Below are 72,089 nucleotides of genomic sequence, written 5' to 3' on the forward strand. Positions count from 1 at the left end.
AGGTCATGGCCATTCACATCATTACATACGCAGATGCCTCCCATTTGTCTGTGTGGTATGGGCTACAATGAGGGGGGAGTACAAAACATTAACCCTGTTTTACTGTAGCTGCCACTGGTGTGATATGCACATGTCACTCAGACACCTTTTGTAGTGTTGCTTCTGTCAACAGGCCACTGGTAGAACACTCCTGTGACATACGAAGGTACATCTAGTATACTCAGTGTAGGTGGAACACAGTATGGGTGATGATGTCCTATGACCTGTCACAGGTATGCTATGCAGTGTGAAATCATCTGTACTGTCATCTACATCTGTACTGCTAACATCTACATTGATTGAGGTTCATGGACTTGCAGACCATACTCAGCAGGGTAATAGTGCAGTGCCTCCCATTATGACTGGCGTCTCCACTTTGTGGGTTGTGATGACTGTTGCTGTGATCCATTCAGTGTTTTCACAGACTGACATGAACCTATGTTTTACATGGAAGTGTATGTGTAGAGCAAACTGTTTTGCCATATGTGTATGATACGACCAGGGATGTGGACAGGTCACATGCAGCCTGAGTGCACCTTGTACCATCATAATTATGGTTACAGGGTTTCTGTAGTGTTCATGAATATGTGATTGTGTACCTGTTGGGGGGGCAGTGGGTTTATATTATTCAACACCCTATCTGTATTGCATATTCATGCTCAGCACTTGTTCAGAACATGTAAGCACTTCATGAGCTACTAATTACTATAGCACCCATTCCAACTCATTTCCTACAAGTACACTGTTTGTCCTTAAATTTCCAGCTTTCTTACAGTACAACAGTTGTTGTACACACGTACCTCACATATCTTGTGAGACATGGTTGAATATACAGGCATGTCCAAGTGTCAATTACCAGTATTATTGCCTGTCTATATGATGAATATGGCAAACATGAGGCAATATAGCAATTGTCTCATGTACACAGTCAATGCTCACCTCCTAACATACGACACTACAGCCTGTGGGAGATGCACATAAGTAGCCATGCTGGGGGTAATGCTCTCTCCAACCCAGACTGAACTTGACATTCATGTGGGGGATGTTAAACATTTGCAACACACCCCACTCATCACATAGTCTCACTAGATCTCCACCACCACAGGCCACACATAGTATGACTACGACATTTGCGGAACCTCTCCATACTCTCTGCATAAGCAACAGAGGCAGCCCCCATCACCAAACACAACACCAATTACTTATAGGCCACAGACTCATATGTGCCCATCAACTACAGCCAATAGGGTATTATAACATACCCAACACACTAGTCATAGGTGACTCTGTAGGCGGTCACACTGATGTCCCACTCAGCAGGCTACACAAGGCGATAGTCGCTTTCATCTGGCTGTCGGGTAACAGGATCCACAACATAATCTATGCACTCATGCCACTCCTCACCTGGTACAATTTGACTGCCATTATCCATGTTAGTGTGAATGCCCTGAGATGTAACTTCCTGGACTACATGAACAGGGACATGCAATAGCTGTCCGATCTTGTAGCCCAGGAAGGTATCGCCCAAGCCCTGAGAAGCATTCTGCATTCATCCAGACTGATACCACTGTACAACGACTGAATGTTTCACTTCAACAGTTGCCTATGCTTCTGCTGTCATTCCACAGGCATCCAGTATCTGTCTGCTTTGAATGACATGGTCGACAAAACACGATGCTTTGGCACAGATGACCTGCACCTGTCAACCCTGGGATTATGGATAACATCTAAGGCTCTTGCTGCTCCTATACTGCATGTCTTGGACAGTTTCCAATAACATATTCACCACCAGAACAGGAACAGGCAAGCAAAACCTTAGGGTAATGTTACTCAATGTTTGACATCTTCATCTCTAACGCACTCAGGCAAGGCACTCCTTATAATGGACCACTTCGATATCTCTGCAGTGACTGGGACCTACTTCTAGGCTCTGGAGAGCACCCCTGCACTGACAGGTTATACGCAGACCACACCTTTCAGTCATGTAACCAGGACCGGAACACCCACGGTGAAGGTGTGTCCATATCTCACAAGGATGTACACACCTCCAGGCTGGTTACTTAGCACAATGCATCAGAGGTAATCCAAGTGCAACTAACTGTGGCCAGAACTGCTATACACACTGTAACCTGCTATGGATTCCACACCATACCCCACGGTTAACGGCCCTCATTTCCTGGTGTACTAGACAGTAGGGTTCAGACAGGAACTACTGATGTGAGACTGACACTACCCCACTTAACTGGAATACCTACTCATGTACCGACACATTAGGCCAACGCTTTCTGGGATTCATAACTTCCAATCGGCTGGATCAACCTATACACACCACCACCAAGGCCAACAATAACCTAGACATGGACATTACCAACATGTGACTGGTGTTCCAGACCTGAGGTTATCCCCTCATTGGTCATTTCCGAACGTATGCTAATCACCCTTGTTATCCACATCCTGGCACCACACCCTTCACGGAATACACAGTACAATATTTCTACAAGGCCAACTTCAGACTTCTTATGACAGCAGTAGTAAACGTCATGACACCCGTGCAGATGGACAATATAGTTACAAATGCTGAAACATACACAACTGCACTTCATTAGCACTTACACAACTGCATGGATCATGCTATCCCAAACAGAGCCATAATGGTACCCACCAGATAATGGACACCACTCTGGGGGTCCAGTTCCATGGACATAATGTACAACAAAAGGAGGAGGCTGTTGCAAAGTGGAGTACAATCCCATGGGTGGGGTAGCTCCTTGGTCAGTCTCAGTAGGAATCCGGGATCCCTTATCACATCCTTCAAAGCTAGCTACATAAACATTACTGCGACACATTCCAAGGACTACCACAAAGCATTATGGAGGTATGTCAGTACTCAATGGCAATACCCACATCTGCTCTGACATACGACGGTTAGGCAGGAACATTACAGAACTGACTGATATTGGCAACATCCTGGCAGATAGGTTCAATGCTAACTTTACAACCCTCTCACACCCTACAGGGCCCAAATCTATACAGGAACAATGCAGAGTCCCTGCGGTCACAACTACGCAGTTCCAACCTGCACTCTCTAAGGCCTGGAACACAGACTCCATGTGACTGTCCAACATCCCAGGCTGCGATTTACACAAACCTCAGAATGACATGGCTCCCCATTTGGCCACCAAATTCACTAATAGCCTTGTATCAGGCATTGTGGCCCATGAATGGCACACAGCAACAGTTATCACACTCCACACAGGTGGCGCCACAATGGACCAGAGGGACTATTACCCTATACGCCTGACTGGACTGTTCTGCAAGGCTATGGGACACATCATCATGGAAGTCATTCACAGAGACATTGGTGGGCTCCAAACCTTTGATACCACCCAGGTTGGATTTGTTAGAGCCACACCATGGCTCCTACACCTGGTGGACTCCTTTGATACAGTCACCAAGGTAGTAGATGACAGTAAGGAGGTCCACACAGCCTACCTTGTCCTCTCATTGGCTTTCAGCACCGTTCTCCATTCTGGTATTGACAGCATACACATCCACCCGCACATCGACCCCTACGTCTCGAGATGTTATGCAAAGTTGCTCATAGACAGGACCCACACAGTGAGGGTAGTATACCGTAGTACCTACTGTCATTCAGTTACAATTGGCATACCCCAGTCCTTGGTCATAGGGCCCCTCATGTTCAGTATATGCTTCCCTGAGGTACAGGCTAGCACAGAGGGACTTGCCCTGAATAGGTTTCCAGACGACTGCAAACAAGGAGCCATGTCTGATTAACCAGCTGATACAGACACCCTCCATAAGGGTGAGACTGTAATGGATACCTGGTGTCGATAACATGGCCTCAAGCTGCATGACACAAGGTGCATAGACATCCCCTTTGGATTACACCAATCACCCACTGAATATCACATAGGTGGTAGTCCCCTACATACATGAGACATTATACTGGATCTTAGTACACACGTATATAGCACCCACTCCTTTGATAACCATATTGCCAATGTGGCGTGGATATCCTTCTACGTGGCCACCCTAATCTGTAATGGGTTTGTAGCTGGAACAAAGGCACCCATTGTACCTCTATACTCCTGACGTATGAAACACGTTTAAGGATACAACACCCCTTTTGGGGTGTACCTTACGGAACAGCAACAGCTTTAAATACCACAACATTAACACACCAAGAGGATTATTGACCTCTGAAGGATGACGTATGCAGCACAACTACGGAAACTACAACTGTACACATTTGCATACTGCATACTCAGAGGTGACCTCTGCTGAACATACAAGGCCCATGTCCACAACAATATTGATGGATATACTCCACATAAGCAACATAAGCAAAAGCCACTGAGAGCAACATGCTCAGGGATATGTACCCAAATGCAATGATGAGTGGGACGTGCTTGAGGGATACATTCCTGAAACGGACACTCACCATGCTTTGGAACATGATTCCTATGTACATCAAGCAGGGACCCTCACTAGCACTCTTCATGAGATACCTCGATGGGTGGATGGGAGACAGACATGTACGCCAGGGATCACTGCAGTGGCTGTACTGTACACAGGTGCAGGTAACAAATGGCTCTGCTGTTCACATGCACAGGACACTACCCTAGGGAGGTGCCGCCAGTGAAAACACTGTAGTTGGGCTTACAAATGGACTTGGCCAGACAGCATAGTACCTAACTATGAACCTGTGAAGCTATTACATGCCCTTTGTGCATGGATAATTGAGTAGCTTTTCCATTTCAATTAGCTATCATGCTGTTACACTGTCCCATGACTACAAGCCATATGTATCCTGTTATTGTGTATTGTACATGCCAATAGACATACCTTTTGTTTGCATGACATAACAGTAATGCTATGTAAAATATCTGACATATCTACCTACAATACTGTACATTACATATATTTTAAACATTATCCCACAATGCAAAGCATAATTGCACAGCAGGACCACCTTAGGCATGTTATTCTCGTTATATGCCCATACACATGCCTACTGTAACAGTATATCAACATATACTATCCCCTGTTATGGCACAGACTTGTTGAAAAAACCCTACCACTGATGCCAGCTGGTGGGGAATTGTTGTGTTTAAAGCCCTTATGTAGCATCCCTTGTGGTGTATCAGATGTTTACCTTGTGGCCCACAGCAGGACACACAATTTCTACAAGCGTTATTATGCTCAACAAGACATCACTACATAATACCTTTTCCCACTTTATGCATTGCGTGCACTTTAATTAACACAGAACAGGCACTACATACACTAACATACTGAGTGTTCTACATACCTTGTTAGCGTTCCTAGTCTTCGTAGATATCTGTTGTACTCCTTTCCTGTTTAAACGGTTCTATGGTATGAGCATACAGTTTGAATGTATGGCAAGCCATCCTTTTATACGTAGATACCTGTAACATGTGATATCCTGCCACCAATTGGTGTTCCTGAGTAAATTATTACATGCACATCAGCTGTGCAGCTACTCCATTCACCAATTACGCGGCAACAGTGGGGTATAATTGAATACTCCACTTGGGCGTTGGCCTTTTGCCCTACCTTCGAGGGAGACAGCCTGTATGTGTTTTATTGTGAAGAATTGCAACTGCTATTTGGAGAGACACGGATATTTTGAATTCATGTCCCTCATGGATTGAGTGTGACAGCTAGAGTATGTGGTTCTACATGTGAGTGTACTTGTCATCTCAACCATCTGATACGGGACTATTGCAAACAAAACCTGTAACATCGCTGTCTGTTCCATTATACAACAGCTACGATTTCACATGGCGCCATTACAAGTGTGTCTCTCACAAGGTATGTTAACGCTTCTGCAGATGTCATTGAGTGAGTGGATGTTTGTGATGTTATTACAGTCTGTATTGCAATTGTTTCGGGTGTGGGGGAGATGTAGGTGGGTGTACATAGCATATACAGTTTTGTGGGGACTGCATTTATACATATTCCATATGTGTGTGTGGGCTTCTTCCCTAATTGAAGATCTATCATTTAGTAGACTAATAGTATGGTTGTTGCAGGCTTATTCATTGAGCCATTGTTAATTGGTTCCTATATAGCATGCAGGTGAGGTTGATACTTCAATCCCTCCGGAAATACATCGATATGTAAGGGAATGTTACTACATGAAAGCTGTCTCGTGTATTTCTGTCACAGATATTTGCACTCATTGCAGTTGTGTTGGTGACTGAACCTCTTTGGCTTGGGTTGCCATCTTTTCAAATGGCCATAGTGGGACCTTTGCAGGACAGACATCTGTGTTTAGAGGCCGACACACACCCATGGTCAGTACACAGGATAGAAAATAATTTTATCCTAAATACATCCTTATTCTTGTAGCACTTTAGCTACTTATCATGTTTCTTGTAACATTTACGTATTTTAGACACAGGAATAACTATTTAATGCAACTATTACATAATATATGGGACATAATTATGTCCTACAATCTCAGACATTTGCCCTTTTTAATATTTGTTGTCAGGACACAACTGCCCAAGGAGGGACTGTCCCTCTCAAAGTGGGACAGGTGGTAACCGTATGCCTAAGGCCAGCTATGACCACACCTACCATAATGATCTACATCCAAGTTAGCACTAACAGACACACGATGCAAACACACACACACACATTACAGTCCCACGGAAATGCACATGGCACCCTCAACACACACTTACACAGACTACAGCAATCACAAACACACTTGAACACAGTACCTACCTAGACCGCAGCACCAGCAGCGATAACTAAATGTCCCTTAACATCGTGATAATATTACTCGCAGTTCTAGTGTTCCGGTACTGTGGTCTTTCGGTCTTTAAGCCTCGTTATTACGCATGTCGGTATGTAAAAAATTCAGTATTTGGCAGTATCCTATTTATTTGTACCTCCATGGTAGTGTACATGTCGTTAACCTATCTATATATTTGCAGATATAGGTGAATCCGTATATATCGACATATATCTCTCTATCACCCTTTCTATCTCTATTTTATATATATATATATATATATATATATATATAGAGAGAGAGAGAGAGAGAGGGAGAGTGAACACACCTTTCTTTGTGTACATGGCGGTGTATATTGTTTCCTGAACTCCGCACGTTTGTGTTTTAACCTGTCACAATACACACCTGCCATTGGTACATCTCGGGTAGCTTAGTGGTAGGTGATTGCGTACATGGTTGCGTGTTCTACTCCTGGCAGTGGTCGTTTTACCTTTCAGAGCAGGCACAATTAGTACAGGGGTGAATAATGCTAGTTTCACCTGTTCTGGACATTGTTGACCGTGATCTACATGATATTCAGCAAAGCTTAGCCCTGTTTCGTGCATATCCGTATAGTCATGTTTAAACTACACTTACCAGCACTTGCCAATGCATAAACCCGCTAACATGTGATAAACCTGCTCTGATGACCTGCATCCAACATCCATTATTCGTGCCTTTGGGATTACGTAACGGGCCTTGCAGGACGTGGAACCGGGAACATGCACGACAGTCAGTGCCTTTACCACTTGGGCATCTGGGATTTGTACACGTGTTATGGTGTTTTGTATGTGGACTGTACTACGGATGTTACTCCATACTGCAATCAAATGTGTAACTCAGTTAGTTTACATATGGATGAGACCTATTAATGGTATGTCCAAGTGATGTTTAATGGATGTGCTCCAGCATTGGGAATCTATGTCACAGTGAGCCACACACTATAATGTGCTACATCTTCACACAACCATAAGTGGAGCATGCTGGGGTGACAGATACCTGTCATGGGTACTCCCCATGCTTTGGCACTACATCCCTGATTACATTATATGGAGCCCCTCATTAGCACACCATGGAATCCATGCAGAGTGTGTGGGGAACAGTGGCTACACACATGGACCCTGCAATTGGCTCTGCTCCACTGAGGGACAGTTGGTTAATCGATGTGGTGGCGACAGCAGACACTGTTTGCCTTGGCTGATGAATGGCCTCTGACAATCGGGCATGTACCTACCGATGTACCTAGGAATCTATACATACAGTATCAACATATGCTGTTAGGTTCGTGTACTGTTCAGGTGTTGACTTTCCTTGTTCCAATAGCTGTTGTGTGTGCAATGGTTGAGGGCTGCCTATGTAGGATTCACACAGTAGGCCACCTATACATTACAATTTACAGGTGGTCGTGTGTGTGTGCCATCCAGTTTACTGTGTGTGCAGGTGGAGAAGTGTGTCACTCTGTAGGGGCCTACACTGTCAGTGTATGTGCTATACGTTCCCTCTTTGCCAAGGCGTGGGCATATTGGGCACGCCTCCGTCTGCCTACTGGGGCTGGCACAGGGTGTTCGTGGTCTGAATCCCTCTGTGCCTGTGATGGCCTTGGCAATTGCGGTGGGCTGTGAGGGCCTTCACTATTATGTCCCTGCTGCAGCTGTTTCCGCAGGATCAAATTATGTAGCATGGCACATACTATGAAGATGTGGGCACACATGCCTGGAGAGTACTGCAAGGCTCCACCAGATATGTCCAAGCAACGGAACCGTGATTTCAGCATCCCAAACACACGCTCTATGATGATTCTGGTTTGTGCGTGTGCCTCATTATGGCGTTCTTGCATGGGTGTGTGTGCATTTCTGATGGGAGTCATCATCCACGGCTCCAGTGCATAGCCAGCATCCCCCACAAGGTGGCCATATGGGATGTCCCCCCTGACAAATATCTGATACTGTTGTGAGGCATGCCAGATGTGGGAGTCATGGTAGCTTCCAGGGCTGCCAGCACACACATCCGTGATAATGCCCTGGGCATTGCACATGACCTGGCAGTTGATGGAGTGGTATCCCTTGTGGTTTATGTAGTGCCTACCCTGCTCACCGGGTAGTGACTTGATATGTATGTGCGTGCAGTCTATCGCACCCAGTACCTCCGGGTAGTGTGCCACATGGTGGAAGAGACGCATATTGCTGGCCAACTCCTCCTGAGTTCAGGGGAAGTATATATGCTCATTGGCATGTGGTAACATGGCATCCAGGAACTGGTGGAGTACCCTGGATGCTGATGCCTGTGAGATCCCCATTATATCTCCAGTTGGCCTTTGAAAGGTACCTGTGGCTAGTATTCTCAAGCTTACACATACCTTCGTGTCCACTGGGATGGGTTCCCCTCTGTTGTTTCTGGATCTCAGTTGTGGCCGGCACAGCTCAACTATTTGCTGTAAGATGTCCCTGTCCACCCTGTACCACTCTACTATCTCCAGATCATGTAGTCCCTGGTAGTTTACCCTTGGTCTGAACACTCTTCTCTTCCTCCGGGGCCTGCAGTGGTTGTCAGCATCATCCTCCACAACACCTTCAGTCTCCAACACATGGTGATGAATCACAGCTATGGCAGCTCCCAACAAGTACATTGTAAAAGTTCCCCATCTGTTTACACCGATGGTGCAGTGTTTGGGAATACACAGGTGTGTGTGAGGTGCCTTCACACTTTATACTATTGTGCTTTGAACACTGATGATGTCATAGGGTGTGTATGTACAATTGGAGCTGCAGGGTATCTTATGTGTTTTACCACAGGTACTGCTATTGTGGTGCCTTTGGTGTTGAATTACATTTAGCTGCCGTGGATTACCTCTTACCCTTCCTTTAACATTTCTTTATGTTTCCCCTCCCATTTTCTGGCATGCATCCAGCAGCCTGCTTTCTTTTGTACTTTCCAAAATCTGGCTTATCTTGCGAAATGTGTTCTATGGCCAATCTACTGCAGGTTTGCTTTGCTCTGCAGTGACAGTTCTCTTTTCTTTGCAATCCGACACCTCCCCTATCCTGTTCTGCAGGTTGCTGCTAGCAGACTTGTTAGCTGCCGTCAATTGCCCACTGTGAGTTAATAGGTGTCAATTGCTCAGTTGTACTCCAATTACCCTACTGCAGCATTTCCTTATTTTCTTCCCCTAACCTTCCTGTTTGAGCTGTGGTGCGCAGCGCGTGCATCCGCTTACCGGGTTTTGGGCACATTTTCATCCACGTACACATGCGCTTTCGGGCACCATGTGTGCTCTTAGCTAAACTATGCTATACCTACATCCCCACCCCTATCCTGTGGCTTTGCTTAGCAATGGGCAGCCCAGATTTGCATTGCTCCAATGTGCTTACAGCTACGGTGGCACACCCCACTGCTGATGTCATGTATACCTCCAAACCACTCCTCAGTGTTGTAGCGCTGCGCCGAATGGTACATCCTTAGTCTGGCGGGACGTTTGTGATTCACTATTACTTGCCTCATTTGCATGGCATTGACTACTAATTCATAGTTACCGCGCCGAACACTGTCACAGACCCTTAGCAACCCTTGCAGCTTGGTTGTGGTGTACCATGCATACCATTGACTATTATGGTGAAATCATGGTTTGTATTACATTGTGATTTTATGACATTTGTATATATTTTCCTTGTGTTCCCGTTTGCGCACACGTACCCTGCGGTTGTACTTTGCGTTACTGTGGACATGACATTAAATGTTGTTTTTTAGGTGTTGTGCATCTTTTCTTATGCCATTGGCTGTATACTTAGCCACTGGCATATGTTAACTTTGTAATACATGAGTCTGGTCCGCTTTCATAGCTCCGATGTTCTGTTTGGCAAAATGTAAACCGTTTTTTTTTGGTTTACATTTTTGTAGGCTTACACTATGCCTGCACCACTTCATGAATCGCTATGTACCTTCATTTGCATGCTGCAGTACTGCACATGGGGTGATTAGCATACCTGAGCCGAGGGCTGTGCAGATCTGGCATACGCTGGTAGTGAACGTGGAATTGGATCGTACCTGAATTGCTCGGCGGCCATATTTGGCATTATACCGCCTACGCTACGCCTGCGCCTGGCGCAAGCTTCATGAATCCCGGGGATGGCATCTTGCATTTTTTGTTTCACTCACAAATAACTTCAAACTAAAAACTGACCATGTATTAAAAATCTAAACTTTATTACAAAATCTTAAAAATTACGATAACTAGTGCTTTGGCAACTTGTACAAGTTAATAAGATGATTGCCCACCTTTTGTCTGATTGTCTAAAAAAATAGAAAATGCTAGCCCTAAATTGTTATGAATGTGCTGGTCTTCAATTGTTACCCTATAAAGTAATTTTGAAGTCACTGAATTGTAATGGGGTTGAAGGCAATGAATACAGCACCTGAAAGTTTACCAAGAGCTGTATGTCAGCAGATATAGCCAGTGAAAGAGCTGTAGTTGTACTTTGGCATTTCCTGAGACTATGCTGCCTATCAGAAATAAGTTCATAGTCCTCAAGATGCTGCCTGAGCTGATATGAAACTGCTTTTTCCAAGGCTTTTAGAGAGAGATGCAAAGCCAGGAATAATGCTCTATTGGAAACAAGGAACTGCCAAACTTTCCCATAAGAAAGGAAACAACAGTAGCTGCTTTCCATATCTAAAGAAAGGTGGCCAGTAGTAAGGAGATGTTCAGGATATAACAAACTGGATAATGATAAAAGCATTATAAGCCATATTTTGCTTTGTGATTAGGCTATCGGATCCAGGCTGACCATAATTCAGAGGAGTTTTTAACCAATGTCAAACCTGTTTTAAGGTCATAATTTTAAAAGAGAAGGAGGGATTGATGACAAATGCAGTTTTAAGGTTAAGTCCAGGAGTAGAGAAGAAACATTCAGGAGGAAAAAATAGTATAGGAGTTTCTTTATGATTGGAGAATATTTGATTGCTAGCCACCTGTGTTGCTTGGCTGTGATTTAATCTGCTAGGTTGTAAATCTTTCTGGGGTTATAACATAGAATAGATGTCCTAGCCATGAATGAAGCAGTGCGTTACTGATATTCTACAAGTGGGACATAGACTGGCCCAGATACTTCAATATTATCTCAAACCCTGAAGTTTTATTGGGCAAAAACTGATCTTAATCAACAATGGATCAAATTCCACATATAGAGTAACAGTTGGTGACGGCTTAGGTTAGCCTTATTAGGCAGACTAGTTCTTATGAAAATCTTTATTGAATCACATACTCCAATATTATAATACAATATTATTTTATGTCTTTTGACATATCCCTATTCTACATAAAAACAGCAGACTAGATTCATCTGTGAAAGACAGAGAAGACAGGTCAGTCAGCCTGTGGCTAGAACTCCAACAAAGATTTGGGGGTCAAGTATACCTGATTGGGGCCTTTATGTTAATGCTTTCACCCTGATCCAGCTGTTCAGCACAAGTGAAATTGGCTTGCCAATATGGGCAACACTGGTCATGAGTCTGGTGGTGGATGCTCCATGGGTAGTTGGCTGATACCACAGGCACTTACCAAGTATCTGGTAGGGGTAGCTAACTATAGTGATCATGCATACATATCTCTGTAGATTGTTGTTGTTGTGTCTTTCAGCTTTTCCCGATTAGGGGTCGCCACAGCAGAACTCCGGTCTGCTAATGATTGGCAGTAGATATTTACGTGCCGAGTTGCCGGCCCTGACGCACAGCCTTCAGAGAAGGTACGCCCATTCACGCATGTCTCCACACAGAAGACGCTCTAGCTGAGAATCGAACAGGACAACGTCTTACTGTGAGGTGACAATGCTACTGCAGCACCACCACCGCAGTCGATTATATAACCTATATTCACATGCAGACGTATCGGGGTTAGCACTTCCTGTATGAGACTGCACATCTATGAAAGCTGAAGGCAAGCCACTTACTGGAGAGAGAAAGATATATATGAGTTAGAAGACAGCTCAAAAGGTCATGGGCAAGAGAGTATTCTGCCCATTCTGGATCTTGTGCCAGCAATATGGAGTTGACAGGAGAAACTTCTGGAAACACTTGAGATTGCATTAGGTAATTTGTAGTTCAAAATTTGGAGACCTAGTATCCTTGCCTTTCACTCCACTATTTCAGGAGTTTATAAAGACAATAGAGCAAGGACCAGCCTCCATGGATCTAAGCTCCCCAAGACTAATGAGCAAATCCTGCAATACTGAGGTGAAACACAAGGTACCAGAGAAATGCAATTATTATTATACAGTCATCTAAAAAAATAATAGAGAAACATCTATGGTAGGGGAAACACGGGGCACTTTGAATCTGAAATATTGCCAAGACTCATGTAAAACGTTAATAGAAAATCTGTTTTTCAGCACAAAAACACAAAACATATGGGCCGAGATAACACTAGACACTAGTGATACTCATTAAATATTACCCTAACTCACTTAAAAAGGCAAAAAGGGGGAACATTCTGAACTCCATACAAGTGGCAAAAGAAGCAAAAACATGTACTAGGTGAGCTTTAGCCCACTCCACTAACACTTGACACAAGGGATGCTCTTTAAATATTATTCTATATCACATAATAAATAAATAAACAAACAAATAAATAAACGAACATGGAAAAAGGATTTAGACCCTGTACCCTTGGCTCCATGAGCACCTAATTAATAATGCTTTAGTCTTCTGTGCTACAAAGCAGCTCTGCTTTTACATGGTATTTTCTGAATAATAAGAAATATAAAACTCTAATGTCTTGGGCAGCCATGGTGGTGCAGTGGTTAGCGTTGCTGCCTCACAGCAAGAAGTTCTCTGGTTTGATCCTCGGCTGGGGTGCCTTCTGTGCAGAGTCTGCATGTCTTCCCTGTGGTCGCGTGGGTCTCCTCCCACATCCCAAAGACATGCTGTAGGTGGATTGGAAACTCTAAATTGGCCCTAGGCATGAGTGTGTGAATGTGTGTGCCTTCTGTGGAAGGTTGGGTGCTGGGCTGACAACTCGACACCGTAAAACTCTACTGCCAATCATGAGTGGACAGGTGATCTGCTGTGGAGACCCCTAACCAGGAAAAGCCTAAAGAAGAAGAAGATGAAACTCTAATGTCTTCTTATTCATTGACTATAATGGTCCATGAGTTATGAGGAGTAGGGCAGGAATAAGGCAAAATCAGGGATATTCTCTAAAATCAGGAGCAACTGAGAGGGATGAGGGTGTGTCCATATGTGGGGAGTCACCATAGCCTGCAAATGGCTGTGATCAAGACTTCTGGATAAAGTTGAGAAGAATACTAGACAATACCAGAAATAATTTTACAAATCACTTAAAAAGTTGATTGAATAGCAGGTGTAGCATCCTGATGGAATTTCTTAACACTAAGAAGAATGAAGGTCTAATGTCTGACATAATTCACTGACTGTAATCATGCATGATTTATGAGGGTCAAGGAAACAGTAAACTTAGGGAGATGTAAAAGGGAGGTCAGTGTATGTATGTGTGTGTGTGTGTGTGTGTGTGTGTGTGTGTGTGTGTGTGTGTGTGTGTGTGTGTGTGTGTGTGTGTGAGGGTGAATGAGCTGGGAACCTGTGCCATCATGATACATGGGCCACCAGCAGTGATTACCACAGGAACATGCAGATTAGCACTACAGCAACACTACATGATTCAGAAATATGCAAATTAGATGATGACAAAAACTTTCCTGATTTTGGCTAATGTATCTTTGAACTGTGTTTTCTGCAATCACAGAAACAGTCCCTTTTGGCCAGAGCTCGTAGCACCCATGGTGGAATTCCTTCTGAATTCCATAGATAATTCCCAAGGCACACATTTCCTTTTCATTAAAATAGGTACTAACATACTTTAATTCTGACACAAAACCCCTAACATTTGCCTATATTTAACAATAACACATGATTTTCCAGATGATTGCAGTGACAGTATAGTTTCTCGAGGCCTTAAGAATCTAAAATATAAACTGATGCATCCCCTGTTCTTGTTTTCTCCAGGGAATGGAATATAATCTATATTTCAAAGTTGTAGAATCAATTGGAACAAATAGTTTTTGCCTTTGGTGGCAGCACTGACTTTGGTCTCATAGACTGTACAACCTATTCTTGACAATGTATGGCAGCCTAAAACAGTTACTGGCCTCCCTACTGAAATGTCGGCATTCAAAATGCTGAATGGCAACAAGTTAAAAAAAAAAGACTGAAAACAGGAGAAGAGTGAATCTTGAAAATCACTTGTTTCCTTTAAACTTATTTTTTTGCAGGGGGAGCAAGCCACCCACACCCCCCCATTCTTTCAACCGTTCAGTCTCCGTATTTTGGAACTCAATCTAATGAGCCACGATATTTGAAATGGATACCCATTTGGGGGCTATAGAAATTGTTCTAGGACATGCTATTTTTTACTTGTAGGGCAATGCAGTAACAATCAATGATTGCTGAAGCCTGAGGTTATTTCAGGACAGGAAGAAATCTTGATATATTCTTTCTTTGAAGTTTTTTCAATAATTCTTGATAAACATTCATACAGATAGAGTGTGATGTGAAAATGGTGTGTTTCCTTTACAACTGCATGTAATGTATGCGACTCTATGAGACATTGCACATTTTTATTTGATCTATGAATAACCTATATGAGTGAGAAAGTCTTTATAAATAGTTTTTTCTCTGATGTATGCACTATACAACTTTAGATATGATATTTCAAAGATGATAGTAGTGGCAACTACCAATAAATGTTACATTGGTGGATGAGAGGAAGTCTTGGTATCTGTATTTTTACCTTTGTACCATGGTGGTGATATTTGGAAAATGTGAACTTTATCTCACCTCACCTTACATACTGATTGTTAGTTTAAGATAAGTTCAGTAGGCAGTTTATTTGGGCCTATAGCATATAGTAAAAGCTTTAGGTAATCAAATACCTAAAGCTCAACAACTAAACAGTGAAAGCAGTAAACCATGAAATGCCACTTCCATGAATTTTTTCATAGGGATAAAATTTGCTTGGCCATTATTGGGAATCTGCCCTTTTCTCCACTGTAGAACAATCTCGGAGTTGATATATTTAGTTTGGGCGTGCCCTCCCCAAGGTGGCTGTGGGGGTGAAGTCCCCCACTTGATTAGGGTTTGAAAGGTTTTTTTTTTGTCCGGCCAATCAAATTTTTTCCCTATGAAAAAATTTGTGGAAGTGGCTATTCGCGGTTTACAGCTTTTGCTGTTTAGGTGTCGAGCTTTAGGTATTCGATTACCTAAAGCTTTGATTATCTAATATAGACCCGTTTATTTGACCATGGTTTGGTATGGATGATGATTGCATGTTTCTATGAGGTATGGTATGATTGTAGCAAAGTTCTAGTGAATGGTAAAAGTATGACTTAGAGGCCATTGAACTGGTTGAGGTTAGTGGATTTGGTGAGTTGCACAGCACTTCCAACTGGTAAGTTAAGATCTGTCATTTTTATCAGCTGTTTGAGTAATGTGGGTTCTGCACTTGCTTTATATGAGAATGTACATCTGATTATGTATGCTAAATATGACTGATCTGGTTGTATGTGGTTTTCTTTTTAAGGGACAAATGTGTAAAAGTCCTGCTGGACTAAGAAGAAATACTATTTTTTGACGTATAACAATTACAGCAACTTACTGAGTTCTTTGTGACTGAAAATGATGAATCAGTGAATGTAGGCTGAGAAACTTGGTTGTATTTAACATGATACTATATTACAATAATGACTTGTTGGATTGTATTTTAAACAGGTTACTTGTAAAAAGATGTGTGAATATGGCCTCCTTGAGATTGATATAGTGTTATGGGAAGTTTACATGTCCATTGGTTGAATGATTTCACTGCCTGACTTTGGCTTAAACTTTACAGGAAATGAAAAATAATTAATTATCTCAGACTCAACATATTGTGAGGAAAGCTTTTAAGTAAAACGGCTGGTTTTCAAGAAGGTCTTTGACTGGAAACAGAGGATCCTTGAAGAGCATATCTGAGCTGATTCCTGAAGTGAATCATAAATTTAAACATATTTAATGGGTTGCATTGGTTACGTATAAATATGCACATGATGTTGCTGCGGGTTCGGTGCTTTCCCCTTCACCTGTTTGGGGTAGAAATTTGTATTTTATGACATTTTACTGAGTAAATTTAACAAAATACTTTAGATAAATCATATATTGATGGCTGTTAAATACGCACACACGTGTGTGTGTGTGTGTGTGTGTGTGTGTGTGTGTGTGTGTGTATATATATATATATATATATATATATATATATATATATATATATATATATATATATATATATATATAATATATATATGTGTGTGTGTGTGTGTGTGTGTTTGTGTGTGTGTGTGTGTGTGTATATAAATATATTTATATATGCTTATTTCAGATGATTGAGTTTTCAGAAACCCAAACTTCATATGGTTGAGACCATATGTTCAAGTTTCTGAAAACTTGAAGCATTTGTATGGAGATCACGGTATAGTGGGGATCAGGGAATTTACCCTTTTCCCCACTATAATCTGATCTGTGTGGGGGTGCGGGGGGCTTGCTCCCCTGAACAAATTGAGATTTTTGTTGTTTTGTTTCAGAAACTCGAATATATGGTCTCGACCGTATAAAATCAGATGAGACATTGCATGTGTGGCAAAGTAAGAAATTTAGATATTTAGGGAAAAGTATGTGGCTTGATAGCATAATGGGATTTCTATGCACTGTAATAATAAGCCATGCTGACATAAAGTTCTAGAACCATTACTGTTTCCCCCAATTTAAGTTTATTTTTATATAAAAGCAATTAACCCTTTCCATGGCTATGAAAAAGAAAATGAATTTATTGTAGAAAGTGGATTTTTGTTGAATGGGACAAGGACACATACCTCTTAACTATACTTAATACCAGATTTTTTTTTTGAACAGAGAGAGTGAGGGGTTGGTTGGAGATAAATGAGATAGGCCCAGCAATTATGTTATCAGAGGACATCAGTGCAGGCAGGATTTGTTTATATGTTCGGTATGTGAGCTATTTAATAAAATACATGACTGACTACTGTTATACAGAATTATTTTCTTTCATGATTTAAGTTATGTATATTTGACTTTTCAGGAATATTTCAGATTTTCATTGTTAAAAAGTATTTGTAACCTAAACAGTCTTAGATAAAAAAAAAAAAGTTTAGAACATTGGTATATAATGAGGTAGCAGAGGCAAAACATGTATGTATGTATGTTAAGTTGTCATCATACAAAAGTAATTTTTTAAATATGCTGTTTTAACTGTTAAATAAAATTACATTTAAGGAGGTAAATAAAATAAATATTTTTAGTAAAAAAAGCATATAAACTTTAAAATCTCTTCAAATGATGATTATGGGATGGAACTGGTATTATAAGAATTATAGGACTCAGGAAATACAAGGCTGTTTGACCAGAGGCCATGCGTGCCTTAACAAAAAACATCCTCAGGCTCTAGCCTCTTTTCCAGGAGGACAAGGCCAGTATGTCTTGGAATGTATTTTAAGGCATCCATCCAATTGTCTAGGCTGTGTTGGAAGGCCAAAAGGAATCACTCTGATTGATATGCTAGGAGAGACTATTCCAAAGCAAGGAAGGGCACTAAGTGATGAACCTGTCCCTGCATTTGGTTTCATTTATTATCTGGTGAAAACTGGGGTGTCTTGATCTAGAGTTATCTGCACTGTTTTACTTATTACGAAAAAAGTGGTTATAGATAATAGGATCCATAGTAAGCAAGGCATAGATCTCCCCTCAAAAGCCTATATGTCATAAGGCATAGGGACAGTGATTCCAGCCACTCCTGAGAGCTAAGATTTTTAAGAACCAAGATCCTTTTTATTAAGAACATCTCTAGTATTTTGAGTTTGTTGAAATATCTAGTGGAATACTTACCAAAGGATGTGTTATATTCTGTAATAGGTCTGACTAGAGCAGAGTACAGGGGGACATGTGGACCCCACTGGCAAAAATGCTAACATATGCACTATTTAATAAAATATTATTCTGCTGTTTTGTACACTGGCCAAACACACTGAAGACATAAAATGTAAGCCGTGATACAATTAAGGTTACTGCTAAAAAGTACTTTTATAAAAGATGAGGACAAACCAGTGATATGAGCACTCACTGAACATAGTAACATTTTTTGTAAGCACTCAGTGAATCATCTGAAAATGCTAGAAATTAAATGGTGCAATGGAAATGTATTTCATATATTCTGTTAGTGTATGACTTAAATTACTTTGGCAGATATAAAAGGCCTAAAGGTATTTATAATTCAGTACTGATATTTTAGAGGCAAACTCATAATGGCTTATAGAGCCTTTAGGGATACAATACTGTGCACCACTTTAAATCTGGTCATTTACTCAAATATGTTTACACGCAGGCATATTAATGCACATTTAGCTATAGCATTAAATAAAACTAAAAATGCAGCGTCATATAGTACATCCAATATTATTCCATGTATATAGAATAAATTGTCATATTAAATAGAAGTATCAGACAGTATATGTCTATTTAAGAACAACCTAGATAACCTGATTGATAATAAGGTCAGTGTTCTTAAATGGCCTTCAGGTATGCACACTTGCATAATAAACTTATGATCTGTTATATTAAGTTTCATTATAGTAAAGTAAATCTGTGTTTATATAACATGATTGTGCACCAGTCAAAATATGTGCCAGTGATGTTATCATATGCAGTTATTTGTATATTTTCAGTCATCTGTTTTCTATATCATATTGATGACCCACCAATAAATTGTTCTTCTAAACATACTTTCCATTTACATCTATGAACATTTATTTCCTTTCTATATGGGTTTTCCAAAAAAATCTTTCTACTATCCATATTCTTTGTTCCCACACTTAAATAACCTTACCTCATCAGAACAGACACACTGTGTACTATCATTAATTTTTTTAACACGTTTACACAAAAAAGGAAACACTCCCTATTTCATACCTGCAATAAAAAAATTCTAATTTCTTAAACACACTTTCTTTCTTTCTTTCAGTATTCATTTTATAAATACTTTGTTTTCATTATGTAGCTATGTTGCATTTTCTTCCTATACCTCTATGGATTTCATCTATGACCCACATGACCTTTGTTTTCTCCCCTATATAATATATTTCTCACATACTTATATACTCAACTATTTTTCTATCCATGCTTCACACCATAAAGACAAGGACTTATCAATATATTCCTCCCAACATGTATTCTAATTATGCCTTCCCAAACAGACTTCCCTTACATCCTATGTACTGTGCAAAGTCTTAAAATATCTTCTCCACAAGATCATTATCAAAATATCCATATAGGCTCGCACCCCAAAAGACAGAGTAAGCTCAGTGTCCATCCAGTCTTACTCTTCTCACTGTCATCACCTCTTATATGCCTGACTTCCTGCAAGCATACCAGATCTAGGTAATGACTGTTAACCATTTAAAGAATAAATTACTTTTAACCTCATGTTTAAATGTAATGGAATTCTTGTATTATCCTCTCACTCAGATTGATAAAATACTTTTTCATTCCTGTTTATACTTATTCTTTCCCCAATATAATCATCCCATCCCAAAGACTACAGCAGAATAAGTAAATATCCAATCCTGCAAACGCTTACAGATTTGTCTTTTATTCAGTATAGTCGTGGACTGACCCTCCCACCCCACAAAGACTACAACAGAATAACTACAGCATCCAGCCCTGCAAACATGTACAGATTTGTCTTTTATTCAGTATAGTTATGGACTGAGCCCCCCCCCAACACCCCAAAGACTACAGCAGAATAAATACAGCAGCCAGCCCGGTAAATGTGTACAGACTTGTCTTTTATTCAGTATAGCTGTTGACTGCCCCCCTCCCTAAAGACTGCTGTAGAATAAATACAGCATCCATTCCTGCAAATACTTACAGACGTGTCTTTTATTCAGTATAGTTGTAGAAAGAACTCCCCATCCCCATCCCAAAGACTACAGCAGAATAAACAAGTATCCAGCCCTGCAAACACATACAGACTTGTCTTTTATTCAGTATAGTTATGGGCTGAGCCCCCCCATACCCCAAAGACTACAGCAGAATAAATGCAGCATCCAGCCCTCCAAACATGCACAGACTTATCTTTTATTCCGTACAGTCATGGACTGCACTCTCTCACACCCACCCCAAAGTCTACAGCAGAAAAATACAGTATCCAGCCCTGTAAATGCATACAGACTTGTCTTTTATTCAATATAGTCATGGACTGAACCCCCTCCACACCCACTCTAAAGACTACAGCAGAATAAATACAGCATCCAGCCCTGCAAATGTGCACAGACATCTCTTTTATCCAATTTAGTTGTGGACTGCCCACCTCCACTCCAAAGACTACAGCAGAATAAATCAGTATCCAGCCCCGCAAACACATACAGACTTCTCTTTTATACAGTATAGTTGAGGACTGCCCCCATCCCAAAGACTATATGAATATATTCAGCATCCAGCCCTGCAACCATGTACAGACTTGTCTTTTATTCAATGTAGTCTGGGACTGAACCTCAGCACCCCAAAGACTACAGCAGAATAAATAAGTATCCAGCCCTGCAAACATGTACAGACTTGTCTGTTATTTGATGTAGTTGTGGACTGCCCCCCAAATGACTACAGCAGAATAAATACAGCATCCAGACCTGCAAAGATGTACAGATTTGTCTTTTATTCAATGTATGGGAATTTACTTGTTCATTTGGTTATCCTAGTCATGCATGGTTGAAAGCAGTACCAAGTTTAATGTCTTTTCTCTGTTTGGCCAGTACTTAGTCTTCTACTTTTTGGCTGTTTTAACTAGAATTAAAAATGTCCTCCACAGCACCTTAAATTTCCCCTCATTCCAGATAATTACAGTCTGCACTTTCTTAATTGCTCTTTCCAGCTACTGCTATTGTGACTGTCTCTCTGCCTGTATAGGCAGTTCTATGTTGGGTTGCTTCTTCCCTTTTCCATGCTTTGAAGTTTTCACTAAGTAATGAATAAACACCTTCTACTTTGAGCATTAAATATGGTTAGCTTTAAAAGTAATTAAGAGAAAGTTATTTTCTCATTTTTTCAAACTTTCATGTTCCTAACTACCTCAGTCTACTGCCTATCTCACATACCTTTGTAGCTTGTATGCTCACAATACACTCAAATCTCTTCTTTCACCTCAATACTTCAATACACTTTTATTGCCCATTCCCATATAACTTTTAAGCTTACAGTTTTTTTTTCACCCACAGCAACTGTACCACCTTTTTAGCCCATTACATTTGCCCTCGCTATGCTCAAGCTCAGTCTACTCCCCTACCCTCAACCTTATTCCCACCCACCCCCACTTCATCTAAACGTATACCATTATATCCCTCACCCCTACAACAAAACAACCAACTAAATTCATTGAAGCATCCAATTGGCCTAACTCCTCATCTTGCAAACTCGTATCACAGGCCCACCTAATTCACTTCTCCCAATCTACTCCAAGAAAAATAGCATATAACTTCCACCCAGTTAACTCTATCTTCCCCTAACTTAAGTACAATATGCTACTCCTCCTCCAGTCTACTCTCACAATTATACTAAGTATACTCAACATTGCCAGATCCTACCACACTCCCCTTCCCCATCATTCTATTTTTCCCAGCTCTATACTCCTAATCAACAAATACCCACCCATCAACTACAAAATTGCACACAGTCTCTACCATTAGGAACTCAGGCCCTCTTCAGTTATAGCTAAATCAATGAGAACAACCAGACCCATATATATCAGTATCAGATCTAAGAGAATAATATAAAAATGATACAACTTCTACTCTCCCTCTCTATGGAGGCATCCATCCTAACCCTGGACCATCCCTTCAGATCAACCAAACCCCACCTAATCTATCATCTCCCACCATTACCAGCAGGCAACTCACTAAGTGTTAACCACAAGCTAATATTAATTCACATAAAGCTCAGAAGCAACTACAACAAAATTTGAGCTCTCCATGCATACACTGCAGCATACAACCCAGACATTCTAATCATCACTAAAACTTGGCTAAAACCAAACATTAAAAATAAGGATATAATATAATAAGAAAAGATAGTACACAGAAAGCTAGAAGGGCTTCAATACTTTTAAAAAACACACTAAACATCACAAGATACCTATTGAGTCACCCCAACACAGAAATATATGTTACCCTCCTATACCTGAACAAGCACAAAAGTATTTGCATTGCTGCCTTATATATTCCCCCACAAAACAACATTCCCATTATCAAACATTTCCTTCAATGCTTTTCCACTAACATAAATAAAGTAACTATTATACTTGGAGATGCCAATATAGACTATTTACTTGTAAACACTGACTTCCCTACCCTCGCTATTAACATATTTATTTTCACTCAAGTAATCACCTCACCCACTAGAATCAACAAACGACAGCACCAGGTACTCACTACTAGACTGGATCCTTACCTCCTCACCCTCAAACATAAACATCTTTGGCTGTCAACCAGACTACATCAGTGACCATCTCTCCCCACTTTATTACAAGACAAACTAATAACACCCCAGTATTAAAACAAGTACATAGACTCTCCTCTTTTAACAAAGACACCTTTATAAATTAACTCTCCTAATACAACTGGAATAGTAAAAAAAACTACCACTAGAAGATGCTGTTACCCATTTGAATGAAACATTCCTTAACATACTAAATGAGTTAGTTCCTATAAGAACAAAAAGAGCCAAAAGTAACCCTGTTCCATGGCTCATCAAAGAAACCAAACAACTCATACTAAATAGAGACAAAGCCTGGAAGTCATGGTATAAAGACAGACCATGACAAAAGTGGCAAATTTTTAACAACTTAAAAATCGAACTAAAAATAGGTCAAACTAGACCAGAGTGCATTCTTTTGCTCACTTAAATCCAAACATCACCACAATCCCAAGTAGTTTTGGGCAACCATGAAAACCCTATTCTACCTGACCAAACCATCACCCCATCTCCTACCACAAACAATGACACAGACCCCATAGCCACCTAGTTTAATACACATTTCATTCAGTCATTTCTCTACTAGAATCTAATCCATCATCCCATTCACAATGCCCATGTCTTTTCTTTCTGCCAAATACCTACCTCAACTATCAAAACTACCTTCAAATACTGTAAACCACTGCACCAGCTACTGACAAACTCCCATCAAGTACCTTAAGTTAACTGCCAATGTCCTAGCATAACCCATCTTAATATTCATAAATTGATATATCACTGAAAACTATGCACCCATTATCTGAAAAAAATCACATATTATACCACTTCACAAAGGCAGATCAGCTACAAACCTCGCCTACTACCACCCCACTGCAGTTCTCTCCCATCTGTCCAAAATCTTAGAAAGGTACATACACTCCAAACTCCTAACCCATTTTATAAACAAAAACTACTCTCCCCCATACAACATGGCTTTCAACCACACCAAAGTACAACAGCTCTGCTTAGTGTCTCAGAAACCATAAATACCAACAAAAACAATAGTAACCTAGTATCCTCCCTGTTCCTGGATCTTTCAAAAGCATTTATTACATATCCCGCCAACTACTGTTCAGTGAACTTTTTTCCCTATCACTATCTCATTCAGCTCTTACTTGTTTCTGCAGCTACCTTTCCAATAGACAATGGGCCACAAAATGGGATCAGGACCTATCCCCCTTCCTCACTGTTTCCATTGTTGTATCAAAATGGCCGATTCTAGGGCCAGTAACTTAAATATTTTCACAGACAACCTGCACAAAGCCAGCAAACCTGCCACTTTAGTACAATACGCCAACGATGTCACCATCTGCTCAGCTTCAACCCTTCCACTGCTTCAACAAATGACTCAAGACGCCTTCACTTCCATAGAATTATTGCTGGAGGCCTATCAGCTAATCCTAAATGCTATAAAACAAAATTAATGCTTTTCACAATCAGATCTCTTTCAACAATCTGTACACCCTTTAATATTAGTTCAACAAACAACACCACCAAAAAAACTGTAACAAATACCAAACTAGTAAGAGTCATAACAGACAATAACCTAAAATTTTACCTGCATATTACCCTCCCTTCAAGAAAACTCATCAAAAACTTGATTTCCTCTACCGAAACAAACCCTACCTCACAGAAAATCTTTGGCATCATCTTACTTTCTCCTTCTCTATGCATCACCCATATTAACCAACAGTGAAGCCACCCTACTAAATAAACTAGAGGCATGCTTTAACAAAATAGCCAGGTTTGCAGCTAAAGCACCCTGCCGTACATACCACTGATTAATACTAAAAAATTCATCTTGCTAGAACTATCTAATCACTTTACATTCACTCACCTTCAAATTGCCCACAAAATAATACACAAACCACACACATGCCCTTCTCTACAAAACATTCTCAAGCACTTCTACCCACTACGTTGCCTTTGCTCAGGCAATCAGCACCTACTAATAGCTTCCAAATCCCATAATACAGCTGGAGACTCACTATACTCATCCTGCATCCCCAAACAGTAGAACTCCCTCCTTTCCCACTAAAACAGGGCAGCTACTGTATGCATCTAGCATTAAGCACAAACTAAAACAGCACCTAGAATCCTCCTGTTCTTGTTCACACCTTAACTTTATCTGTCTCTCAGATCTCAAGACTATCACCAACCAATCACTTTTGGGCTCTCCTACCTTATCCTGTAAATGTAAACAAATCCTATCTATAGTTATAAATGTATACTGTCATTTTGTAAATGACTTTTGTATATTGATGTATTGTATAACATTCTTACAGAAATCAAATTGCATTAACTTCTGTATTAATTATATTACCCAATGGATGATTCTAAAACCCATTTCCACTGTTAAGTAACTGAATCTCTTTTCTCTATAAATGCTTTGTAATTATTGTAATTTTTTGTAACTCTAGTTGAGCATTTATCCCTGGGCCTCCACTGAAAATGGGCCTGAGTGCTCAGTCCAACCTTCCCAGTAAATAAAATGCAATGAAGAAATAAATAAGCTTCTGACATAACGTCACCCCCTGCACCTTCAAAACTTCAAATGTATTAATGTCAGAAATTTCCATTCTCCACCTTCCTTTTCCCCTAGCTGTTTTTAAGAGCTTCAAAATTATCTGAATCCACACTAGTATTACTTTCCATTGCTTCCTCATCTTTTCTGAATATACTTCTCTTTTCCCAGATTGAGGCATATCATTCTAAGTGTTTTGAATCATATGTACATTTTCTAGTGCATTAACATTTGCATCATCTTCTGTATTCATCATGCAGTCTACCAAATAATGTTCTTTTGAATGGTATTTTGTACACGGTCTTATGTAATTATTTTTTACGTGGTCATATTCAGAGCATACTAAAAAGCATCTTTTTGAACAGCAAGCTATCTGTCGCCCTCCCCAGTAATGACATGCCTTTGTCTGCTCAATGTGTTAAAGGACTCCTATATAATCTATATATATATATATATATATATATATATATATATATATATATATATATATATATATATATATAACATGTTAAGTAAATATTCCACAGAGTTTAAAGCAAAACCCAGCTAATGCTGACCATTCTGCCACCAATACTCCAAGAGGATCCCACATTATTTTATATCACGCTCATCATCACAGTGCTCACTAAGTTTCTGGTTAATATTAATATGTAAATCAGTAAATGAAGACGTGACATCTTCTATCAGTCCCATAATCAAGTACAACAAAATCAAACCAAGATTTTTCTGACTTCTCAAGTTATACCATCACATACATTTTACATTCCTGGCATGAGTCTCAAGCTTAATACCAAAAAATGCTTCTTTGCCTATATAGGTAACTGCCTGTAACTTATTGGCTACCCCCAATGAATCCAAAGCAATCTTGTAAATTAGATTCTTTCTTGAGGCTTGGTTGACTTTCACTGAAACCGCAAAAGGTTTCACCTTGTGAATGGCAATGTTATATCCCCTTCAGATGTCCACACTTCTATGGATGGATGTCTTTCTTAGGTTCATAGGTTCATAGGTTCATACTAGGCTATCTGCCCTAGGGCATTTATAAGCCTAGCCAGAGTGTGTGTGGCTTTCACCACCCCTTAGGATGAGAATACTATACCCATTAGTTTGCTGTGCCTCTGTCCAGCAGTGACACAGAGATGATTCCCGGGCTAAACCTACGATCTCCCATCCACTCGTCAAGATTTCTCTTGAACAGAGTCAGTGAGGGGCTCTGCCTCACATGGACTGGGATTCTGTTCCATAGTGTAGGGAGTCTCTGGGTGATGAATCTGTCCCTCCAGCATGTCCTATTTATATCCGTGTTGAGGTTTAAGTCTCTTGCTCTCGTGGCTCTGGTGGATTTGGATTTTTTGAGGTGGAGCATGTCCATTAATTCCGGGTTGGACATGGCCTTGTATGTCAGGCACAGATTACCTCTGAGCAGATGGTATGCGACTGAATAGAGCTGGAGTTTCTTCAGTCGGGCAGCGTATGACATATGTTTGAGCCCCTTTATCCTTTTGGTGAGGAACTTCTGGGGTCTTTCCAACTGCTGCAGGTGTCGGGTAAGGTACATTCCGAATGGGACGTTGTACTCAATCATTGGTCTGATAAGTGAAGAGTACAGGGGTACAATGACCTCTCCTGATCTGGATGTGAATCCCTTCATGATCAGGTGGGCAATGTAGAAGGTCTTCCTAACCACTTTGGCAATGTGAGTGTCAAAAGAGAGGTTACTGTCAACTTGGGTCCCCAGGTCCCTGATAACTTCTTCCGTGTTTAATGGATTACCACCTATGTGGTAATTAGGGGTTACCTTGTTTTTCCCAAAGGGTATGACTATACATTTTTTGGCATTTAGCTTAAGGCCATGGCTCTGGCACCAGTTATCCATTTCTATGAGACCTCTCTGGAGGATGTCTGTGTCTGATGGAGTGTCAATTATGGTGCCCAGTTTGCAGTCATCTGCAAATTTTGTCAGCCACAATCCCCCTATGTTTGCCTGCACTTCAGAAAAATAAATGCCGAACAAGAGGGGGCCCAGGACTGAGCCCTGTGGGACACCGCTCGAGACCGGCTTAGAGTTTGACATGGCACCAGCAACTCTAACCCTGTGGGTTCTGTCCTTGAGCCAGTTTGCAACCCATCTTGTGACATATGGGTTTACATCTAAGCTGGTGAGCTTTTCTATGATGCCCGAGTGGGGTATTGTGTCGAACGCTTTTGCTAGGTCAAGGTAGGCTGTGTGAACTGCCTTACCCTCATCAATGGCCTTAGTGACTGTTTTGAAAAAGTCGACCAAGTTCAAGAGGCAGGATCTGCCCTTGACAAAGCCATATTGGGTAGGATCCAGTGTCTGTAGGTCCTCAATGTCTTTATTTATGAGTTCCATTATGATCCTCTCCATAGCTTTGCATACAAGGCTTGTCAAGCTTATGGGGCGGTAATTTCCAGGGTCCGTAGAAGCACCGCCTTTGTGGAGTGGGACCACAGTTGCCGTACTCCATTCTTTGGGTACGTATCCTGTAGTAAGGCTAAGATTAAACAGCAGCCTTATGTTCATAGGTTCATAGGTTCATAGGTTCATACTAGGCTATCTGCCCGAGGGCATTTACAAGCCTAGCCCATAGTTTTGTGGCTTACGCCACCCCTTTAGTATGGGGAACTATACCCATTATTTTGCTGTGCCTCTGTTGAGCAGTGACACTGAGGTAATCCCTGGGGTATATCTGCGATCTCCCATCCATTGGTCAAGATTTCTCTTGAACAAGGCCAGCGAGGTGCTCTGCCTCACATATACCGGGATTTTATTCCACAGCATAGGGAGTCTTTGGGTGATGAATCTATCCCTCCAGCACGTCCTATTAATAGCCGTGTCGAGGTTTAAGTCTCCGCCCTTGTGGCTCTGACGGATCTAGATTTTTGAGGTGAAGCATATTCATCAAATCTGGGTTTGACATGGCCTTGTATGTTAGGCAAAGGTCACCTCTGAGCAAGCGGTGGCGACTGAATAGAGCTGGAGTTCTTTCAGTCGAGCAGCATAGGACAGATGTTTGAGACCCTTTATCCTTTTGGTGAGGAACTTTGTGGCCTCTCCAGCTGCTGCAAGTGTCGGGTCAGATACATTCCGAGTGGGGCATTGTACTCAATCATTGGTCTGATGAGTGATGAGTATAGGAGACTATGACCTCCCTTGATCTAGATGACAATCCCTTCATGATAAGGTGGGCAATGTAGAAGGTCTTCCTAACTACTTTAGCTACATGGGTGTCGAATGACAGACTACTATCAACCTGGGTCCCCAGGTCCCTGATAACTTCTTCTGTACTCAGTGGATTGCCACCTATTTGGTAGCTAGGGGTAACCTTGTTTTTCCCGAAGGGTATGAGTATGCATTTTTGGCATTTAACTTTAGGCCATGGCTCTGGCACCAGTTATCCGTTTCTGTGAGACCCTTCTGAAGGATATCTGTGTCAGATGTGTTTTCTACTATGGCCCAGTTTGCAGTCATCTGCAAACTTTGTCAGCCATAACCCTCCTGTGTTTGCTTGTACTTGGAAAAGTAGATGCCAAACAAGAGTGGGCCCAGGACTGAGCCCTGTGGTACACCACTTGTGACAGGCTTTGAGTCTGACATGGCGCCAGCAACTCTGACCCTGTGGGTTCTGTCACTCAGCCAGTTTGCAACCCATCTTGTGATGTATGGGTTAACATTTAAGCTGATGAGTTTTTCAATGATACCCGAGTGGGGTATTGTATCAAAGGCCTTCGCCAGATCGAGGTAGGCTGTATGGACTGCCTTTCCTCATCAATGGCTTTGGTGACTGTTTGAAAAAGTCAACCAAGTTTAGAAGGCATGATCTGCCTTTGACAAAGCCAAACTGGGATGGATCCAAAGTCTGCAAATTCCCTATGTCTTTATTTATGAGGTCCATTATGATCCTCTCCATGGCTTTGCAGATAAGGCTTGTCAAGCTAATGGGCGGTAATTTCCAGGGTCGGTGGAGGCACCGCCTTTGTGAAGTGGGACCACAGTTGCAGTGCGCCACTCCTGGAGTGCGTATCCAGAGGTAAGACTATGATTAAACAGCTGTCCTAGCTGTGGGTTTAATTCCTCGTTGAGTTCGTGGAGCACACAGCCGGGGACACCATCAGGTCCCATGGATGCTGTGTTTTTGCTTTGGAGAGAGCAGTTCTCACTTGGACGTTGGAGATGTTTGGGGGCCTGCAATCGCTTGGTATAGATATCTCTCTTTTTGGGGGGGGGGAGAAGTTTGCACTGAACCTGTCAGCCAGTATGTTGGCAATGTCTGTAGGATCAGTAATCTTCACATCATTTTGAACTAGTTCTGAGCATATCTGGGAGTTTCCTCCCAGGTTTCTAACATAGCTAAAGAAGGCCTTATGATTGTCTTTTGAGTCTTTAGCTATTTTTCTCTCAAAATTTGCTTTGGATGATTTTATGAGAGCTCTTAGTTTTTATTTATAGTGATCAAGGGTGTCTTACCTTTTAAGGATTTTGCTCTATCTTGTAGTAGCTTCCTCCTTTTGTTGTAGAGTTTGTTTATGGCTGGGGTCCACCAGAGTGGACGCTTGCCTTTGGTACAAAGAGTCTTTGTTTTGCTTGGGATTGCCTTATCCATGCAGTCCTGCAGGTGCTGGTAGAAGGCATTTGTAAGTGATTCAGCGGCTTGAGTACTGTTTTCCGTCGGCTCGGGGCCTTAAAGGAGACCACACTAGTCTTTAGAAGTGTGAAGTCGGCTTTCGAGAAGTTCTTTACTGTGGTCTTTTTATTTCAGGTGGGGTGGGATGAGGACCTCCAGCGAGATTAGTTTGTGATCTGATCTCACCAGTGAGGGGTATACTTCGGTGTTGAACATTGTGCTCCCATGTTCGTGATGATGAGATCAAGTATGTTTTCTCCTCTTGTGGGGATGGTGACTAGTTGTTCCATGGCATTTGAGTTTATGAATTCCAGGAACTTTTGGGCTAGGGTGTTTGGGCTTGAGTAGTGTTCCCAGTCTATATTAGGGTAATTGAAGTCACCTAGTATGATGGTATTTGGTGATACATTTATCCCCTCTAGTGTTTTCAGGAAGGCCATGTGAGGTTCCTGAGTTTGTGAGGGTGGCCTGTAACATGCTACAATTTGCAGAGCAGTCCTGCCTATGGTTAATTGCACCTGGATGGTCTCCGATGCATCGTGCGTTGCCACCAGTCTTGAGGTGTGGGTGTCTTTGATGAATATGGATACCCCCCCTCCTTTCTTGGTATTGTCCGGATTTTGGGGCCGGAACGCATGATAAGAGGTAAAACCTGATAGTGCTGGGGTGCTCTCAGGAGCCTTGAACCAGGTTTCTGTCACTGCACAGACATCGATGTTCTCCATACTGAGAAGGGCCTCGAGTCGTGCATTTTGAGATTTAGACTTCTGGCATTGAGCAGCATTACCCTTAGTTTTTCCTTTTTGTGTTCTAGGGTGGTAGGTTTAGAATTTGAGCCTTGCCTAAAAAGGCACTATGGGGGTGGCAAGAGCCTTTGCCAATATCCGAATCCCAGGGTGACAGGTGCAAGCCGTCCCTTGCGAAGCAGCGTGGCTTGTCCAGCATGTCATCCCAGGCAGACAGACATTGGATCCCCTTTGAATGACACCAGAGTTTAAGCCAATTGTTAAAGCTGATCATCTTATCTCTGTATTGTGGCATCATTCTTGGTGAAGGTAGGATACTGCTCAAGGTCAGGGTCATACCTGCCTGGGCTACATAATCAGAGAGCTCCTCAATGTCTCTTTTCATGTAGTCCAAGGAGGTACGTCTCAGGTCATTTACACCAGCGTGGACAATGACTGAGTCATATTTGTACCTGCTGTTGAGAGACCTGAGTGCTTGCGTTATGTGGCGGATTCTAGCGTTAGTTCCTCATTGAGTTCGTGTAGCACACAGCCGGGGACACCGTCCGGTCCCATTGATGCTGTGTTTTTTGCTTTAGAGAGAGCAGCTCTCACCTGGACATCTGAGATGTTTGGGAGGCTAGACTCTGGTGGGATAGATATTTCTACTTTTGGGGGGGAGGGAGGGGAGAAATTTGCACTGAACCTGTCTGCCAGTATGTTGGCAATGTCTGTGGGTTCAGTGATTTTTGTATCATTTTGGACTAATTCTGAGCATATCTGGGAGTTTCCACCCAGGTTTCTAACATAGCTAAAGAAGGCCTTATGATTGTCTTTTGTGTCTTTAACGATTTTTCTCTCAAAGTTGGCCTTGGATGATTTTATGAGTGATCGTAGTTTTTTGCTAGTATTGATCAGAGATGCCTTCCCTTTTAGGGATTTTGCTCTGTCATGTAGTAGCTTTCTCCTCTTGTTGCTGAGTTTGTTTATGGCTGGGGTCCACCAGACCGGGCACCTGCCTTTGGTGGAAAGGGTCTTGATTTTATTAGGGAATGCTTGATCCATACATTCCTGGAGGTGCTCGTAGAAGGCATTTGTAAGGGTTTCAGCAGCGTGGGTTGTGGTTTCCACTGGCACGGGGGCCTTGAAGGATACCACTCCAGTCTTAAGAAGTGTGAAGTTTGCTTTTGAGAAGTTCTTCACTGTGGTCTATTTCTTGCTGTGACATTAGTTTCAGTGGTTGTAGATTGGAGCCTTCCATTCTGGATGAACAGCCACCTGATACCGCTTCCTGTTTACATTCATTTGGCTCTGCACTCAAGTAAGATTACTGCTGTGTCTCTGCAATCACAAGCTGCTGATGTTAACATTTATCAGACAACTCCTGACTAACTGTTTCTATAGACTCACTCCTGACAAGGATACTTAAGTGCTATAGAACACCTGCAGGTAATCCTGCACAACTAGCCTCATTATAAATGTATCATCACGGTGTCTCTCAGTGTCCATAATAGTCACTTCTCTGATTGACAAGAAATGCCCAAATGAGTTCCTCTGTTGAAGAGTAAAGAAATGTTCCCAGTGTCCTGGACAAAACACTTCTAGTCAATGAGAATACCACCTCTGTCCTCAGAGAAAACAGGCCATGCCCAACAGGACTAAAATATCAACAAAAGTAAGAAATAATTAACAACTGAATTCATAAAACTCATGAGAGAGCTGTAACTCCACAATCCTGTTTTCTTCATTTTACTTTACTTATTTACCATAAATATGCCTTTTAGTAGTTTCTTTTAACTCTGTGCTAAATAAAACCTCACCATGTTTGGTGTTTGCCATACATTTTTTTAAATGCCATGGCTCCTCTGGAAACCAAAACGCTATCTCTGCTGTTTCAGTTCTCCGAATAAAGAGGATAACTAAATCTTCACACAATACTATTTTTAATACAACAGATCCAGGCTGATGTTGATGTAAACATCCAAGTGACTGTATTAATTGTTCAGTGATCTGGAAATTAATATAACTTGGAACTGATCTTTGTCAGCAGGGAACACAAAAAATCACTACTACTACAATTGTTCCCTAGCTAATTATAATCAGCCCTGAACTTGTACATAATGTTTAGGAATGTATGATGACCTTACTGTTTAGATACACCTTAGAAACACCTTCTGTTCACTTTGTGAAATTGTACAAAAGAACCAGATTTAAGGGCTGGCAAGAAGCCAAGTTTATGCAAACTATGATATCTATAAAAAATAGTCACCACCTGTGTTATGTTGTAGCATTTCCTGGGCACACTTCATACTCCTGTACAATATGTACTCTGACATTTAAGGAGTTGCATCTTTGGCGATGTTCTCTAGGCCGTATAGTTATAAAGGTATGCTACAAATGCACCTATAAAAACATGCTAGTATACATAAGGTCTTGCTTGCTGAATGCCATTGCCTCTCTAAATGAATATGGTTACAAACTATGAATACTCAATTTGGTTTGACATGGCGCCCACAGGTAAATTGTTCACCAGCGTAATGTCCAAAGTTGTCTCCTTGCATTGTGAAAGGACAGCAATTGATTAAGCAACTATATTATACAGAAAGGGACTGGGACAATATTTAATAATCAGAGCACATATAGCTGGAGTTGTTAATGCATTAGGTACAACTTGCCAAAAGATATTGCAGTGAGTCTTGATTCCAAGAAAATACCTGTCCAATGCAGAACCACTAAAATCACTGCATTTGGAAAATATAGAAACATGTTGCTGAGGGACTGTATCTTTCTAAACACCACCTATGTAGGAAGATGCATTACCATAAACTAGAGTGCAGATACATATAGAACTGTAAATTTCCTCTTTACAAGTGCTACACTTTATTAGAAGGTTGCACCAGCAACTGCGAAAATCATAAGTTTCCATACTCCTGTCAGTTCACCTGTCTCAGGATGCTTCCATAGCATTTTGATGGTGTTATCAGAGGTTTGTTACCTGTGTACCAAAAATAGATCATAAGATTTTAAAACCCAAAACAGTCAAATACAAGGGCTGGGTTAAAGATGCCACCCTCAGTGAGTTAGTTTATTAAGTCTGTAAATAAGGCTATTGTCAAAGAGGTACTAAGAACAGACATTTTAAAGTTGCTTTGTTATAGACCACTCGTGCCTTACATCATATTTATAAAGTTAGATGTAGCATTATCTGTATCTGTTAGGTTAAAAAGTGTTTGCTGGGCTCTGCTGTAGTAATTTCAATAACTAGAAAGTCTTCAATGACCTATAGTCACAGAATCATGACTACCTTCTGGTCATCTGCTTCTCTACAAGACACTTACCTCTTTTTGGTAATACCTTGTCTTCACATGAAAACATCAAATGCTATTTTAAACTAAGCTCTAAAATGTCTTATAGTTCAGTGAATAACTGCTGAACATCAGTTAATTTCAGTCCCTTTCTGCTGCACTGACATACCATACAAATGCTCTTAGAGGCAATACATCTTCGGTAGGAGCTGTCTTCAGACTGTCATCCCGTACGTTAACTGAAATAAATTATCTTTCATGCAGGAAGATTGAAAATCTACTTTGTAAGGAGGAAAGATACTATTATAGCAATAACCCACGCCTGGGTGTGGGTAATGCGGGATTTACCCACGGTTGGCGTGGTTTGGTCCCGAGGGCGAAAAGACAACCGTGGGTAAATCCCGCATTACCCACACCCAGAAGTGGGTTATTGCTATTATACTATGACATTTAAGAAAAGAAATAATTACTTTTCTTAAATAATGGCATTGTATAATGCCTCTTTGCTGCCCTTCCGCAGCTGTCTGGTATCCGCGGCAGTTCTGATGTACTGCTCATGCCTATGCAGTATATCAGAGCTGTGGCCAAAAGCAACGGAGAAAGCAAGATCTCTGTTGCTTTTTACTGTTTCGCTATGTTAAATGGGTTTAACATAGCAAGACAGCTTTAAAATAAGCAATGGAGATGTCCGTTGCTTATTTTAAAGCTGTCTCACTATGTTTATTTTTTATTTTATTTATTTTACATTTGTTGACCGGGCTAGTCTAGCTGGATACATGTCCATTTTCAGTAGAGGCCTGGGGAGAAAAGCTCCATAGATTTGACAAAAAACATCAGAAGATCAGGTCCTAAGTATTACATTCAAAGTCAAATGAACAAGTAATAGGGTTATACAAATAATTTAAAGAGGTAAACAGTCTTAGGTCGTTGGAGTACCATAGCTACAATGAAGACCCTTGCAATTTGGATTGGGTGGAAATTAGATAGTCCTGGGATGTTTGCTATTAATCAGGATTAGAACATGGGCATAGCCATTCGGACTTTAGGAGATCTTTGAGTTGTTTTTTGAATTGGTGGGGTGAGGTCTTGTGTCTTAGGTTGTTTGGGAGGGCATTCCAGGATTTTCCAGTGGAATTAGCATAGAGTGCTTCACCTCCCGAATTGTTAGATTTAATAGTTTGAATTTGTAAGCTTTTGGATGATCTAAGGGATGTAAGGTTAGAGTAGGGGGTAAATATTTTGTTCATTGAGGGGGTTTTGTCAGGATGGTGGATTGCTTTGAAAGCCTCAATGAGTTGATTGAGTTTGAGAATGTTAGGTAGTTCTAACCAATCTAGTGTTCTGAGATTGTTGCAGTGATGTGTACAATAGGGCATTCCTGTTATAAATCTAGCTATGTGGTTATAGGTTGTAGATAGTTTGTTGAGTTCTCTTTTATTAAGGAAGGAGAATATCGGGGAGGCATAGAGGAGTGTGGTAAGGAGGTGAGTCCGGGCAATGGTTAGTTTAGTATGTGGGGTTAGGAAGTTCTTAATTCTATACATGGACCCGAGTTTCTTGTTTACCGACTTAATGGTCAGGTTGATATGAGTATCGAATTTAAGCTTGTGGTCTATGGTCACACCTAGTAGTTTGGTGTGGGAGACAGGGTCGATTATGGTCCCATTATTGGATGTCACTTGAATGATGGGGTGGTTGGTGCTAGGAGATTCATTTCCTTGATGGGTAGAAGTAGTGGGGAAAAACAGAAGTAATTTGGTTTTGGATGGGTTTAGTAAGAGTTTTAGTTCCAAGAACCATTTTTCAACTAGGGAAAAACAGTTTTGGGTTGCGACTTGGAGTTTGTCGAGGGAGCTGTCAGAGCAGATCAGGGTGGAGTCGTCTGCATATTGTATGCAGGTGGCTTTGGGAATGATGGAGTGCAGATCATTAATAAATATGGAGAAAAGAAGAGAACCAAGGATAGATCCTTGGGGAACGCCAGTATTTGTGGGGAGTAGGTCGGATAAGCTATTTTCCCATTGAACAGCCTGTTGTCTACAAGAAAGGTAGTCATTAAACCAGTCTATGGTAGTTTTGCTAAGATAGTATGCCTCCAGTGTGTGGATCAGCTGTTGGTGATTGACCATGTCGAAGGCTTTGGATAGGTCGAGGAAGAGCACAGAGGATATTAATTTATTGTTTCGATTGTGGTTAACTGAGTCAACAAAGGAAAGGAGAGCAGTAGTTATGCTATGATGGGGGCGAAAGCCGTGCTGGGTGTGGGACAGGAGATTGTTTCGAGTAAGATGGGTAATGAGCTGCTTGTGAATGTAGCGTTCCATGATTTTGGCTAGAGGAGATAGTATAGCTATGGGTCTGTAGTTTGATGTGTCAGTGGAAGATCCACCTTTATGTAGAGGGATGATGTGGGAGATTTTCCAAATAGAGGGAATAGAAGCTTCTGAAATGGTCCTGTTAACCAAGATAGAAACAGGGTAGGCTATGGCATCAGATGCAATTTGTAGGTAATTGGCTGGGAGCAAGTCAGCCACTAGGGTGGTTGGTTTGAGTTTATTTAAGAGGGTTCTAATATAGGAGGTAGGTACGGGTTGGAGGTTAAAGGAGGGTTGAGTTGGGTCTTTGGTTGAGGGTGTAGCCAAGGGAGAAGTAGTAAGTTGGTTGGCGAGGGACTGGATGGTTTCTGTGAAAAATGAATTAAAGGTGTTGGCTATTTCTTTAGAATCTTTACCAATGAGTTTTTCAGGGGTAGGGGTGGTGGATTTACCTGGATGAAGGAGGTGATTAAAACCGGCCCAGAATTTCTTGGGATTATTCTGGTGTTTATTTTGGAGGTGACAGTAATACTGTTTTTTGTCAGACAATACGGCTGCTTTAGTTGAGTTTCTAAGCTGAAGAAACTTGATGCGATCTAGTGGGGTTTTAGAGGTTCTCCATTTGTGCCAGGCCTTGTCTCGATGTTTAATTTTGGCTTTAGTGTCCTTTGTTAGCCAGGGTGCGATGCGTACCTTAGTTCTAGTAAGACGCTTAGGAGCATGGGAGTCAAGTATTTTTAGGAAAGTGTTATTAAAATATAACACACTCTCATCTAAGGGTAAAGTTTTTAGGATGGACCAATTGCATGCCTTAAGTTCTGCAATAAAATGGTCTGGGACAAAATTCTTACTGTTCCTAACTAGTTAAACCCATTTAACATAGCGAGACAGGTTTAAAAAAAAGCAACGGAGAAAGCAAGATCTCTGTTGCTTTTTACACACTGTCTCGCTATGTTAAAGGAGTTTAACATAGCGAGACAGCTTTAAAAAAAGCAACCTAGCTCTCCGTTGCTTTTTTTAAATCTGTGTCGCTATGTTAAACTCTTTTAATATAGCGAGACAGTGTTTTAAAAAAGACTTATACTAATGGAAAAAGTCCGGGCGACCAGACCTTTTTCCATTAGTATAAGTCGATTTACAACGTGCACGCTGGCCAATCAGCATGCACGTTTTGGAATATTAATGGGGGGGTCATGGTATAATCTACAATGACTCATAACAGAAAAGAAAAACATATCTTATAAAACAGATTTCAGAACATAGCCATTCTGATTGATTTTTAATCTCTGTGTATCAAATATCACTGATACATAGATACTAAAAAGTGTCATAAACTAGGTATATACAATAAAAAGTACAGACTAAAGACATAAAAAATGTTCACTATTTTCTCCTTTGCTGGACAGCCATCTACACTCCTCCCAAAGTACTTGCAAAGATACATTGACAGCATTGATAGACAGGTATCAAGTACTTGTATAGATTCATCACAGACAGGTGTATATATATATATATATATATATATATATATATATATATATATATATATATATATATATATATATATATATATACAGTTCCCTTTAGAAACCCAAAATCCCACCAAGACAAAAATCCCGATATCCAGGAAGACCAACCGTCCAGAACACTGATAAATTACTAATGGTAAGTAACCACTTGGCCAGCATACTGACCTTTGTCCCTTACCTCCACAGTAGTGTGATCTCAGAGTTGGTATATTTAGTTAGGGGGGGTGAAGCACCCACACTGGTGGGTGTCTGCTTCGGTGTTAGTGTGTTTGCGGGTTGGGTGATTGGCTACTTACTGTTCGTGTTTTATCAGTGTTCTGGGCAGCCGGTCTTCCTGGATGCCGGGTGTTTCGTCTTGGTCTTTTGGATTTCAGGTAAGTGGGATTTCAGGTTTCTAAAGGTGATCATTAATATATATATATGTGTGTGTGTGTGTGTGTGTGTGTGTGTGTGTGTGTGTGTGTGTGTGTGTGTGTGTGTGTGTGTGTGTGTGTGTGTGTGTGTGTGTGTGTCTTTGTAGATACATCAATAACTATATAGATGAGAGAGTAAAATAAGGTTAATATGTTTATTTTATTCCCTATTATATAAATTGATCAAAAAATATTGAATTCCATTCCATCAGTGTAATGCAAACTTTGTAGCCAATCATCCTGCTTTTATTTGCTTAGTTAATAAGTTAGTTCATTTAGTTTTTTTACTTTTGATTACCAGAGCAGAGCACTGATCAAACCTGACCAATTGCAGGCTCAGCTCCCAGGTTGCATATGCTGTATAGTAACAGCTGTAAGGTAATTATATGCAGTATACTGACCTAACACAATATTCAGATTAAAACAAAGAAGCAATATGTACACATTTTCAAGGAGTATTTGCAAAGGAGATAAATCAGGAGTGTACAGTGTGCAATAGTGATGTCACAAGTGATGTAAATGTGGTCCAGATGGAAAGAGCAGTTATCGAGTACACCAGTATAGTAGAAATATTAGCAGTGGAGAGGGCAGATGGTAAAGAATACTATAAGCTGCAATAGTACAGCTAAGCACTGGAGGAGCAGACTTTGGAAGAGGGGTATGTCAGGCGGGGAAGCAGTGAAGATGAGTTTAAATTCTGGAAAAGTTAGGTAATAATTAGCTAAGGCATTCAATGGGGTGAATTTTGATTGTGCAAACATGATAGTTAGATGCTATGGCCTGTGTTCAGACACTTGCACTTAAGTTATGCATTTAGCTCTTGTTTGAACTGGGGTCTAAACTGTTTCAGGCACTGATTTCAGTTAGATGGTGTGGTAATGATTGTTACAGCTTAAGAAGCTGCATTCTGTGAAATGAAGTTTAGTGGATGAAGTTGTAACAGTTTAGCTTCTACGGTTGTAGTTTAGATAGAATGTAGTCTCATGACAAGAGAGATATGGTGTCTTAGTATAACAGTTTGAAGAGAAGGAAGCCAAAACTGAGATTGGCTGTGCTCTGAATGGGTTGCCAGTTTGCCTTTTCAAAGGTGTTGCAGTGATGTTCATGGCAAGTGGAACTGTTAATGAATCAGCAGATTTTTTTGGATAGATAATGTAAAGTGGTAGTGTTTTTGTGTAAGGCAGTGAAGAATAGGGGTTGGCCACATTCTAGTTGTGCAAGCAGGACACCTTTGCCTAATGCTGCTGTAGCTGGTTTACAGTGGAACTGCTACATCTTTTGAGCCCAGAGAAGGAAGTAGCTGACTTTGGATCTGATTTTTGTATGTAGTCTTGGAAGTTGAGCTATTGTTCACGCCAAATGCTAAGATATCTAAATGAAGTGCCAAATTCAATAAGTTTGTTAGCTAAATCTTTGATAAGGATATGGCTAATGGCTTTAGTGAAAAATAATACATAGTACTAGAAATCAAGCCACGTACAATATCATAGAAATGTTCAGCATCCTTCCTTTTCGTTTGTATAAAATCATTTAAAATGCAGTGATATATCTAGTCCTTCATTTGTCATTTCCTCAAAATATGGCTCTAGCAAACATCCACTCTTGCCATTGTTGAGTGAATGCAATAAATGTCTTTAATTATCTTGTTTTAAATGGCAGTGGAAGAAAAGAAAGGGTCAGTCTGAATCTCTAGTCACCTAAATTGCACTGTGGCCCACATCTCACATTCTTATTAATCCCAGTCATTGTTCCAAACTTGTAGAACCATCATAGTTATTCAGTCAGAACCTGAATCACTTCTTGGTAGAAAGGTGGAATTTAAGACAGACAAAATAGTGGAGATCCTACTTTCTACTGAAGTCTATGAACATTTCTAAATAATTCTCATAACCTGGTGTGTCTCAACTATTTCGGCCCAGCTTTTAAACACTTTTCTTCTGAAACCACCATTTTTACTGTATGACTGACACTGTACAGCTTTGTCTGAGATTGTTACTATACAATTACTGCAGAGCACCATTCTTCAGTTTGGATAGGAAAATGTATCACCACTTCAGATGAAGCTGTGTGTGGGGTGGGAGGCTGTCAGCCTAGCTGACTGTGATTAAAATGCAAGACAATAAAACAGAAAGTTGCCAAAGAAATGTCTAAAACTGAGAAAATATGTATTTTTGTTACCCATGGTCCTCTGAGTCTTCATGTTAGAAGAAAGACAGCACCTTGTCCGGATGAATGTTCACTGATGAGGTATGATAGGGCTGCATTGAGGGCAGTCTGGTTATAAACTGGTGGCCAGTGGATGGCTTCTAGGTGCAAATTAAGAGCTGATTGTTTTGGTTTCAGAGATGGGTCTGCCTATAGAAACTTTGTCATGGATTTTTTTCAAGTTTTAAATAAGCAGGAAGAGATAATGTAGTGATTATTTAGGTTGTTAGGCATGACTTTAACTTGCAGACATCTTTGCTTATTAGTAATTATTATAAACACTAACACCAAACTGTTACCTGTTTGAGGATTTGGTCTTGTTATATGTATTACTATTTGCTGTCATCTGTTGTTGCAGAGCATTCAGGCCCATGTCGTTTACATTAAAATCACTACTGATTACTACATTTTTATGAAATCCTTCTGGAAGCATATCAAGCAAAATTTGCTGCAGGCTAGAATAAGGTTGAAGTGGTATGCAGACAATAGTGTATGAAGGTGAGTGTGTTTATCAAGTATAACATGGACTTTAGTCCAATTTTTGCTTTTGTTATCCTTAGATTTGGTGACCTGGATATCTAGTGAAGCATTGTTTCCAAACAGTAACACAGTTGTAGCTCCAATTCTGGGTTGTACCCTGGTATCATTCTGTATAATTCAGTTTGATCATATCTTGTGTAGGGGCAGAAGTCATTTTTGACAGGACTCACATATGGCTAGGAAGTGGGGTTGCAATGTGAATAACCAAGCTTTGAGGTTAGCCATTTCTTTTCCACACTACCAATGTTTAATAGCCAACTCTTGTTTCATTACTTCTTAGTGATTTGAGGTTTGGGTTAATTAGTGTTTCATTGGGAGATTCCTGGATTTATATGACTGTTGTCTAATAGTATTAGTTAATGATGGTATGGTAGAATTTAGTAAAGCATGTTTTGAACTGGTTAAGTGAGTTGCAACAAACTTTTAGTACTACTATTTGTGTGTGCAGAATTGTCTGTTAGTAATATAAGACAATTTTGATGACAGACTATCTCATATTGATGAAGGGGCAATCCTAGTAAAGGCTAGGCTATTTTGTCTTTATCCCATATACCATCTGACCAGTTCAGATGGCATTGAAAAGATATAGACAGGTCAATAGCAAAGTAAATATGAGTGACAGGAAGCACTTAACAGTAGGCATGCTTAGTGTGCATTAGGTTGTTGGTTTGGAAGCTTCAAAATATTAGGTAATTAGAAAAAAATTGTAGCTACAGCTGCATTAAAATATATTTAGTTGTCACGCAAGGCAGAGGGAAGGATGTGTTTATAAAATAACATATGAACTCGGAGGAAAACAAACTATTGAAAAACACACCACGAAGTGTTACGGCCAAAAAATAAAGCACAAACTGTACATATCACAAAACTTTAATCAAACAATTAAAAAGATAAGTGCTTTCATTCAATTAAATAAGAACTTCATCAGATAAAATTCAAATAAATAATGCACAATAAGTACCTTACAGATTTTAAAACTCAGTCATGTGACCACCAAGCCCCCAGGTTGTGTAAACGTCACCTTAATGCACCATATACCTGTATTATTGTTCAGAAATAAAAAGCATATAAGAAGAGATCCATAAAATATAAAAGTTTACAATTTTATATATATATATATATATATATATATATATATATATATATAAAGCTAAACAGGTAAATATCTTAAATAATAAACACAAAATGCCAGATGCAAATAACAAGTAATATTTTAAAACCTAAGCATGCATAAAATTATGTGCATACAAACATTAATACTTGTTGAAATGATTCAGTTAAATATAGGCAACACCTAAATAACCTAAGAATGTATATTTCAGATTATATCTAAAAAACAAAACACACAATCATCTCTCAAGGGCTTTCAGTTTAAGTAAACAAGCGATAGAAAGTTGCTTGTTCAGCCCTGGCCAGTTACTGGCATCCAAACACAACTGCCAAGAATTGTCCAGGGCTGAACGAGCAACTTTCTATCACCTGCTTAGTTAAACTGAAAGCCCTTGAGAGATTGATTGTGTGTTTTTGGCATTTTGTGCTTATTATTTAACATATTTACTTGTTTGGTTATATATATCTTACATCTGAAATTTTACATTTTTATATTTTATGGATCTATTTTTATATACAGCCTAGAAGATAAGCCTGGTTAGACAGAATGCAGCCCATGTGCCATCTAGGCTGAAGACAGAGGGAGGTTATTGCAGAGTTTGTCAGAATACAATGTAGCTTACCTATACCTAATGCTGAGGCACATGTAAGCTGAGAGCAGGTAAGAAGTGAACTAAATTAGAAGGAAGAATGCCTGTGTAACATATGCTGGGAACAGTGTTAGAGTTTGTTAGACTATCGCTGAGATAAGCTGTCACTTAATGTTAAGAGAGGGTGTGAGCTACATTAGAGGGAAGACAGTCCATCTACCACCTAAGTTGGATGTAATGGGAAGAGTGTTAGTGGATACCACATTTTCCACCTAACTGAAGAGATTTAGGAAAGTCTGCCTCCCTTGTTGGAGTACTGGGTCAGTACGATTACCTGCTAGTATCTTTAACAGGTCGAAAAATAATTAAGCAAACCAAAATGTCTTAAGGGTAAGTGACTAACATGTGCATAGCCTGATCATTGAGTGCTACCTTGGTGTAGCAATGGAGAATAATTTTGGAGAGCTGCCTTGGACCATCCTGTTTACGGTCTTCTAGTTTGTGATGGTCTCCATGGATTAAGAATGCTAAAAATGAAGAATGAGGTTAAAAGTAACTGTTTAGTGTTAAAAGATAGACAATAGTCCTCTGTTTTATTAGATCAATAATTTCAATGATTGTGGTGTGTGAAACTTTACCAGTGAAACCTTTTCCAGTGTTTCAATGGAAAATGCTTGAGAAACAGAGAAAAGGCACAGGAGATGACTAATGAAGTGAGAGTACCTTGGAAATGAACAGGAGTCAGGACATGGGGGATAGAGATGAACAGGAACAGGACCAGCAACATGTAAATCAGTGAATAAATATGAGATTACAAAGCATCAAATACATTTGTGAAATATGGCTGTACAAGAAAAAGTGGAAAAAATGAACTTTTGTTGACTTTGTTGAACTTGTGAGGGACTGAACGGCATTTGCCTCACTTCATGTCATTAATGTTTGGAAGGATATTGAGGGGAGGGGAAGAGGAAAGAAAAAGGTAACTGTAAGTAAAACAATTTCTGTCCTTAACAGTATTTCTATGAAACTTTTCACAATAAAAATTGCATGTTTTTTTTTTATTTTAAAGTATTTTAATTGTTCTTTTATGTGATATAAAGATATTTAAATAAACAGATGTATTTTCCCTCTTTATGTCTTCTTTTTTCAGTACTAAGAAATGTAGACATAACAATGCAAAAAGCCAAAAAAGGTTAGACAAAAGCATTTATAAATTAAAAGGTTGTAATCTTGGGTTGTTGAGGTGGGGGATAGGGTTCAAAAGTACACAGATCATAATATATGTAGAGCTGATATATTTTTTCTTACTTTTGCATAATTGAGAGTCTGGATTAAGATCCTTGTCATAATCTAACAGGTTTTAAGAGGGAACAAGTAAATAAGAGAAAGTAAGAGAACACTGAATGTAATGAAAAGTTTTCTTTTAGCAAAAAATATTCAGCATGTCTTTAAGAGCCTGCAGCTGAGGGCTACATTTTTTCTTTATCTTTTTCTTGTATGTTTCCATGGAGACAAGCTGATTATAGACAATAAAAAGCCAGAACACTGGCTTCTTTAAGGCTGAAAGTTACTGTTTTCTGAAAGCATGCAAGTTGTTTTTCACATATGGGAGGGAGAATTAAGATAAAAAAGAAACAAACTGGAATTAGTGTAAGTAGGAGCAGAGGCAGTAACATGCATCTTATCATGGATAACCTTAAATTTAGGTCAACTAGATCCTGTGTCTGCAGCTATTTAGGACAATTGTTCCTACTGGGGGGGTTAAACTTCATTATATGTTTATGTATATAGTTTTGTGTGTTTGTATTGTATGCTATGAGGGTATTGGGGGTGTTTTTATATTTTGTTTTTTGAGGGTTTCATTAAGACAAAGTCTTGTAAAATGTGACGTATTTACAAATGCAGATGACAAGAAACTACTGTATAAAAAAGATCTACCTGCCAAACATTAGTGGATGCAAGTATTACAAAATCTGGAAATAGACATCTAAAAAAACTGTCGTACATAAGAGGTGGAAATAATAAATTCTTATCACAATGGTGACACTTTCAGAATTATCATGGAACATGAATGGTCTCACAGGTATAGACAAAAAGGAATGCTAAATTAAATTAAGAAACACAGAGTGCAAATAGAGGAGACAGATTTGGAAAGAACTGAGCATGTGAATTTGATAAAGAAAGGATTTCAAGATGGATACTCAGCATAATATCAGGGACAAAGGAAAAAGGGAACAGTTATATTAATTGCTATAGGAGCTCCAATTGTGATTGAAGAGGGGAAAAAGATAATAAAAGTAGATTTGTGGTAGTAAGGGGCTACAGGCAGAGGAAGAGCATTATGCATGTATTTATATTCTACCTAAAACCACTATTACTGAGCTTAAGAAAATTTTGGGAGAAATAAGCAGCTTTCAGCAGGGAATGTTACTTAAAGGTGGGGACTGGAATTTGATTTGCAACACTGAGGATGCATTGCTAAGACCTAGAAATAAAAATATAACAAACAGGTTGATTTCTGAAGAAATATTTTAAAAAATAGGTATGGAATACATGAGTTTAGTAATAGGAACATAGAGAGAATTTGTATACTATTTACCAAGGTGCAATAACTGGGATAAAATAGAAAGAAATTATATTTCACAGGAACATGTGTGTTTAATTGAGATCTTTGAAACACATCCAAAAACTCTTTCAGATCATAACTAAAATAAAATTGCAGGGCAATGAAGTAAAAATGAGGCACTGGTACTTCCCCACCTACCTGTTAAAAACAGAGAAATTTAAGGATGGGTAGTAGAAATTATTTGGGAGTTATTAGGGAACATAGAAACTACTTTAGAAGTTATAGCCAGTAAGTGGGATAAAATGAATGTGGAGTTTAAAACTAGGGTAGAAATAAAAGAAAATGCAATATGATTAAGAAGTAACAATAATTATTTAGAGGGGATGACAAATGTTAAAGTATTGCAGAATAAGTGGAATCTCACTGAACAAGAAGAGGTACAACTGCAAAGTGCTAAGGAGAAAATGAGGGAGTACCTGGAAAATATGCATGGGATTGGAAATATTGCTGAAAAGTAACTGCTTTTTGATAATAAGTCTAGAGCACAAAAACGTTTAGCACAATGACTTAGGCAAACAAGTAGAAAGAGTTGTTGCCAAACTTTGGGAGCTTATAACAAGAAAAAGTAACCAGAGATCCTTTAGAAATAGAAATATTTTGGAAATTTTATGAACATTTGTATAAAGCAAAGAAATCTGGAAATCAACAGCACAGATGGAAATATTTAAGGAAGACTTAAATATGCCAAGGTTAGAGGGAGATGAGGCTTAACAACTAACAGTTAAGATACAAGGAGATGAGATAAAAGCTGTGAGGTATAACCTATCTGCAGGAAAGTCTCCAGGAATAGATGGCATTCCTGTGAAAGTGTGGAAGCTAGAAAGGAAGGAAGTGATAAAGATCTGGAAGGTTTTGTTCACCAGTATTCTAAAAGGAGGGGAACCATGGACAGCCTGGAAAAAAAGCTGTGGTGACAGCAATACCTAAAGACATGAGATCCAACTTCATATACAGTAGGCCCATTTCAATTTTAAACCATGATTAAAAAGTGTTTATGTCTATAATGGCTAAAGGAATGGCAAAGATGTTACTAAAAGTGATAGATATGGATCAATTTGGCTTTGTGGAGGGGAGGCAAACATCTGACAAACGTAATAGAACAGTGATAATCCAGGGAGAAGCAGAATGTAAGAAAGTGTTGCTGTCGGTAGTTCTTGATTCAGAGAAAGCATTTAACTGTGTAAACTGGGATTTTATGAGTTGGGCATTAGGAGCTTTTGCATTCCCTGATACAATAATAAAGTTACTTAGAAGGCTATATGAGGGATAAGAGGCAAAAATCAAAGTGGGAAGGTTCCTCTCTGATAAGTTGCATCTGAACAGAGAAACCAGACAGGGATGTCCTCTTTCCCCTTTGTTACTGTGTTATATTTAGAACTATTGGCAAAGAAAATAAGGTACTCAGAAATTCAAGGATATATTTGGTATAGTAATCATGAAAAGTTGGCTTTATTTGTAGATGGTATTATTTTATACCTGATAAAACCAGAAAAAGGATATCTCAGTGTTGTGAAACATTCTAACACAGTTTCAAGTTTTTTGGGGGATACGAAATTAACAAAAACCACACATGAATTAACTCACCAATGCCCATGTTTATGGGGACATGATAAAATGAAGTATTCAGGAATATGGGTTAATAAGAATTCTTAATGGCAGCTAAGCATTTCTGGGAAGAGACTAAACAAAAATACTGAGAAACTGAAAGCTATGGGTATGGATAGCAACATACAAGCAGTAAAATATTTTTAGTTCCTTTAGTTTCATACACAAGTCATGCATATTTTTATCAGCCAAAGGAGAAGTTGTGTATAGTAATTAATTTAGAGTTGAAGAATTTTATCTTGGAGGTAAAGAGGTAAAAAATCAAGTGGGATAAGTTGATCTTTTCAATAGAACAAGGTGGTTTAGGATTACCTGATATGAAGGGATATTTTAGAACTGCACAGTTAAGAGTCTTATACATAACTTAAGCAGAAAGCTACAATTCAAAGTGGAAACAGAGAATGATGAAGCAGGGAATACATTCAAGTAATAAGGAAAAAGTAGAATTTTGGATGCAGATCCTTAAGGAGAATAATGCCAGTCATACAGAATATTATATATATAAAGCAACAGAAAGTATTCTAAGAATTAAGCCAGAACAGGAATGGAGAAAGGAGATTCTGCTGACAGAGACAACTGCAATTAGGAGTACAGAAAATAGGCAAGAAGGGGTTGGAATTTACTGAAGGAAATTGAAAAAAGAGCCAAGGTATTGGAAACAAATAATTAGAGAGGGGAAAAGTAACAGAATAAGAAGAAGCCAAGAAGACATTTGGACTTCAGGCTAGAGGCCACCTTTCTTATCAGGGATTGATATCAGAGTATAGGCAAAGAGAAAGGGATAGGGGAACCCTAAGTGAAAGACCTGCACTGGTAGAATTTTGAGTTGAATATAGAATAGAAGCTGCTGTTCAAAAATGGATAACTAGTAGGGCATATAAAATGTTACATGATAACTATAAGAATCCGTCAGAGGTTAGAAAAGATTGGGAAGAGTGACTGGATAAGCAATTTTCAAAAAAACAAGGAGAGGCCATATGTATGGCTCTCAAATATGCAACAAAGTCTAGAAAATTTAGGGGGTTTGCTTGGAAGTGTTTGCACAGATATTTTTATACTCCAAGCAGACTACAAAGAATTTTTCCTCAGGTAGATGACAAATGTTGGAGGCATGATGAGGAAGAAAGAGATAACTTGGAATATATATTTTGGGAGTGCCGTGAGTTGGCATTCTTTAAAATGTCCTACATAGTACTGTGCCAGAAATACTGGACAAGCAAATGGATGTAACTAAAGAAATTATTCTTTGTGCTGGGATAGAGGATCTGAATTTCCTAGACATAGTAAGACCTTATTAAGTTTAATTCTGGTGGTGGCCCAAAAAGCAATTACTAGAACATGGAAATCAAAGTCTAAACCAACCATATTTGAAGTAGTAAATATTGTGACAGAGATAAAAGAACTGGAAATGCAAAGGTATGAGCAGATCACATAGAAAAAAATGGAAATTGTGGATACAATATATACAGAAAATGTTTTAGAGGAGGAATGAGATTTAAGGGAAGGCAGGAAATGACCAAGTTATATAATGTTGGATTGATTATATTGTACAAAAGAATATATGTGATGTATAATGTTTGTAATTAGGAACAAGTTAATATGGTTTTAAACTTACATTAATGTAAGTTTACCTGTATCACAAGTGATGATAATTCAATAAAGGTGTTTAAAAAAAGATGCTGCTTTTTGTTTATGACTTTTAACAAAATTTCAGATCCCAGAATTCAATACAGAAGGATGCATGAGTTTCAGGCAACATATGTACAATGTGATATATTTTCCTTTTAGATATCAGTTGAAATGTATAATTATTCACTTCTTGATGATATAAGTCATTAAGCTTTTGATACCAAAAATGCAAAATAGGTGTCTATATATCTTTCCACTTTTTTGTGATACATTTCCAGTAATTGCTAACATACTATGGAATAAAAAGGCACAAAACTTAGTTATGCAGTATGGAACAAGAATACAATAGAATGTCATTGATTCTTTACTGACTAAAGTGTTCTTAAGAAATAAAAAATGCTCATCCAACCATCCCCCACAAATTAGTGAGTTTAGAACAAGTTTTCTCAATATGTAACCAGTCTACACGGGTGCTACCATCACATCTCATGTAATTAGCAAGCATTTCAGTGTAACACATATGTTACTTTATTGGAACCGAAAAAACAGTATGCATTGAATAATACCAATGTAAAAACAAAGTAGACACCCTGACAAACTATAATAATTTGATTTTTAATTACATCCAATCATTCCTCTTCCAACAGGATGCTTCTGTATTGGCTAAAATGTTTCATGTAAAACATACATCTATAAAAATCCCTGTATTGTTTTTGCCAACTTGTAACAGACCTTTAACCATTCTACCCCAGCAGTCAAGTAGGGATATAGTTACAAGTGATTCATTCACATATATGTCTCAAAAATCCACATATTTAAAGCTTCCTTGGGAAAATAATGGGAAGCAAAGGGGTCAGAATCATGTAGATCAAATGTATCTTTATCTTCAAAAAATGAACTAAAAAGAGCAAAACATTTTCTTACAGTAAAATAAACAGTTTTCTAATTAACATTAAAGTACCTTTTTGAGATATTTAGTTTCCATAGTAACTATAATTTAACCTTTTGAATAGATAGAAAGCCTACCAAAGTTGCAGCTAAGAAGGTTGTCTTGATATGTATATGACACTTGAATGATTCATTGATATCCTTCTCAGAAAGAATTAGCCAATCAAAGAAAATAAAATCATTATTTTTCTCATTATCCATTCCCAAGTACTGACTTGATCTACCTCTGATGTCTACTTCAGAAACTTTCCAGGAAAATCATATTCTTTCATTAACCAAAAACTAAATATGCAGATTGCATAAACTGATGCAGGTGAAATGAATATCCCCCAAAGTGTTACCCCTATGAAGAATATTGGAATCAAATCTTGCCTTAAATGGAATTGACCAAAATTTTTTTTTTTTTTTTCTGATGAAGCACTAAACTGTTATATGATTGAAAAATTGTTTGTGTTGAACTTTGATGTAGTCATTTTGGAAGTAAATTCATTTTCATAATGCTTAGCTTATGGACTTGGGAAAACAATTTCTCATTTCAAAAGTCAATATATGAAAGCCAACAGTTGCAATGAAGAAAGTGTTAAACATTTGAAATATAAACAAATGCCACAGAATTTCTGAGAAATGGTCAACCAGTTTCCATTGAAACTTGGAGACCATTCTTCTTTGAAATTATTGTTTATAAGGTCATGACATTTCATACAAGGATGTAAAAATGTCTAAACTACAAATGCCTACACATTCTGAGCATTTTCCAAGGATTAGCCTAGAGTGGAGCAAACCAACTACAATTGTTTTTGCATGGGGCAATCCCAAATATACTACCACACTCTACTGCTAATTATATTTGTTAACTCCAAGATCACACAGTCCCCAGGGAAAGAGAAGATTCTCTCACCTGCCAATTGTCAATCTTGTACACCTGTCAGCCATATGTATACATCGATCAAATGGTGTCAACCTGACAGGTTTTAGTGTCTCTACACACAAATATATATATATATATATATATATATATATATATATACACACACACACACACACACACACACACACACACACACACACACACACACACACACACACACACACACAGAGTTTTAGTTAGAGCTATTACTATAAGTGTCTTTTTCATCAATCATTGCCCTGTTGCTAGTTTTGGTAATGAAATAATTAGTACAGGTTAAGAAACGTTCAGTTACCTACACTGTTATGCAGTCTTGCTCCCGGATTCTCAAAAGCTTGCATGGTGTGCATGCTTAGTGTAAGAGGCAATTTTGACATTATGGCGGCTGAGCAATCCATGGACGTGCTTGTTTGATGTGCGCGAACGCTCTAGCACTAATGCAGCACGTTCCCAGCCCCGTATGTAAATTACCCCATTTGCATGTGAAAACCATGCAAATGAGGTAAATCTGCTATCCAGGAAGCTGGAATCAGGGTGTGTAGGACTAGCATAATATGCAGAAATGTACTCGGTTAGTAACCGAGTTCGGTTCTGCTAACTCCAAAACGGGGACATGACAGCTCCAAATCAAGGTCGCATATCATTGAGGAAGCATGCCAATGGTCAAGTATCAGGCCATTGGCATTGCAAACAATGCAAAATGTGCAAAATATATTTATTTTATTACTGCCGATCACGGCTGTCGAAGCATAGGGTAGCGGAGCGCAAACGGGATTGGTGGGGAAACAAGAACATAAACCTAAAAAAGCAGTCTAACTAAAGCCAGTATTCCACCATGCAAGTCAATGGCAGGCACAAGACAACCTGGCCAGTGAATAGTGGTTGCTAAGGGGGAAGGCACAGTGTGACACATGTAACTATGCATTAACAGGCAATCCTATGCAAATGAGGAGAAGGATAGTGAATCCCACATTTCCCCAGCATGTGAAGCAGGTCCCAACAGTGTAAGAGTATGAATAGCTGAGTGAAAGACTAGGAGGTAGTTGATAACATGGGTGGGTATGTCAGGCATACTGTAAGCAGATTGGAGCCCTGTGGCTTGGGTATGCTCCTAGCAGTCTTTGCAAAGTGTAAGCGGGTGTGCGCGCTGTGCACCAGGAGTTGCAGGAAGAAAAAAGAAGTTAAACCAGGAAACAGCAGCAGCATGCACATCTGAGTACTCTGTGTGTGCGGCGTGGCCCCGGGCCCAAACAGAAGGGCAATGGGAAGGGAAATCAGCAGTAGGAAGGTAATCGAGGAGAACTAGCATATCTATCAGGTGAAACATATCAGAAGCAGCCAATTACACAGGCAGCAGCCCAGCCCAGAACCCTACTATAAACTAAGCAAACACCTTCCCCACTGGTTTTTCCCACACTCTACACCACCAGTGTATACAAGTGTGAAAATTTTAACAAACAAACCTACAAAATGAGAAGGGCTGCAGCAGGCAACATAGAATAACATGTGCAAGAGGCTGAGAGTGGTGAGGATGTGCATGCTGCTGAACAACCCACAGTGAGGAGACGGAGAAGAGTGTACAGACCCAGGGTAGCTTACCAGGGGCTACATGATATGGAGATAGTGAAGCGCTATAGGGTGGACAGAGACCTCCTACAGCAAGTAGTTGAGCTGTGCTGGCCAGACCTTACACACCACACTGACTGAGGGGAACCCATCCTAGTGGACACCAAGGTATGTGTAGGCCTAGGTATACTAGCCACAGGTACCTCCCAAATCAGAACTGGGGATAACATGGGGACCTCACAGGCATCAGCATCCAGAGTATTCCACCAGTTCCTGGATGCTATGGCAGCACATGCCAGTGAGCATGTATATTTCCTCAATACCCATCAGGTGTTGACCAGCAATATGTGTCTCTTCCACCAAATAGCAGAATACCCTGGGGTAGTGGGTGTTATAGACTGCATCAACATATGCATCAAAGCACCACCCAGTGAGCAGGGTAGGGCCTACATCAACTGCAGGGGCATCCCCCCATCAACTGCCAGGTTGTATGTGATGCCCAGGGCATTATAATAAATGTGCATGCTGGCTGCCCTGGAAGCTATGACGAGTCCCACATATGGCATCTGATGCAGCTGTACCAGAGATTTCCCAATTGGGACATCCCCTACGGCCACCTAGTGGGGGATGCTGGGTACATACTGGAGCTGTGGCTGATGACACCCATCAGAACTGCACACACAGCTGAACAACAATGCCATAATGAGGCACACGTACAGGCCAGACATATAACAGAGCATGTGTTTGGGATGCTCAGTTCATGATTCCGGTTTCTGGACACATCCAGTGGAGCCTTGCAGTATTCACCAGCTACATGTGCCTAAATTGTTATGGGATGTGCGATGCTACACAATATGATCCTGTGGAAACAGCTGCAGCAAGAACAGCATGGGACAGGGCCACACAGTCCCCCACCAATGCCAAGGCCTGCACAGACACAGAGTGACCCAGAGGAGGAAGAACCTGAGCCTGCCCCAGCAGGCAGAAAGAGGCATGCCCAGCATGACCTGGCCTTGGTAAAGAGGCAACACATAGCGCATGCACTGACACAGTAGGGTGGCAGGGAATGACCCCTCTCTCCGATTCGCACATACAGTAAAAGGGATGCCAAACATTAAACCACCTGTGCTCAACCATGTATTGGGAGCTTACTATGTGCATCCAACATAGGCAGCCCTCCAGCACCATCCGCAACCCTGGCACACTCATAAGGTAAGTCAATCTACCTATCAATTGCTAAATGGAGTAGAATGTGTTGACACCTGTAGCTATAGTATGGATGTGAGTATGCAAGGGAATTGGGTGGCTGAATGTTATGGCAGCAGACAGTAGGCACCCATAGTGGCACCCTGATATGTGTAACTCATACTGGAGTCACCATAGTAGCCAGTACTACACAGGGAGACAGAAGCAACTGCAGGAAATGTGCTGTATGAAATGTGTGTCCATATGACTCACACATGCCAGTCAGGATGATACACATACCCAACAACAGTCGCAGCCAGCAGGACAGGTGGACACAAACCCAAACAGGGCCTGTGCCATAGCCCCAGAATGATGGCTAGGGTTAACCCCAGCCCAAGGCCTACACAGACAGACCACAGCAGGGCAGGCAGTGGGAAGCCAGTTCTGAAGGGTAGGACATCAGACAATAGCATGTAGGGCAACCAAAGTCATGATCTGTAGTACACTGGTATGCCTCGACACAGCATGATTGTTATCAATACAGAATGAAATGGAGTACAAGACATACCAGTACAGTCATAGCAAATGTGTACAAGTGTCACTTGTGCCCCCTCCATTCTACATAGCAATGTAATGACAGTCAGGTCTGCCCCCCCTCCCCTGTAGACACGTAGAAACAGTCAGGTGTGCCCCAACCCCCACTCCAGCGTAGAAAGGTAGTAACAGTCAGGTTTCCCCCCCAACCCTGTGTAGAAATGTAGTAACATGCATGAGTAGGTATAATAAGAGTGGAGCAGAAATGCTCAGAGCAGGATAGGTTGTAGCATGTCCACAATATGCAGGTCTGTGTGTGGTAGGATGGAGTGTGTTTCATATTCTGTGAGAGTGGTCAGTATGTATGCATGTCGAGGTAAGACCTGGTAGCCATAGTGCAGTACTGCTGATGACAGGGACATGCCCTCACAACTGCAGTGCCAAGGACAATCCCCACCAGCATACCACCTGCTAGCAGTAAGCCACTGTAAATGTATGGTGTTAATATGTGTCACCATCTGAAAGGCTGACATGGCATGGCTGTTGGGCTAGATATACAAGCAGCACACAAGGGAAAGTACCCCAGACATACAGTATATATTGTATCACTGTGAAATGGAGACACCCTTGGAATTGTACATACAGGTATGCATCACAGCAACTGGTCCTGTAGTAGGGGATACCACTGATGTCCTGCCGAACACCTGCAGATCACAAAGGAGGTAGGACTGATGTATTGGGAAACAGCTGGTGTACCTGCACATGCCAGCATACCAGGAATGCCCCATGCATATCTGTGTGTCAGATGCAAGTACTGTCCATAACACACATGCACCCAGCCCACACAAACACAACACACAGGTACCTCTCTGGCCATATCCCTGTTGTGGGGAAAGGGTACAGTATGACCCCTCCTGTACATGGCAATAGTAGAAGAATGCAGCATGCAGTGCAGGTGTCCCATGCAGGTGTGTCTCTAGCTGTACATAGCACCCTGCCAGCATCCACACCACCTAATCAAGACTGATAGAAGGAATTTGCATGAACACCTATCACACCTACCCTGTCACCTCAGGGGAATATACTGTCTGGCAGTCTGTGACTGTAGGCCTGACAGAATGCAACGGCCTGCCACATGTTGCCCACAGCAACTGTTAATGCCCTACAGGCCTCTGCAAAAGGCCTGTGTCTCACACATACTGCCAATGCATGTGAAGTCATGGATACCCAAATAACAACATAACACACTCCACATAAGCCATATGCAATGCCATGTGGGCAAACCACAGTAACATGTCCACCATTTCCCACTGCATGAACTGTGGACCAACACTAACACACACCTGTGATGGAGGTGATACCCTTAGGGAAAGAATCAGAGAATGTATACATAATGTCTGGAAGAAGGTAAAATAACAGGGGGGGTGGGTGCATGGGCAGCATGGAATGTGCAGGGTCTGACACCAAGCTCTGTGCCCACATTATCCCTGGCTGCAAACACATAAAAGCATGGCTACACACCTGCCCATACACCATAATAGGGTTAATGTCCTGACCCATGGCCACTGCCTCTGGGCAACCTCTGCGAATCTGTATAGCTGTGAGGCATTGCCACAGCAAGATAAGCCCAAACTGTCTTGTCAATGGGTGTATAAGTATGGGATCCCCCGCCAGCACTCTACCAAGGTGCTGAACTGGATACACAGACCCAGCAGCAGGTGTCTGCAGCTCCCCCTCCAGAATGGCATAACTAACCATGAATATGTAGGTGTCTGCCCACAATACCGGAACAGCTGCAGTCACCCTTGTCCCAAAGACAGCACTGTGAGCAAGAATGTCCACCTGGCAGTACATGGAGACAGAAAACATCACTGTGTATAACAGTACACATGTCTGAATATCTCTGCTAACAGTGATACCATGCGGCTGAAGCAGCACAGACACAATCACCTACAGTACACACTATCCCCTGCATAGTTTGTCCCCATATTGCCAAATGATCGCCAGATACCCAGCAGAAATACCTTGCTACCTGTAGGTTTACAACACAAAGGTCTGCACTGGAGTACAAACTACCTAGTATTGATCCACACATTCTATACAGAAGGGCATACTGGGCATGCTCACACACTTAGAGAAATGAAGGCAGTGTCTGTCAACAACATAATGTAAGGTCATACTGGGCATGCTCACACACGTAAACAAAAAAAAAAACATGTCTGCAAACAACAGTGGACCAGACACATCTGGCAGTCACAGATGTTAGTGCAGACACTCCTCAGTATGCACCACCCATGCTTTGCACACACAGTGGATAGGAATACATGTATATATCCAAGGACTATACACTATAATATGCCAAACGTACACATAAATACATGTGTGGGAGAGAGTGACTGTGACAAGGAGCCAACCATTATGAGGCTTATCCCACCCAGCACACAGCCAAATGACTATAACCACATGATGATCAGATGTCACTCACTGTAGGCATTAGCCACCGGTATCTGTCAGCATTATGGACTTTGTGGTGCAAGTGCTAGCTGTGCAACATGACTGTACAGGGAAGTAGTCATCTAGCAGCTGTATACACGTACCTGTGGAATATAACCCTACGTGTGCCCACATGTGGTGTGTCAACCTCTAGATGAATGGATTATGGCCCAAGCACACACACTGCCCTCCCCATAGTCCTACTATGACAAACCTGCTGAGGTCTACCACATTGAAATACACCCTTGGGAAAAGAGTAGCCCAGTAATCTCTGTAGTGTGTCCCGTAACTGCGTACTGCTGTAGTGTGATAAAGTAACTAGGTAGGTGTTGTAACCCCAGACGTGGCAAGTGTGTGTGTGTGTGTGTGTGTGTGTGTGTGTGTGTGTGTGTGTGTGTGTGTGTGCATGTCTGTCTGTGTCTGTCTGCATAGACAGCTATGCATTTTATGGTAGCCACACTCCTTACAACTCCCCTACTCAACTTTGGCAAGGCTGCTGATGTCACCCACCTAGAAATACACCTCCGGGAAGGTTGTAGCCCCGTAATCACTGTAGCGCGTCCCGTAACTGTGTACTGCTGTAGAGTGATAAAGTAGCTAGGTAGGTTTTTTAACCACAGACGTGGCAAGTGTGTGTGTCTGTCTGTCTCTGTCTGTGTAGACAGCAATGCATTTTAGTGTAGCCACACGAATTAAAATTCCTATACTCGACTTTGTCAAGGCTGATGATGTCACCCACCCAGAAATACACCTCCAGGAAGGTTGTAGCCCAGTAATCTCTGTAGCATGTCCCATAACTGCGTAATGCTGTAGAGTGATAAAGTAGCTAGGTAGGTGTTCTAACCCCAGACGTGGCAAGTGTGTGTGTGTTAGTGTGCGTGTCTGTCTGCATAGAGTGCAATGCTTTTTATGATAGCCACACTCCTTACAACTCCCATACTCAACTTTGGCAAAGCTGCTGATGTCACCCACCTAGAAATACACCTCTGGGAAGGTAGTAGCCAAGTAATCACTGTAGCATGTCCTGTAACTGCGTACCACTGGAGTATGATTTAGAACTGTGGCAGGGTTCCATCCCCACTCATGGCAGTTCTGGATGTTTTGTGTGTGTTCATGTCTGTATATGGAGCAATGCATTATAGGCTAGTCACACACAGTACATTTCACATGGCCCACTTTGGCAATCCAGCTGATGTCATTCCTTGTGAAATACAGCTTTGGGGAAAGAGTACCCTAGTAATCGCTGTGGTGCATCCTATAACAGCTTTATGCTGTAGCGTGGTACAGACCTCTGCCAGGGGTTCTATACCCACACAAGTCATGTCGGTCGTGGATGTTTTGTGTGTGTTTCACTGTCTGTGTTGGGAGCAATACATTTTAGGGTAGTCACCCACAATACATTTCAAAAGGCCTACTTGGGCAATCCTGCTGATGTCAGTCATTGTGGAATACACCCTTGGGGAAGGAGTACATCAGTAATCTGTGTGGTGCGTACTGCTGAGGCATAATAAGCTAGTTAGGTAGGGGTTCTACAGACATGACAGGGGTGTGTGTGTATGTTCGTATCTTGTATCCTGTGTAGAGGTGGTTGTGAGCGTATGACACCTGTGGCCAATGTGGAGCGGGTTTTGCATACGTCTTATATGGTGGCCCTACTATATAGCACAATGTCCACCATACAGGGATAACAGTTGTAACATAGCTGAGAGGCTGGGGTGCAAAGCCATACCCATACATGTGACATCAAGGCCAGGCAATCACATTTAGCAACCCTAGTATTACCCAGAGCACACTCTCAGCACATGTGTCATATGCGCACACATGCCTAGACAACGCCAGTATGTGGGTAGTACAATGCATATTGGCCACTGATAGTAACCACGGAGTGATAGCAGTGGGCTACAGGGGGCATGTCCCCTGACCATCTGTTCAATATGCACATACATGCTGACAGTGCACCTCCCCCATGTTCCTCAATGGACACCTGCACCACCTGTGGTGCCATCACATGTGCCCCACAACGGACATTCCATGCCTGGCAGCATGCCCTGCATGAACAGTTGCCACTGACACCAGGGAATGCTGTCAGCATGCCATCAATGTAGGTGCAGGTAAACCTGGTGCCCAATACTGGTCCCTGCCACAGGGGGCAAGACTGGCACATATGATGGCAATCTGTGTGCACAACATGGGCCAGACACCCCAGGTACAGATCCACATGTCACTGTACACGCATGTGGGAGGTGTGCATATCCCAGACACCGTCTATGTCATAGGGTAAGGAACATATACATGGCAAGCGATGCACAGCATGGGCCACACACAATAGTCAGCCAGGTAACTGGATGGGGTATGCAATACCCACCTGTGTGGGCAAGAGGGGAAACCACAGCCCTGAGACAAAATGCTGATCACTGTCATGTGGACTGATGCCAAGGTATACCCATCGCCTACCCCTGTATTGCCTGCTGCCACAGTCGACCACCACACACCCATGCAGACATGCACCCATGTATGTCGATACTGGCACTCTGTGTGTTTTTCTGTGTGTTGCATGGTGCATATGTTCACAGCCACACTCACTACAACCCCCATGCTCATACAGTAGCATGCTGTCAGATGTCAGACATCTCTTCATACCCTTTGCCCATACCACCTCTGTATGACCCATGTGGTGCATGTTGTACCTGCACAATGATGTGTTGTGGCAATCCCGCTACTGATGTGCTGTACCCCTGGCCCTGCCAAGTGTGTCAATGTGTGCGTGTCCCTGTGAGAGTGTGGTTGTGTAGACACTGGCACCTGTTCATGCTGACAGGCACGTGTACATCACCTACTGTATAGCTACCATATCCCTGTTGCAGATGTCACGCACCATCACAGATATGTTCTGAGGGTTCCACAACAGGTAACCCATGTGGCGCATCCAATAACTGCATCGAACTATGAACACAGTACATAGTTGTCAGGGGTTTGATACCCTCCGCTGCTAGGTATGTGACACAAACAAGCTGCAGTTTTACTCTACCACCCCTCCCTGACATGTCTTTGCCTCTGTCTGCCTCTCCCACTCCCTCTCTGGTGGATGTGGAGACTTATACCAGCTCTGCTTTGGCCCAGCATGTGTATTTTAAGTGACGCTCATGAACAGGTGATGGCCTCTGCACGAATCGCAGCCCTCCCCTAGCTGACTGCATGTGGAACAGCAGTGGTAACATTCCTATAGCCAATTGCATGGAAACACACTCTGCTATCTAGGAACATCATGTTGGTGTTGGCCCTTGTCATTCACTGTGAGCAGGAACTAGATCCATTGGTTGGCAACAACCATCTGCAATCGATTGGGGATTTAACTTCTACAACATACACTGTGAAAACAGGGCAACACACAGGAGGGGGATGTGCCTGACCCACCTACAGACTGTAAGTGTTGCTATACTGCATGTGACATAATGTTGGTTTAACAGTGTGTGTGTGGATATGTCTTTCCTACATGTCTTCATACCTGCCTTGTCAGTTCCATGTTTATGTGGAATCCCCAGCTGCAGCATCATCTGCAGACAGGGCAGTATGTTGTGCCACTGGTTCCATGTGTTACCTACGGAGCATCTATCTGTGAACTGCAGACGGTAGTGTGAGGACTGAAGTCTGTAGATGGTGAAAGCGTGACACTTACTGGCGTCTTATCCCTAATAGGACATATGTTGCCATAAACCCTGTTACAACAGTAAATGTATGAGGTTATCACAGCAACATGTCATTAGTGGCCCTGTGTATGTGCTGCCAGCCACAACTCTGCCAACCTGTGTACATATGTCATGCATGATGTGGTGCGTATTTGCTGTACACCATAATTAGTGTCATCATATCCGCTAACATGCCAGTGAGATATCAGACCGCCCCACATATTATGTACAGTAGGGGTTATATATGATGACATAACCTGGAAAGTCTGTGGATGTTTGTACAGTCGTACGTGTGTGTGTGTGTGTGTGTGTGTGTGTGTGTGTGTGTGTGTGTGTGCATCAGTGTTACAGACAGCAGGTAGCATTAACTTCTACAGGAGAACCGGCACACTCAGGGCAGCTACATATGTGTAGGAGGTTCAGGAACTACAGACAGAGTGTAAGTAGAGCTGTGTTATGCTTTGTACAGTACTGGTGTTACAGGGTGTGTGTGTACATACTACTTTACCTTGGAATGCAATCTGTCTGCATATCCCTCAACTGTGGGCCTATCCTCTTGGTGGCCAGAGGTGTGCCTAACATGTGTTGTCTGTCCACCACACAGGTTCTTTGTCTGATATCCCACTGGCAGTGTGTGTGTGTGTGTGTGTGTGTGTGTGTGTGTGTGTGTGTGTGTGTGTGTGTGGAGTGCTATCAGTACATGACCTAGATATCAAGCTTTGCACATATGACATGCTGTGGTGGGGTGTTCTGTAGTGGGCTGGGAGTATATCACACTCCATTGCTGCCATTAGTCCACATCTGTTGTATCCTCCACACATACAGTGGGGCTGGGGTCATATATGTGTGGGCGTTACCTACACAATACGTGTGTGCTGCTATGCACTCTAGAGGCTAGTTTATGTAACAGTGGTATATGGCCCTGTATTCTTGAGTCTGGGGGGGTACCATAAATGACCTTGGCTGTTAAATATGTGTGGGTATCAGGGGTGAGCTGCCATGAGGTATCTGGATATAAAGTGTTGTATACGTCACCTATATGTATATCACTTACATATATTCAGTTACTGCAAGCCTACTGCCACCCACCAGATGGACTATTCTGTTTGTCAGTGTGCATGTGATGGTGTCAGTTATATCTTATGTCACAGTTACAACCCATGTGGTCACATGATATCCTTACCTCCCACTGCTGTCGTACAAAGTGTAGATAGCAGCTGCTGAACTATACACCTGCATTACACACTGTTGATCATTTGGTATCCTGTGGCCCAGTCAGTCCTCACTACTGTACAAATCTAAGAAAGTACAGTTTTGTACCTACCATAAATGTAGATGTTCGAGGATCCCCATTGCTGCAGTCCTTACTATTGGGTATACAGTCAGATCCTCAGTCTTTTCTTGCCCCAGATGTCAGAAGACCCTAAAAAGACAAGGCCCAAAATACCTGCACCAAAAATATGTACAATATATACAAGAATATATACAAAAATATAAGCATGTAACCTCACCTACACAACCACCCTAAACACAGAGGGGAAGGAGGGAGATCCTCGAACATCTACATTTATGGTAGGTACAAAACTGTACTATGTTCCCCATTGCTGCAGTCCTTACTATTGGGTAGAATCCCAAAGCAGAGGTAAGGGAGGCTGGCAAATCATAAAGAAGCAGGAGCTGACAACATGCCTTGCAAAACAGCTGTGGCAAAACCAGCCCTAGACTTAGAGTAGATAGGAAGGTGATAATGCTTAGAGAAAGTATGCACTGAACTCCAAGTAGCTGCTTCCAAAATATCCTTAGTTGCCACCCCTTAGAAATGCTGTTGAAGTGGCAGTAGCCCTAGTGGAATGAGGCCTAATCCCAGCTGGAATCTCCTTGCCATGATGGGAATAACAAAATGCAATGCAAAAGCCAATCCATCTAGAAATAGTTTGTTTTGACACAGGCTTGCCCTGTGAACTCAAAGCAAAAGAAACAAACAACTGCTGAGACTGCCTGAAATCCTTAGTCCTGCTTAAATAATAATTGCCTGTGTACATCTAAAGTGTGCAAAATCTTTTCCCTTTATTTTGGGGTCTGCATAAAAGTAGGCAAATGAATAGTTTGGTTTAAAGCCACACTAGAAACCACCTTAGGCATAAAGGAAGGATTATGATACCCTATCCTTATGGAAAATCAAAATGGCTCTACTGCCATAAGGGCCTGCAACTCAGACACCCTTCTTGCAGAAGTAATAGCCAACAGAAAAGCAGTCTTCCATGACAAGTATTTCAATTCAGCAGTAGCGCTCAAAAGGTTGTAGAGTAAGTTTTTCCAACACAAAATTGAGATCCCAAGCAGGAGTAGGAGCTCTCTGGGGGTCTTATATTCTTTGCCCTCTAAGAAACTGCTTGAACAAAGGATAAACAATGGTGGGTCACAATCATAGTGAGCTGAAATTGCTGCAGCATGAATCTTAATGGAAGAGAAGGACAAACCTTTGTCCAATAACTCAGTAAGATATTGAAGAGCCACACTCAAATTAGGCTCAGAAACCTGCAAATTCTTTGCTGTACTCCAAAATAAAAATCTCTTCCATTTTTCTGCGTACACTTTCCTTGTACTAGGTCTTCTAGCTTCCATAATCACATTTAAAACTTGTTGAGGAAGTTGAGACCTGCTGTGTTTCAACACAGAATATGCCAGGCTGTTAGATGAAGAGAGTGAAGCTTGACATTGAGCAGATGACCATCCTTCTGAGATAACAGATGAGGAATCAGAGGTAAAGGCCATGGAGGCTTCCTTACCAGACTCAGTAGTGGGTACCAGTGTTGCCGAGGCCAATCTGGAGCTATCAAAATCATCCTTGGCCTGTCTTGTCTGACCTTTAATAGTACCTTTGGAAGAAGAGGCAGAGGAGGAAAGGCATACACATGAAGGTTTTTCCAACTGAAAGACAGAGCATCCACTTTCCAAGCTGTGTGATGAAACCCCTTTGTGCAATACTGTGGCAGCTGGTGGTTTAGTGGAGAAGCGAACAGATCTATGTCTGGAGTTCCCCATGACACTGTCAATTTTGAAATACATGAAGATCCAGTTTCCACTGGGGATCCATGATTTGTCTGCTTAACACATCTGCTAAGGAGTTCTGTGCTCGGCAGAAACCTTGCCTGAAGAGTTAGTTGCAAGCTTAGTCTCCCATAAAATCATTGCTTGCCTGCATAGAGGATAAGAATGTGTTCCCCCTTGCTTGTTGATGTACCACATGACAGTTGTGTTGTCTGTTAGAATCAACACCTGCCCTGGAAGAAGAAACTCCTTGAAAGCCATTAATGCAAACTGGACTGCTAACATCTCCTTCATGTTGATATGTAGATGCTGTAGTCTGGCAGGCCACTTGTCTTGTATCCACTTTCCATTTAGATGAGCTCCCAAGCAATGTCCGAGGCATCTGTCGTTAAAATCTGACTGAGTCCCTTGTTTAGGTGACATTCCTGAGCCCACCACAAAATTCTTTTGAAGGCAAGGTATTATTTGAATGACAGTGTCCAAATCCTGGCAGTGCTGTGTCCATACATTTTGAGATACCATAGTAGCTTAAGCACCAGAATACAAGATGCCATGAACCCTAATGCTTGAAGGACTGTCCTTGCAGTGACTGATGAGATAGTTGATGGAAGTAAAGTGATAGACTCTTTTGTTTGTCCGGGTTAAAAGGCCATCTGGGCTGCTGTATTCAGTCTCACACCCAGAAAGCACATGTCTTGAGAGGGTACTAGACTGGACTTTATTTCGTTCACAGAATACCCTAGGCATCTTAGCACTGCTATAACATATTCCAGATGCTGTAGAAGGTCTTCCTTTTCTTGAGCCAGAATCAGGCAGTCGTCCAAGTAAGGATAGATTTGAATTCCTTGAAGCCTGAAGTAAGCTATCACTGGAGCCAGGACCTTTGTGAATACTCTGGCGGTAGATAAGCCAAAGGGCAATGCAGAGAACTGATAATGAGAATTTCCAGCTCGAAACCGCAGATACTTCCTGCAACTTAGCCTTATAGGCACATGAAGGTAAGCTTCCTTGAGATCTAAAGTTACCATCCAGTGATCTTTGCCCAGCAGAGGTAAAAGCTGTTGTAACGTCAACATCTTGAACTTGGGAATGTCCAGAAAAGTGTTGAGGAGAGATAAATCCAAAATTGGTCTCCACGTGTTCCCCTTCTTTGGTACTAGGAACAGGCGAGAATAAAATCCTAGGCCCCTTTCTGATACAGGGACTGGCTGAATGGCCCCATCTGGAGTAACTGAGAAACTTGCTTGTGAGCCTCTTTTCTTTGTGGAGGAGGAACGTCTGGCATGCCTTTGAAAGGGGCATTGTATGGAAATAAAATCTGTAACCGTGGTGAATGATATCCAACACCCATTTGTCTTGAGTAATTAAATCCCAATTTTCTTTGAAAAGAGACAGTCTTCCTCCCAAAGGAGCTGCCAGACGAGAATCTACTGGCAGCTGAAAAGACAGGTCATTGGGTCTGTTTAGGACTGACCCCTGCCCTCACCAGAAGTCTGAGCAGGTGAACTCCCTGTTCTAGGCCTAAAAGAACCTTGAGCCCTGCCCTACCACGCCTAGACCTACCCCTAGACTGGGAATCATAAGCAGGATATGTCCACCCCTTAGCAGGCCAATTTCTACTAAACTTCGGTGGCTGCACCTGCAAAAATCTTTAACAGTTTGCATAGACTTAGCTTTGTCCTCCATTTTCTTTAAAACTGCTTCCACAGGCGATCCAAACAACACATCAGACTGTAAAGGAGCATCCAAAATCCTTGTCTTAACATGCTCAGCTAAATTCTGATCCTTCAACCAGGCATGCCTGCGAAGAACAGAACTAGTAGCAGCCACCCTCGAGGAGGCCTGTACAGCATCAAAACCACATTGCAAAGAATGCTTACCCACTTGTTCAGACACATGAACCAAATCCAGCAACTCTTTACACTCAATACCTTCCGCCAAAGCATCCACCTTAGATTTTAATTGTGAAAGGAGATAATTCTGATATTTTAGCATGTGAAACTGACAATTCAACGCCTCATGGCTAGAGTGGAAGAAGTATACACTTTCTTTCCCCACCTATCCAAAGCCCTTGCCTCTTTATCAGTGGGAACAGGATTTTTAACCACAGAAGCCTTAACACCTTTAGGCCCTTGAGAAATAGTTTCTGGGTCCGCCCTAGGACTCTTAAACAAATACTTATGAGCTTCGGGCACCCTATAATACCTATCAGGCTTAACAGGAGCAGGAGGCAAAGAGTCAGGGTTCAGGAAGCCTCTGCAAAACATCTTCCACCACATTCAACACAGGAGGAATAGCTAAGGGCCTATGCTGGGGTAAAACAAGAATTCCCTAAGCCTTTTCCTGGAATCAGAGTAATCCTGGCCTTCCCATTTAAAGTGCTCCCTCATGGAATGCAGAGTCTCTGAAAATGAGAAATCCTCAGGAGGAGAAGCTGTAGGAGTGGAATCATCCACATCAGAATCAGAATAAGTAGGATACTCCTGCAAGTCTTCCAGAAGACTCTGAAGCCTCTGAACACTGTTCAAAACTATCAAACTCGGTTCCACCCTAGGCCTCTTATCAGGCGGGGCATAGAACCTCTAATCATAGTAATCAAATCTTCTGCCATTTTAAGCATATGTTTCTTAGGTACAGAACCCAAATGCTAGGAGAAGCCCCCACTGAAGCTGAACTAGGCCTACCTCTCAAAGAAGTTTTGGCAACAGAAGGAGAGGCTCTAACTACCTTGGGAAGAGAGGGAAGAACAGTTACCTGAGAAGCCCCTCAGCCTGGCCTACCTCCTGAGAAGGCACATCCTGTAACAGTAAAGTTTCTGCCTGAGACTCCATGGAAACTCCTGGCAAAACCTCTGGCTCCACTGAGCCTTCTAAAGAACCGACGTCCGGGACTGCCGGTTCATCAACCCTAGGCTTCGCTGTTTGTCCTTGCGCTTCTTGGACGAAGCGGGCGTGGGAGCATCCGACGGCATTTTATAATTGCAACGCTTCCCAAACACTAACCTGGCACAGTCTAACCTCCTCTTAATAGTGCGTTTGTTAAACCTAGCACAAGAGCGGCAACCAACAACGTCGTGCTCAGGCCCTAAACAAGGTATACACAAGGTATGGTAATCCCTATGAGGTATCTGTTTCCCACAAGAAATACAGTTATTCACTTTTTCTGACATCCGGTTAAATACTGAGGCAAGAAAAACCAAAATGTTTTAGCCAACTCTGTTTCGGTCTGAAACTCCGGTTTGAAATATTTCAGAACGCCAACCTGCACTCGCAAAACTGCTTCTGCATCGGACCATGCGGCAAAAAAGACTGAGGATATGACGTCGGTCATGCGCATAGCTACCCTGACGCATTTGACGCCAGTTCCCTGACTGGTATTGACTATACCCAATAGTAAGGACTGCAGCAATGGGGAACGAAGAACATCTTGGCCTGAACAGCGACGGTTGTGAACCTTTCCTGACTACTGCATTAGTATAACTGTTTCACGGTTGCATTCCTCTATTTATATGGATGTCACTGTTTGAACAGCTATATGACATGGCATGTAGAACTGTCATGGTACACAATGAAAGGTATTCAATTTCTGCATACCTGTGTGTGGAGTTTTTCCAGTGACCTCTCTGTGGGTATATGTTGCAGGCAACGGTCGTCATTTGTATGGGTGGCCCATACAGTGTCTGGTTGTCCAGGGGTTAGATGTAGGCATAGTGGCTATTCCATATTGTGTGCACCGACTACATATGCATCCTACTGTACATATATCTGCGTGTGTATGTGTAGTCACATGTATATCCATATATATGTATATATATATATATATATATATATATATATATATATATATATATATATATGTATGTGTGTATATATATATATATATATATATATATATATATATATATATATATGTATGTATCTGCATATCTGTGTCTGTGTATCTGTATCCTGGGGATGTTGCTGGCTACCACAGTTGACATTACCTATGGGAAAAAAAACGAAAAGGAGAAACAGTCCACAAATATGTAAAGAACAGACCAAATTGCTGTTTCTCTGTGGTGGATTCAAGGTGCAAAACACTGAAGTTGGATACAAATAAATCTTTCTTCTTTATTGAATTTTGTTGAGCGCTTTCATCTAAACAAATGTAGATTTCATCAGAACAAGGAACTGCCCTTTGGCCAACCTTTATATAAGAGTCTTGTTAAATTAATTAGTTAATTAACTAAGTGCATTCATTCAATTTAAAGTGCTAGTGCTACATTCCCATACATTACTTGATACATTTCTTAGTACATATGTTAGTACAGATTTTAAAACATGTTTTAAAAACAGTCCTATTACCCCTGCATAATATGCAAACCATATAAAACATTAAAAACAATAAAAACATTTTCTGATGTTGACTTTATGTTGTATTGTTTAACTCAGGAATATGTAAGTGTCCCTCACTATGCATACCAGACAGTAAATGCAATATGTGGAATATATGAAATATATATTTTGTTGTGCTATAGTAGTAATAAGTGCTGTTACTTATTTGCCCCTCACATCTGAGTGGGAATATTGGTGAATGAATTCATAGACCAAAAATAATAATATTAATGAAATTGATAATATTAATAAAAGTGACGACCCATACCCCATCCTTCAAAGCAAAAGCCTTCACAGGTCCGAAGCATTAGTCAAGCCATTCGTCATTTTACATATTATTGGCTAAAATCGGTTTAACAGAAATATGGTCATTAAGTCCTGGAGGGGTGGAGGCATTCAATTTTAGTTGCCATCTAGTCTCCAACTCGCCCAGTTTTTTCCTGACATCCCCTCCTCTAGGATTTGATAAGGCTACGTCTAATATGGCAAAGTGAAACAAATTGCATTTAGTACTCTCCTGCATGTGCCTCCACAAGGCATTCTTGACATCTTTCTTCCTAATGCAATAATAGTGGTCATATATCCTTTGCCTTAGGGTCCTGTCTGTCTTTCCCACGTAGTAGCAGTGACAGTTGGAGCACATTGCTAAATAAACCACGTGAGTGGTCCTACAATTCCCTTTCTTAAAATATATTTCTGTCTTGGTGACATTTTCTAATATGGTACTCTTAGTAGTGCATATGTATCTGCACTGGTTGCATGTACCACATTTAGTTGTCCCTGAATTAACTTTACAATTGTTTGATGATTGTATTTTTCTTTCAAATTCCCTTTTTAAATTGTCCCCATTTCTGGATACAAACCTAGGTGTGTCTCCCACTATTTCTATTATTTTCATGTCTGTCTTTAATATGTTCCAATTCTCCTTCATAATTCTTTTGATATTTGCAGTCCAAGGGGTGTGCTGCAAAATACATGCTCTGGTGTAACTGACATCCATCCCCCTGTTGTCAGCTTCTGCACTGTATGTGTGTAATAAGGGTCCTTTTCCTAACAGGGGTGTGTATTTTTTACCCCATTCTTTTAGCACGTAACTAGTCACATCCATCACTAACTCCCTAGGATAACCTCTCTGAATGAACATATCACCTATATTCCTTAGTTCACTGACAAGGTCTTCGTGGTCGGATGTCATCCTAGCAGCCCTTATACATTGTCCTTTAATTATACTTCTTTTCTGATTTGTGGGGTGAGAACTACTATATTCCAAGTAGCTATTGCTGAATGTGTCTTTCCTATATATTCTACTTTTCATCTTACCTTCATTTATTGTAATGAGAGTGTCTAAATAAGCTATCTGATAAGATTCCACTGTATAAGTGAATTTTAGGTAGTTACTCCTAGAATTTAGATCCCTCATGAAAGTTTCTAATTCATTTCTATTCCCCTTCCAAATCAAAAAAATGTCGTCCAAAAACCTGTAATAACATGAGACTGCTTGATATTTGTTATTACCAAAAATGTGCTCTTCTTCCCAGTCGCTCAAATAGATGTTGGAAAAAATGGGGGCACAAGCTGCCCCCATTGCTACTCCTTTGACTTGTATGTAATATTCACCTTCAAACATTATATAGTTGTGTCTCAGTACAAGTTCCATGAATTCTACTGTGAGCTGGATTTTATCCCTTGAGAAAATCCCTGATTTTTCCATTGACCTTTCCAACCTAAGCAGTCCATCCTCTTGTGGAATGCTTGAAAATAGGTCGACCACATCAATGGTTACTAAAAGAGCATCAGGTGTTAACATATCATCTTTTAGTCTCCCTAAAAAATCCCATGAGTCTTGGATGACATGTTTGTAAGACTTGTATAAGGGTTTGAGCCACCCGTCCACTACCTTGCCTAAATTGTAGGTTTTAGCTTTGTTTCCTGAGATGATCGGTCTGAAAGGGGGGTCTGTTACATTTTTGTGGATTTTAGGAATGCCCACCATGGTACTAATGATAGGTGAATCCACTTTTAGGAATTCATATAGCTCACCACTAATTCTTTCATCTATTAAAAGGTCTTCTAGATATAGGTTGATTTTATTGTACCCTGTATTCACTTCATTTTTTGATGATATTTCATAGTTCCCAGACTTCAATAATATTTCATTAATTTTGTTCTTATATTCGTCCTGACCATATAAAACAATTCCTCCTCCTTTATCTGGTTTCATTACTCTTACCATATTGTTCTCTTGTAACTCCTTTAGGGCTTTAATCTCAGGAATGGTCAGATTGTAACTAATTTTGGTATTATTAATTTTATTACTGTATTTGTATATATCATCAATTACCATTTTTTCATATAACCCCAATACACTGTTGACGGGTGGGGTATATGTGCTCTTCTTTTTGAATACTGGGTTGCTTGATATCTTGTTTTTCTCCTTATCAAATAGTACCGCTAAGTTTAATTTCCTCAAGTACTTTTTGACATCTATAATACAATCCTCTACCTTGAATTTTTTAACAGGGACATACTTCATTCCTTTACAAAATAAAGTGAAGTGTTCTTTTTTTATTTCCATTCCTGTAAAATTGTATATGTAAAATTGGTCATATACACTAATTATATCATTAATTTTTACAATGTCCCCTTTGATGAAGTCAGATCCTACCTGGTGTGGCCCTCCCCCATTACCCTCCTGGGAGGTGGGTGGTAAAATCCTGCTCTTCTTGTCTGGTTTGTTCCTCTGAATCCCCTGTTCATCCCTCTCTTTTCTTCTAAAAAATCATTAACCTCAAATAAGTTGTCAACATTATTTTCTAAATTAATGTTTGTTCTCCCTATGTGTTTATTGTCCCTTTGTTGGTAATCGTAATGTGTATATGTACTTCCTTTCCTACCTGTCGCATTTCTAGAATTGCCTCGGTCTTTTTTACTGTCTTTTCTGTCCCACCTGTATGCTTGCTCACTACTGTACTGTTCTAAATCTCTTTGATATTTTTTACACTTTCTTTCAAACTGCATTTCCATCTGTCTTTGAACCCACTTGTATTGGGAATTAATACAAAATTCATATTCCTCATATAATACATCATTAGTAATTGTTTCATTCAATTTATCCAATTCATTCATTAAAAAACAAATCTTTTTATCATTGCATTGAATTATAAACCTCATGAATGCTATACCAAAACTGTCAAATAATTTAGTACATTCATTTTTAGTTTCTACATCTAAATCAATGCCCATAGGGAACTTGAAAAAGCGAAGTCCCATAGGAACCACACAAGTATCAATACATTTCATCAAGTAACTATTCTCGAGTTGCAAACTTTTACATTTTTTGAGTTTGTCACCAAACTCAAACATCAGGTCTTTTAAATTTCTGTCAGCATTAGAGGAATTCGCACATCTCCCTCTAACCTGGGCATCTGTTTTGTCCATATTGCCAAGCCTTCTGAAATCAAAATTGTGTTCCATAATTTCTTTATAACTAAAGTCTTTAGGCATCGCGCCTTTTTTGTGAATGATAACATTTGAATTAGTACCTGAATGATGTACATTGCCGGTTATGGTATATGTCTTTTTGCTTATTTAGACACTCTCATTACAATAAATGAAGGTAAGATGAAAAGTAGAATATATAGGAAAGACACATTCAGCAATAGCTACTTGGAATATAGTAGTTCTCACCCCACAAATCAGAAAAGAAGTATAATTAAAGGACAATGTATAAGGGCTGCTAGGATGACATCTGACCACGAAGACCTTGTCAGTGAACTAAGGAATATAGGTGATATGTTCATTCAGAGAGGTTATCCTAGGGTATTAGTGATGGATGTGACTAGTTACGTGCTAAAAGAATGGGGTAAAAAATACACACCCCTGTTAGGAAAAGGACCCTTATTACACACATACAGTGCAGAAGCTGACAACAGGGGGATGGATATCAGTTACACCAGAGCATGTATTTTGCAGCACACCCCTTGGACTGCAAATATCAAAAGAATTATGAAGGAGAATTGGAACATATTAAAGACAGACATGAAAATAATAGAAATAGTGGGAGACACACCTAGGTTTGTATCCAGAAATGGGGACAATTTAAAAAGGGAAT

This window comes from Protopterus annectens, chromosome 5.part0, assembly GCF_019279795.1.
Source record: "Protopterus annectens isolate FY-2018-M chromosome 5.part0, PAN1.0, whole genome shotgun sequence".
Lineage (NCBI taxonomy): Eukaryota > Metazoa > Chordata > Ceratodontiformes > Protopteridae > Protopterus > Protopterus annectens.